The 71,791-nt window shown below is 45.3% G+C and overlaps 1 protein-coding gene across 1 annotated transcript; it reads right to left on the bottom strand.

The window, feature by feature from the left end:
• Positions 1 to 20,476: 20,476 nt before the first annotated feature.
• Positions 20,477 to 50,407, bottom strand: NR4A3 (nuclear receptor subfamily 4 group A member 3). The gene is made up of 8 exons (XM_087758299.1): positions 50,010 to 50,407; positions 47,335 to 47,499; positions 43,834 to 44,720; positions 41,485 to 41,614; positions 40,350 to 40,522; positions 34,787 to 34,986; positions 33,401 to 33,579; positions 20,477 to 23,599 (listed from the first exon to the last, which is right to left on the bottom strand). Exons 3-8 carry the CDS (start codon positions 44,716 to 44,718, stop codon positions 23,337 to 23,339), a joined length of 1,830 nt encoding a protein of 609 aa, XP_087614425.1. The 5' UTR covers positions 44,719 to 44,720; positions 47,335 to 47,499; positions 50,010 to 50,407; the 3' UTR covers positions 20,477 to 23,336.
• Between the last annotated feature and the right edge of the window lie 21,384 nt (positions 50,408 to 71,791).

Raw genomic sequence — 71,791 nt, 5'->3', positions numbered from 1 at the left:
TGTTCTGTAGGGCCCTGTGAATGTAGATTATTTGCTTTGTGTGCAAAAGCTCTGGGTGTCAGAGAAGCTTGAGAGGGACATTAGCTTAATGCTTGGGTGGTACAGACAGTGAGTTATTTTAGCAGTTTTAAATCTGGGAGCAAATACTGTCCACATGATGGATTTTGATCATTTATGAATGGTTCTCTTCCATATCAGCTACAGACAGGTAAATCACTGGGCAAAACCTTTAATTGGTGAGTGACTGTGTTTGGCAACCTTGCACGTTGATAGCATTGTTTGACGACCATGACGGGATCTCATTTTCGGTCTGTCTGACGGCTTCAGGCTGAGGGTCATCTCTGAGCTGGACAGCAGTCTCAGAGTGAATAGGATGGGGGTAATGAGTACAAACCAGTTCTTAGAAGCCTCAGGCCTCGAAAGAAACCCAGACAACATTTCTATGGATCTAAGCACAAAGCCTGCTGTCTACTTTCTTTTACAAGGAGTGCTTAGGTCTCTTAGTTTTTCCTCTAAGTTGTGATTCTCAATGTAGCTGTGATTTCCTTAGTAAGAAGTAGGAAGCAAATGGGGAATCTGCCAGTGCTTTTGCTTCTAGTATCAGAAAATTTAGAGGTAAGGGCAGGACAAACTTGATGTGGAGGGTGACTAGATGTGGAGGCTGACAAGAAGCAGGGCAGAAGTGACGCAGTGCCTGAATGAGAGCAAAATACACCTGAACAGTGGGGGAGAAGGGACTACAGTGAAGGCAGGAGTGAGTCCAGATTCAGTTGATTTGTCTGGGAAGTCTAGCAGACATGTGGGGGGAAAATAGTTCAAAAACCAAGACAGAGTGAACATTAAAATTTTACACTGGTGTGTTTTTAGTCTAATGCTGTGTGGGTTAAACTTCTGGGTTTGGGGATGTGACACAGGGGTTTGTCAAATTAGAGTTTGGCCCTCCTGAAGACAACTCTCAGCACCTGAGTAAATCAGATGAAAGTTTGCCTGGAATTTAAAAGTGCCATTTGTTTCTCAGGACTCTTTCAGAGCTGATGACTCAAGAAATTTCCTGGGACCAGTTGAACCTCAGTCTTACTGTTCAGGCTAATGGACTCACAGCAGAGCTCAATGTTCAAATGTTATAAACAAGATTCCTCTAGACTACTTTAGGCTCCAATTACTCTGGAAGACTTACGCTATGCATACATCTGCCATTTCAGGAACATCTTCAAAATATATTTCAGGAGAACAAGTTAGTCCTTCCTGAACTCCCTCACTGCAGCCCTCTGCTCTCTATGACTTCCCTGCCAGATGATAGGAATGCAAATACTGAGCACAAAGAGCTGTCCCCCCAATGGACATTGATCATGCAATACCCATTTCCAACAGCAGAAGCTCTCTACTGATGGTGAGTCCTAGTAATAAGGCGGCATGCAGATACAAGTGGAGGAGCAATAACGTCACTCGTGCTTCCTGTGGAAGGCCGTTGTGTTTACTGGTAGTTCTGCAAAGAAGGAGCATTAAGTGGGATCATAGTTTGGCTCTGCATCCTTTAGATAAGGAAGGAGGCTTTCAGGGAGCAGTAGAATGAGCTTGCTGATGAGGATGCTGGGATCTGCCTTCTTCCAGCCCACACCCTACATGTGTTTCTTGTTATTAATAGTCTTGTTCTTTGCGTGGCCACCTTCAGAGTACTCTGCCACTAGTCTCTTGCCTCTGTCCTTTCCATCTCTTACCCAACTCTGTTCCCCTATGTATGACTCATCCCAAAAGCTCTTTATCTTTTCCACGGTCCAAATGTCCTGGGTCTGTACTGTACTCCAGCAGACCTAGAAGCCCTACAGCAGTGCTAAAAGCATTCATAATAATATGTAGCAATGGTATCAGTACTATACGGAGAGGAAGAGATGTCAAAGATATACTTTCACTGCCGCCCTTTGCTGAAGCAAAAGACCATCAGACAGCACTGGTGATCACCATACTAATGTAACATGTAAGTCATCAAAGCTCTTAACTTTGACAAAAATGTTGACATGTTTTGCATGAAATGCGGAAATGTGTTGCACATCTGAGGCTATCATTCCTTTTTTTTCCAGTTAGTGCCCTGGATTTGTCCATGAATTGCAAGGCAATGGCACTTTTTGCTCCCTCTGTATGATCAGTTCCAGGTGGGAGGTATGTTCTTCCTCTCTCTTCCACAAGGCTGCTCTAGACCTTCTGGACTCATTCAAAAACACGTCTATCCAGGACACCTTAGGTTCTCAGCGTCATGCCTGTTACTTCATCAGACTCTTTTTAGAAGATAAGACTGCCTGTAGGTATTTTTTTGCTTCACAGGGTACAATCTTCAGCAGTTTTATTCTACCTACCCAGTTGCTATTGAAGCAACTTCCAGGGAATGAGTAATAGACTCTGTGCTACAACAAATAGGAACATTTCAGAAGAAAATTGTATGTAAAGTTAAAATTTTATTGTCAAATCTTAGATTTTCCTTAGATTTACGCCATTACAGAAAAATATTTATATTTTAATTCTTTTATGGTTTTGAATGTTACAAAAAGAAGTTGGAAGCAATAGAATGCCAAGCTGTATAATGTTGTTTGTATTTTTACCAATTTACTATGTCATTTCATTAGCAAAAGGAATGAAGAGTGCAGATGTTACGGTTTAAAATTCATACTTTATTAATGTAAATTTCTCCAATAATGTTCACATTTTATCAAAGTAAGTCGGGATTTGTCATTGATTTCAGTATCACCAGAATTTGACTCATTTAAGATAAAAAAAAAAAGTCCTATTTCAATGTTGACATACTGGCGGTTAAGCGAAATATCTTAGCATAGTTACAAGGCATAGAGTTGTACTTGAGAGTTTAAGTTCCTTTTTTTGCTATACACTGGAGATTGGTACTGCAGTTTTTGTAGTGTTTCTTCCCTAGAGTGAGGTTCAGTCTCGCTGCAGCCCTTCAAGAGTCATTTTCTACTAAGGCAGAGTGTTATTTGTCACTAAGTGCATGTGGATACAAACTGAATCATCAAATCAGGACTCTAAAAAAATAGAGAGGAAAAAAGAAAGGTGATCACTCTGCACAAGGCAATTAACACTGGGACCTTTACGAAATGGGGAAATGGTAATTCTTGGGAGATGGGTTGGATATACATGGACACAAGCAGATTTGCTGCAATGTATTACAGGTAGTGCCAATCGAATGCACCTGAAAGGTTTTGCAGTTTTTCACTGCCTGCTGCTTCAGTGAATCATTTGCGGTGATGAGAAGTGACGATAAAGGCACATACAGCAAAACTGATGTGATAATGTGCATATACGTGTTGCACAGCAATTATGAATATACCAGAGGTTATCCATCATCTACTGTTACACCTCTGTCTTATGAGAGAAAATGGAAGCAGAGTCTGAGTAAAGAGAACAGTGGGATTTAATTGATTTCCTGACAATGTGCAAACATCTGTATTGACACTATTTAGCAAAATTACAATATGTTGTCCAAGATCCATGTTTGGCAGAGATGGCTGATGAACCCTCAGATAATGTGCTGATTTTTTTATATATTTTTTTTTTTTTTTTTTTTTTCTGACATAGGCATTATTGCTGTGATCTGTGACCCAGCTCCATTTCAGCTACACTGAAGGATATCAGAGACTGGGCCGTTGTTGGAAACATTGACTGAAGGGTGACTTGTGCGCATAGAAAGAAGGGGAATTTTATCACCTAATAGTGAAATTGCCCTGACATGCCTTGTGTGTAGAATTTTTACCACAAACTTCCGGGCTGCAAGCATAAAGAGCGCAGCCTAAATAGCACAGCCCGAATGTTCAGCTTAGAGGGGGCGAACTGAGTGTGCAAGGCAAGGGAGAACTATAGAGCCAAAACACGATCAGCCAGACAAAAGCAAGAGGCTGGGGGCGATGGGAGCAGCAAGGAGAAGAAGAAAAGAGCAAAAGCAGATTTCACCTATGTAAAAATGCATGCAAAACACTTTTCAAAAAAAGTAGATGCTCAGAAAGGAGAGGCCAGGTGGGGGCTGCGGCAGGGGGTGCGGGTGGCCCTGGTGCAGCAGGATGGGTGAAGGCAGGTTTGTAGCGGGGTCACAGGGCTGAGCTGCCTGAGTTCTGGCAGCAGAGCAGGGTTCACCTTCAGCCTTTACTTCAGGGGAGACGTTGACAGGGCCTTCGCCTTGCCCTGGTTTTCCTGAAATTTGGATAAGATTTTCTTCTTTAAAACCTCTACTCTTCCGTTGAAACCACCCAGTGGGTTCAAAAGTTCTCAGTGGGGTCTGAGGGACAGGAGCATAGCATAACATAAGCTTCATTTGCCTAGAAAACTAGGACAGAGGGGACATTTAATAATGTTATAGGTGTTCATGGCACAGGTGGCTCAGGTAGAACAATTTGAAGAGAAAAAGATGTTCTTTGGATTAAACAAGATGTATTCCTGAGGTAAAAAAGCACATTTTCATGTAATTAAGGCCTATATCGTAATACTTACGCAGGAAGGAGGGGTGAAAAAAGTTTCTTCAGGCACAGAAGATTCGTCTTGGCTCTTTTATTCCCTAACTTCTAAATGCTTGACTAGAGCTACATAACTTTTTAAACATTTTTGTGTGTGTGAAATACATGTATCGAGTACAGCAACTGTTCAAGTGTGAATTTATTTTTAAATAGAATTGACTCCTTGTATTAGTATAGGCGCTTTGGAAGTAGAAACATTTCTATATTATCACCATCTATCTTTTGAGAAAGAGACGGATATTTTTACCTTGGCAATTCTGGTAGCAAGGTGGAGGCAGTTTTACAATAATCTGAATATATTTAAGGTGTGCAGTTCATTTTTGTACCTAATGAATAACTGTGTGCCCGAGTGGGTGGATGGAAAATAAGAAGCTCTCGGATTAGATAGAGAAGGTGAAACACATTACATTTATGCATGTAACATACCTGCTAATATTCCAATACATTTGATAAAGTCACTGTTAAAAGCCATTTTTAATGCATGTGATGGCAATCAGTTTTCTTTGAAAACTGTGATTCCAGGGGGGAAAAAAATGCCTGTACGTTTTAGAAACCAATACAAGTGTTTCATTGAATTAAACCAGAAATCACATTATTTTCCAGTCACATTTCTCCTGTGGTCCCCGTGGTGCTGTAGGCAGAGAGGAAAGAGAAGCTGGCACAGGCTGAAAGGACTTCGGGCAGACAGGGTGACACATGATTTCTTCTGCACGGAGTGGAGTCCAACACCTTTGGTCTGTAGCTGCCCCACGTGGCTACTAACGACAAGCCACCAAATGCTTTGCTTGCACACAAAACTGGTAACAAGTAATTAATAGTAAAATGAGGGCTAGGAACATGGAGGCAAGTTAAGAAGCATGTTATCAAGAGAGTACTGTGGAAATGGTTCAACAGCCCAGCTCAGAGAGTCTGGGCCATAAAACAAGGAGTACCTTCAGTCTCTCATTTGGTGTGGAGAGACCTGCAGAGACACCTGAAGTTACAGAAAAGTGGGTGAAGCGAGAGTCTTCTGCCCCGTTTCCGTTCAAAAGGATGGCCGGTCCACGAGCATCCAGCAGTCCTGCCGGCCAGCGTGCCTGGGAGGTCTCGGCCGGAGGCAGGCAAGTCCATCAGGATGGTCGCTGTCACCACAGGTGGCTGCTGCCCGTGTTGCACAGCTAACCAGCAACTATAACTAAGCTAACCAGCAGGAATTTGGGGAAGAAGATGCTCCATAGATACTAAAAAGTCATCTTTTGGGAGGACTGCAAAGCTTTGCTTCTTTCCAGCGGTCACATTTGTGACCTGGCATGATGAAATTCTTTAGTCCTTCCTTGGGTAAAGACGGCAAAAATGGCTCCTTTAGCTGTAAGGAACATTATCTATTGAGATATGTGTGGAAGAAATACTAAGTATCCCTTGGAAATGCCCTATGATGGCTAGTGTGTCATTATTTTCTTTAGCCCTTCCTCCCTATGGACAACAAAAAGGGATCCTTCATTTGTAAGGAACATTTCGTGTGGATAAAAGTTATCTGGGAGAAAAAGAAACATCCCTTGGAAATCACACACAACAATCGGTTTGGCATTGATTTGGTTGCTTACATTTCTTTTTTGCTGGATAATTTTGATATAAAATATTGAGCAAGATACCTGTAAATCACTTCTGAAGGAGCCCTGTGGCCTGAGAGCTGATAGTCTTTCCTGACCATGTGCTACGCCTTTCAGAGCAATTTCATACAGCCTATGTATCGGCTTCCACTGCGTGTCTTATAAATGGTAAAATCATCTAATTCAGCATTAATCGATTGCTGCATATTGATACAGAAAAGGGTGCATTGCAGCATTCTCATCCTTTGTGCAAGAAAAAAGCAACATTTTTAATGAGAAAGGAAAAAGAAAGTATGACAATAAATTCAAGAGGCTGCTCATTCAAATAGCTTCTAAATTAAACATTTGCATTTTGTGAATAAATCTACATTCTGATGTCTGATATCTGGAGCAAATCTTGACACACCTTGGGTATCTTCATGCTTGGGAGATAGATCCAGTTATAAGGGTAAATCTGCCACCTTGCACATGTTTGGCTCTCAGTACTCTCTTCTCAACACATGATTGCATCTTAAATTCTGTGCTCAATATTTTGTGTTTCTGAAATGAGTGAATCCTGTGAAGGGGACAGAGCAGAGGGAAAACAGATATGATATTTCTTGGCTTTCAGGTCGCATGTGAGCAATTAATTACAAAACAGCCTTAATAAGGAATGCCAATATCCACCTATAGTCCCCCTTACCAAAATAAACTTTCTCCAGGATATACATACACTTTTAAAATTCAGAAACAATTTCAACATATTGAAATATTAATTTTAAATGTGTTGCCAGAGGATAGTAGAACAAAGGGTGAGGCATGGGAAAGGGAAGAGAAGAATTATAGTATAACACAAGGCTGATGATACCTGGGAAAAAGGTGTATGACAGAGACCAACAGCTCTACTGAAGACTTTCCCGTTGTCCCGTTGGTTTGGAGGATGCTCTCTCCCATGGCATAGTTGCCTTGGCCACAGCAAGTGGGGGGCTGCTGCGCAATCTCAGCACTCTCATAATCCATGCAAAAGAGCTAAATCCCCGTCTCAGAGGGGACTAGCAATTGTTAAGCAGAGCTGGATTTAGCATTTTCAAGTCTTCAGATCATTTCCCTTTTATCTCAGACAGTGCTGTGGTCACGCCATTGCGTGGAAGGTATGACTTAAGGTTTAGGGAGGGACTGGTAAACTGATGTTTGTAGATTAGTCTCAACTGTTTTATTTTAAATTTTGAGAGGTGCATGTGAGAAGGAGAAAGAAGATATTTAGATCATCCTTGCTTCCTCTGACTGATACTCAGCTGCTACCATTTTTGAATCCTGGTGGTTAGTTTATTTATGTTTTCAAGGTTGCCTATGAAAAAAAATTAAAAATAGAGACAGAAACTTGATTTTAAAATGACACACCTCCAAAACTGATGGTGTTTAGGATGCCTGTCACTGAAAAGGTAGCACTTGAAATAAATTGCAAGTGTGATGCATATCAGGATAAACCTATGAATTTTCCCAGATATCCTGAAAAGTCTGGAAAAAGAGATGGGTGCCTGGGGCCCTGCTTAGGCATCTGTTTGCCATATGTTTTCACTAAGGAAATGAAATAAAATGTTAGAAAATCTGCAAGAGGTAAAATGTAGGAGGTACCAAACTAAAAATAGCAAGGCTTATATGGAGGTTGGGCAGCTGGGTCTTCATGGGCTTAAAGTGGAGTATAGTTAATGCAATTTTTACAAAGTGCTTCTGAAGCACGATGGTACTGGTCCTCACAGAAACCATATCTGGTCCATAGATCTCCACCAGTCCCAGAGTACGGAGGAAGACTAGATTGCCCACAGGCAGATAGAGGATAGACTAGAAACATCAACAAGTTAAAAGTTAAACGTGTATGAGGTGCAGGTGTCAGCTGTGAAAGGAAACACTGGGCACAGGCTATCATGAGATAACCCTAGGAAACAAAAATGTCAATGTGTATTAGTTGATGCAGACCACTGGCGGTGAAATAAAGATAAAAGCTGCATGCTCGGGTAGATGGGGAACTGCTGGAAAGAACATAGCACAAGGCAAAAGTTGCTGAAGAGAGGCTTGCATGGAGATTATGGGAACAAGGGAAAAGAAACTTGGAGCAACAAGTGGGAAACATTGCAGAAATCAGAAAGTAAATGTGTAGAGTAAGCTGCGTAACTGTGTATAAAAGCTGTACACAAAGCCTATTAAACCTATTAAAAGCTAATATACATATGTCCTTCAGAGAACGAACAATCCATAATATTTTATTATTATGGTGTCTATTGATATTATTGCTCAGCTCTGGATTTTGAGCTGGTGAAACTGAAGTAGCTCTCTCAAAACTAATGGAGACAGCAGTTTGCACCAGAAGGAGGATCAGGGCCTGTCTGTTTGCATGGCACCTTTACCAAGATTGTGTGAAGGGATACCTCTGCTGGTGCCCGAAAATAGAGTAACTGGGTGGGTCAGCGATTAGCATGGATGTTACTAGGACTGGATGAATCATTCACTGTAAATGGATTATAGGATAATTTTAGCTTTTTTGTTGTTGTTCACAAGTCATTCATGATGGACTGATTTTCAAAGTCCTCACCTGAGGGAAAATATTGTCTGTGCCTGTGAGTTGTTAACTTTGACTATTTGCTGCTTGTGACATATAATTGGTCACTTCAATTGCATTGCAGCTTTTCTGCTCCATGGTTGATTATTGGAGTTTTGATATGGAACTAGAGCATGATTACTAATGATTAGTGAACAGAACATACTCTTAATTATGCATGAATAGTCGTGTTTGTATCTGAGAATTCAGCTGAAGACAGACATTCCCAACACATTTATGCCAATAAAAATCAGAGATAAGGAATAAAAAGGAGCGTGAAGTTGGCAAGGAAAGATACGTTCAGAATTTGAATACAATTTCATAAACTTTATTTTTGCACCATCTATCGTGTTCTAAATTTTAAATGGTTATCAACGCATTTAGAGCTCAGGAGTGCCCTTCCTAGATCAGAATTATATTTGCGGGTTGATCTACAAAGTTGTCATAAAAATATAGATCCCTTTCATTCAGAGCCAGAAGAAAAAACCTGTCAGGCAACTCAGGGTGCCCTTGCGCATAAAGATCGTGAAAGCTTATCCCTAAACTAAGCCCCACAACCTCGGACATGCTGGAGCATTTCTGACTGCCAGGACAAAGTCGTTAAGTTGCACCAAGTCTTCTATCCCCTGCCATCGTTGGGAAGTAATTAGCTACACTAGTTTCAGCTTAATTTATGATGATCCATATGTGCTTCTCTGAGTCCCTGCTCTGAAGTGAGCTTTCAGTATCATAAGACTATAGTCCTTACTCCTCAGTTATGTCCTCGCATCTCTGTCTGTACAATTTTTTAATACGCTCTTTTAATCAGGCCATTCAGATCACTCTCTACAAATTATCTGTTCTCCTTGTTTACCATCCCACTTGTTTCTGTGTCCTGTGCAAATTTAATCAGTGGAAACTGTGTAGCATTGACAAAATCATTCACTAATAGACTGATAGGAACCAATTCCCAAGTTATATCCTTTTAGTTCCATATAATGTGGTGTTCGAAATCCATGGTCAAATGATTTGAAGACACAGGCCTATGAATATACTGTATGAACACGGTTATCTTTGTGACCAGAGCAAAAGCTGTGAACAAAAAGAAAGTTGAAGAAGATAAAAGAAAGAAGGTTTGTTTTACGAGACCTGCGTTCTATGGAATCATATTGATTATTATTAATTGCACCTTAATCATTCAATTCTATGTTGGTGGGCTCCTAAATGAAATTTCTCCTGTGTCCAAGTTCAGCATCTGACTAACAGATCTATGTTTTCCTGGATCATCTCTCTACTCTTTTTTAGTATTTGGAATACATTGGTAATTCAAAGATCTTTGAGATTTTTCCTGTTTTCCATGCTGCTTGTTTCCCTTTAGGCTGCTTGATTTGTACATGTGTAATTGCAGCTGACTGCATCATATTTTTCTTCATTTTGGATGCCAGATTTTCTGTTCTATCTACAACATTTTATTGGGCAGATTTATCCTCCTGCTTCCTTCTGAAATCAGAAGAGAAATAGTGATGAACACATCTGTCTTTCCTGAGCCTTTGTTCAAAATTATAATACCTGGTTCTAGCAATGGACCAATATTTGGTGCAGAAATTTTTTACTCTAATGTGTTTCTCCTATGTTCCTTCTAACTATGTTGCTCATTGATCTTTTCTTATATAGCTGTTTTCAGCAGAGTATATTGTTTAAAATTTGCAATTTACTGTTATTATCCTTTTTTGCATTCTTTATATTTTGATTGCTAATGTTTCACTAGCATTTCTGCATCTTCTATATTTCACAAATTCTTTCTTCCCCAGCATGAATTCTTTTCTACTTGCAAATTTGTGGCAGGGTTGGTTTTTTTAGATACCCACTAGAATGTTCTTGAACAATTTCCAGTTCCTATTAATATTTCCCACATTAAATTGATGTTCCTAGCTTGTTAAAGCAACAAGTTTTTTTAAGCTTGGACAAATTGTCCCTTTCCGTTTCTAACTGGTATTGCATTCAATGCACATGAAGTAAATACGAGAGGGTCGTGATTACGGGTAGCCAAATACCATCTGAATGAGATCCGGTAACTAATGTGTCTACACTGGCTGCAAGATGCCCTGTGTTTAACAGATATTGTTTATTGTTTCTAGAAATGCTACTAAAATGATGTGACATCCTCTATAACAGTGGTCTCCAAAGTGGGGTGCATGCACCCCAGGGGGTCTGCAAGATGATATAGAGCTTCATTAGTACAGGTATGTAGTTTATAAATAAATAAATATACATATACTGGCGGTGCATGCTCAAAAATTTTTTACTGATAGGGGTGCACGATCAAAAACGTTTGGAGACTACTGCTCGATGAGATGCCTGGTAGGTACATTCTTAGGCTCCAGTGATCCTAAAGGCAAGATCAGTCCACACAGCCTGTTTCTAGTTTGTCCTGGCCACTGTCAGGATGCTGGGCTAAATGGACCCTCGCTTGGAACTAGCGCAGGAGTCCTTACATAGTCTTAATCCATAAAATTAAAAACTTCTATGATTGTGAACTGTCTGCAGATTTCTAACAATGTATCGGTTTTGATTGAAATTTTTTTTCCTCCCTCTTCTATCCTTACTGAATTATGGTGTTTTAAATGGTCCAGTCATATGAATTGCTCTTCTAATAATGAGTATTGAAAACAAAATCTCTTATACCATGTTTTCTTTTTTTTACCACCTACTCTGATGGTAATCACTGTACAGACAGTTACAGTAACATCCTTTGCTTTGTATGTTGTGCCATGCAGGTTTGCGAGACTAGTTTGGATTCCACTGCCTGGATGGTGACAGCTCTTCACAGCGGGGGGGGGAGCTGCAATTTGAGATTCAAAGCAGTAGTCTGCTTCCAAAAGAGTTCCTATGGTCTAGAAATTTCTGGGTTTAAAACCAATATTGGACTAATAATTAGGCTGTTATCATAGGGCAGTCTGTTAGAAATGCTGCCCTTTGCAGCCTCATGTGTCTCTCTTTAAGTGCAGAACACAGAGTAATTTTTGGAGGATTTGCTTTTTAAACCACCTTAACATGCATTCTAGCCCTATGAACCTGATGGGTTTTGCAGTCCTGGCTGAGTCTGATCGAAGCTGACATCTGTGAGCTTCTGTGAGGGCTGTGGGAAGAACGTACTAAATATGTCAGGTTAGAGTCTCCCCAAGCAATTTGACAATTGTTAGTCTGAAAGCACCGTTTTGGAAAAGTATGCTGACTCATGGCATAAGAGAAGAAGGATTTCTTTTTTAAAGCAATAGGATAGTATGGTGGGATCTGGATTAACTTCTTAACTTTTCCAACATTCCCATGTGACAAAGCAAGTCTCTAAATGCCTCTGTCCATAAAAGTTCTATCCATACAGCAACTACAACACTTTTTTCCTCTGTCTTGCTTCGTTAATTGTAAATGTCCTTGGAGCAGGAGGTGCCTGGGAGTGTCTCCAATTATGTATGTAAAGAAGACTTGGCACAATGGGCCCCTTATTTCAACTGGAATTCTGCAGGCTTCTCCTGTGCAAACAGTATATGGCACTAAGATTCCGAAGAGTACCCATTGCTCTTCTTTCTTCTATTTGGCATTATGGGTATGCAGCAGATCTAAAAACTAGGCCAAGGTAGCCTGACAGCAAATGGGAAAATAAATGCTATTAATAGCATTGCAGACCAGTAAGGAAAGGGCAGGAATCACAGAACGACAGAATGGTTTGTGTTGAAAGAGACCTTCAAAGACCATCTACTCCAACCACCCTGCTGTGGGCAGGGACATCTTTCACTGGATCAGGTTGCTCAAAGCCCCATTCAAGCTGACCTTGAACACTTCCAGGCGTGGGGCACCCACAACTTCTCTGGGCCACCTGTTCCACTGTCTCACCACCCTCATCGTTAAGAGTTTCTTATGTCCAATCAAAACTTAGCCTCTTTCAGTTTAAAACCGTTGCCCCTTGTCCTGGAGCTACAGGTCTTAGTAAGTCTCTTTCTTCTAAGCCCCCTTTAAGTACTGAAAGGCTGCAATCAGATCTCCCAGGAGCCTTCTCTTCTCCAGGCTAAACAACCCCAACTCTTTCAGCCTTTCCTCATAGGAGAGGTGTTCCAGCCCTCTGCTCCAACAGGTCCATGTCTTTCTTATACGGGGGACCCCAGAGCTGGATGCAGGACTCCAGGTGGGGTTTCACAGGAGCAGAGACGAGACCCCACCTGGGAAAGCCAGGTTAGTTTTAACCCAGATGAGTTTCTTGCCCTGTTTCTCCCCCCATCCACACGATCCCTACCACCGGTCCAAGGAAGGGAAGGCACCGCAGAGGGAAGAAGCAGGTGGGCATGGCGTGACTGCTGCTGACAAAAGTCCTGCCTTATGCCAGCTAGTCACGTCTGCAAAGCTGCAGCCTAAATGACGTGGCAGCCCAGACTGAACCAGGCTTTGTGTTTTACTTGAGCTGTAAGAATAACGCATTATGGAAAACTGGAAAAAGCTAACACCAAATAGCATTTCCCACCATATTTATTAGATTTCCGTGATTGTTTCTGCCCCTGAGAGGCCAGAAGCACCATTCTGCAGCCTTTTCATGTTGCGTTGACAACTCCATCTCGTGGGAAGAGATGCTGCTTTGAAGGCATGGAGTAAAACAAGCTTTTTTTACAAAAATCTCATGTTTTGTAAGAGAATTTGAAGATTTCAGTTAAGTTCATGACATCTATTTTTTAATTTCTCTGGTTCCGCCATCCCTGATAACTTACCTTGAAAAGTCTTTCACTGAAAGCTATCACTTAGGTCTAAAGTGGATGTAATTCTGTGTCTGAACGTGTAGTGGATCCTGATTCTTTTTCCAAAAGACTGAACTGTGTCAGCTTGCCCAGTCCATAGAAATACTTTCCATTGTGCTTCCCTCAAGAGATCAGTTTAAAACAGAACATCGGTGCTTCTGTAAGATTTGAACCCAGAGCCCTCCAGCTTCGGCATTTTATTTTCACAACTTAAGTTTGTTCCCTGATTCCTTAATTTCAAAGGAGCAGCAATCCACCAGGCTTTCCATTAGAAATCAGATGAAAAGCAGATGTCTGTGCTGAATATTGTGCAGCTCTGTACAGCAGGCGGGAAACTTCATGTAATAAAATTACTCAGTGTGGAAATTCTTGACTGTGGCCCAGTTCACAAAGCTTCCGAAGAACCCTGCCATGAGTCTGATTACGCCTTTTGAAATTAAGGGTAGGGGGAACAAAGCAAATTCATGAAAGTAAAGTCCCAAAGGCTGGAGGGCTCTGGGTTCAAATTTCTCAAAAGCATTAGGACTGATCCTTGGAGTGACCAGCAGCGGGAAATGTCGTCAAAAATTGGGCAAGCTGGCACAGTTCAGTCTTTCCTCAAAAAAAGGGAGGCAAGATGTACACTTAGGAGGCAACAGTTTTTTTCAATAAAGGCTTTCGTTAGATGTTCATGTTAGCTTGTCTCAGCATTTGTTGGAATACAGGGCATCTTCCAACAGTTCACTTTTGACTTGAATGTCTAATCTAAATCCTTTGTTTGCTTTTTTTACACATCATATGCTTATTTCAATAAGCTCTCCTTATCAAGTATAGTAATTCTGCTCTGGTTTCGATTAAAATCTCCTAAAAAGATTCAGTAATTTACTGTCAAGACGAACTCTCAATTCCTTCCTACCTTAGGAGTCATTTTTCGATCATTTAAGAGGCCTCTTCCTTCCCCATCATGTAGGGAAAGAAGATGGTGGTCAGCCTCAGAATTTATTATTCAAACACTATTTTTCTGTTAATAATGTACAAAATCCTTTCTAAATTAGAAACAAACAATATGATTTCACCTGTAACCAAAAAAGGAGACTCCAGGTGGTTCCATTGTTTTTTTCTTCTAGTCATTTACGGTGGCTTAGAGTACAAATATACTCTAACAGGTCTGATTTATCATCTTTCTTTCCAAATTAGGGCAATACTGGCATACCTTCTCTACTTGGTTTTATTTGGATATCTTTGTTATTGGGGGGGTGGTTTGACAACCAGCTGGGACTCATTCTCAAGTGAGCTGCAGAATGGGAATCTTTTACTTTGCTCAGTAGACACATCTCTTTCTTACTGTGGGCATGCCCGATGAAGTAAAACATCCCCTCTTGCTGGTGAAGCCATCATAAATTTGCCTTCTTTCTTTATTAACAAATTAATACATTTTGCTTTTAGAGAGGCTCAGAAGTTCACTACCAACACGGGGTTTGGTAAGGCTTCTGAGTAAATTAGGGCACTAACTCAACTGGACAACTGTAATACATGATTAGTATAGAGTCATAGAATGCTTTGGGCTGGAAGAGACCTTTAAAGGTCATCTAGTCCAACCCACCTGCTATGGGCAGGGATACCTTCCACTAGATCAGGTTGCTCAAAGCCCCATCCAACCTGGGCTTGAACACTTCCAGTGATGGGTCATCCACGGCTTCTCTGGGCAACCTGTCACAATGTCTCACCACCCTCACAGTAAAGAATTTCTTCCTAATGTCTAATCTAAATTTACCCTCTTTCAGTTTAAAACTCTTAACCATTGTCCTATCACTACAGTACCTGATAAAGAGTCCCTCCCCATCTTTCCTGTACACTCCCTTAAAGTACTGGAAGGCGACAATAAGGTCTCCCCAGAGCCTTCTCTTCTCTAGGCTAAACAATCCCAGCTCTCTCAGCCTGTCCTCATAGGGGAGGTGCTCCAGCCCCCTGATCATCTTCATCGCCCTCCTCTGGACCTGCTCCAACAGGTCTGTGTCTTTCTTATGCTGGGTGCCCCAGAGCTAAACGCAGTACTCCAAGTGGGGTCTCATGAGAGTGGAGTAGAGGGGCAGAATCACCTCCCTCGACCTGCTGCCCACGCTTCTTTTGATGCAGCCCAGGATACGGTTGGCTTTCTGGGCTGCGAACACACATCGCCGGGTCATATCCAGTTTTTCATCCACCAGTACCCCCAAGTCCTTCTCCACAGGACTGCTCTCAGTCAACTCATCATCCAGCCTGTATCCATGTTTGGGATTTTCCTGACCCAGGTGCAAGACCTCACATTTGGCCTTGTTGAACTTCATGAGGTTCTCACAGGCCCACCTCTCCATATTATTACATAGTAAATTAAATGTCTATAAATGTTCTTGATACGCTTGAATTAAAGTATTTCACATGATCTTTGGACGTTCACACAGAACTTAAGCTTCCACAAACAGAAGGCTTGTACTCCGCCTTGAGCAAGATTTATCATCTACCTTTAAAAGTAGCTTGCCTGGGAAGATGCAGCTAAGCCTCTGTACCTTTCCTTACTACTTTTGCGCATGCTGGCATAGAAACCAGCTGGTTGTACTGAAACTTGGATTAATTTGAAGTGTAAGAAATGGAGCTTAACACAAATGCAGGTAGGAACTTCAGTTACTTCTTAACTGGGTGTGTGTGGAGGTGCAAGAAAGGTGGCTGTAAATCAGAGAAGGTATTAACTGAATCCTGAGGACGTGGGGGGAAAAACTTGTATACATACTGAAGAAGTCAATTGTTAAAGGAAGGTATAATGAGAAATGGATAAAAGAGGGAAAATTATATGGGACCGTACTGAAAACATTCCAAGTTGCCAACCCTAATTAGTGTTTGTGAAATCCCTGACTGTTGCCATGGCAATAAATGTGATACTACAAATGCAGCATTCTGACTTCTTCACAGGATCAAACGAAGTTGGAAAGGAGCAAATCCCTGTGTAAACATCAATATTGTCAATTAATTAGGAAACACAGCAAGATAAATAATAAGACCCCATGAAAGGTAAATTAATTTCTGTTTTCTCTCTGCTATGTTTGAAAGTTTCCCCAGTATCAAACCATCTCTGTAATTCACTTTCGCTTCTACAGTAGTGCTTAATCACAGACCACAGTGGAAGTTATTGTGGAGGGAGTTTTTTAATACATTACTTAGCAGGTTAAAGGTTCTGGGTTATTTGAGATATTTCAGCTACTTAAACACATTTCTTTCTTTAAATGTCACTTAGCTTGTTTATTTATTTATTTGAGATAAAATTCCACCTAAACAAGCCCAGAGTTCTCTGTTCTTTTAAGAAAAAGTGATAAACAACCTAAATCGGAGCAGATCATCTTGAGTGCCATCACATGGCAGGTGATCAGGCCCAGCCAGCATGGGTTTGTGAAAGGGAGGTCCTGCTTCACTCACCTGATCTCCTTCTACGACAAGGTGACTCGCTTAGTGAATGAGGGAAAAGCTGTGGATGTTGTCTGCCTGGACTTCAGTAAGGCCTTTGACACCGTTTCCTACAGCATTCTCCTGGAGAAGCTGGCTGCTCATGGCTTGGATGGGCATACTCTTCGCTGGGTAAAAAAATGGCTGGATGGCCGGGCCCAGAGAGTGGTGGTGAATGGAGTTAAATCCAGTTGGTGGCCAGTCACGAGTGGTGTTCCCCAGGGCTCAGTGTTGGGATCAGTTTTGTTTAATATCTTTCTCAACGATCTGGGCGAGGGGATCAAGTGCACCCTCAGTAAGTTTGCAGATGAAACCAAGTTGGGCGGGAGTGTCAGTCTGCTGGAGGGTAGGAAGGCCCTACAAGAAGGATCTGGACAGGCTGGATCGTTGGGCTGGGGCCAACTGTATGAGATTCAACAAGGCTGAGTGCCAGGTCCTGCACTTGGGTCACAACAACCCCATGCAATGCTACAGGATTGGGGAAGAGTGGCTGTAAAGCTGCCTGGTGGAAAAGGACCTGGGGGTGTTGGTCAACAGCTGGCTGAATACGAGCCAGCAGTGTGCTCAGGTGGCCAAGAAGGCCAACAGCATCCCGACTTGTATCAAGAATAGTGTGGCCAGCAGGACCAGGGAGGTGATAGTGCCCCTGTACTCGGCACTGGTGAGGCCGCACCTCGAGTACTGTGTTCAGTTTTGGGACCCTCACCACAAGAAGGACATTGAGGTGCTGGAGTGTGTCCAAAGAAGGGCAACGAAGCTGGTGAAGGGTCTAGAGCACATGTCTTATGAGGAGCGGCTGAGGGAACTGGGGTTGTTTAGTTTGGAGAAGAGGAGGCTGAGGGGAGACCTTATTGCTCTCTACAACTGCCTGAAAGGAGGTTGTAGCGAGGTGGGGGTCGGTCTCTTCTCCCAAGTAACAAGGGATAGGACGAGAGGAAATGGCCTCAAGCTGCGCCAGGGGAGGTTTAGGTTGGATATTAGGAAAAATTTCTTCACTGAAAGGGTAGTCTGGCATTGGAACAGGCTGCCCAGGGAAGCGGTTGAGTTGCCATCCCTGCAGGTGTTTAAAAGATGGGTAGATGTGGTGCTTAGGGACACGGTTTAGTGGTGGACTTGGCAGTGGTAGGTTTACTGTTGGACTTGATGATCTTAAAGGTCTTTTCCAACCTAAATTGTTCTATGATTCTATGAAAATATTAAACAATGAGAAAAAAATAGCGTTTTTTTCCCCGTGGTCTTGTCTCTTGCATGGCTTCAGAATCTTGTACTTGACAATAAAGTAGTTCCATTATACACAGATAAGTATCTTGCAATATACATAATATATAATTACAGCTGGACTTCCAGCCTTATCTTTAAAGAAAATCCTTGCTTTTGTGAGTTTAGGTCAGATTCTTGATCTCATCCAACTTTCACAGCCATGTCACAACTTCATGTATTCAAACTTCTTCTGTAACCAATGCAGCCAGAGCATTCTGTATTATGAATATAAATGTAAAGGTGTCTAATGTTAAGAAAGAAAACAGAAGAAAAATTGCTAAAAGTGTTTCCATATGGCAAACAAGTTTCTTTTTGTTTTATTTGACAAATCACTGTATTGGTAATTGCCACAAATGTAGGTCTGGAATACAGTTCTCAAATATGCCGTCCACTGCTAAGAATTTGATTAATTGACTCCTCATTTATTCAGTTACTGCATCAATAGTTTGGCATTTTTAAAAGTTAATCTTTTTTATCCATTAATAATTATTGTTTAATCCATATCTTGAAATATTCCTAATGGTCGGTTTCATTAATTTAATAAAGAACAGCAAAATATCTCTTTTCTAAATACTATCTAGTTTGTATCACAGCTTAGTTCCAAACATGTGATTGACCAGGACTTTGAATAGTCTCATGGATGACTTATATACGCAGGATAAACAAGATCAGTTTGAATACATGGGTTATTTTGAATTTGTCAATGCTTTTATCGTGTTTGCATGAAATTTGATACGGTGGCAGCATAAATTGCCAAGGGAAAGAAAAGGAAAACAAAATAAGAGCATTCACTGGACACTAGCTGAATAAATAAAAGTTTTTATTCCTAACTCTGTGACCGCACTGCTATATGCCCTTGGGCATGGCACTCTACTCCTTTTTTCCTGTGTTGCTCCTCTTTCTTTTTCTTTTGTCTGTTTGAACTGGAGCTTCTCCCAGGTGGGTACTGGAGGTGCTAATTAGGATAGCTAGCAAAGTGGGGTCCTGATCTCTGTTATGGCCTCTAGGTGTTGCTATAATACAAATAATTAATGAAAAGACATGTTTCATAGCATCCATAGAGGGAGTTGCCAATTTTTCTCAGAGCCATGCTTAATTTTATACAATTAAACCTCTCTCTATCTCCCTCCTCTCTTCAACATAGCTGAAATTTTAGCTTTGTATATTGGACAAATGAACCTGAATGTGAAAAGTAAAGGTAGGAAAGCTGTACAAAGAGATTTGACTCACCTCTTGTTAAAGTTGCTCATTTTGGGGTGCCTTGGTGCAAGCCTCCTGTCCAAGGACGGTCTCTACTAGAGGAACCCGTTATCCTATTCCTGACCCAGCCCAACCTTTCAATGCCAGTCAAGCATTGGGCATCGCATCCGTTGCAAGGACGCTGCCACTGATGTGGTTTAGGAGTGCACGTAAGGCGCACGTAAGGACACAAGTGCAGGTGATCTAGATCAGGACACAGTACTCTTCCCATGTCTAAGGACACAACTTATGGCCCCTGAAGTAATTACAAATTGAGAGACTTGTGAGTTTAGTGAGGATAAACTTTTTCTTGTAGGGTGAAAATTCGGACCGTGGTGCGGGTTGGTCGTAAGATCTGCATGTTTTGCCTAACAGGGGACTATTACGCAAAACTCATTGGCATTCTCATTAAGGATTTTAAGATTTTTAGTTTAATTTTAGAAATAAGGCATAGGGGGAAAGGAACAAATAATTTGGAAGAGTTTGAGCAACCTTTTGTTTGTCACATTTCCAAAGAAGGAGCTGCCAGTCCCGCAGCCCGCCACAGCACACCATTTGATGTAACCTCCAGCCGAGCAGTTCCTGCAGGAGAACAGCTCTCACGGAGGTGTGCCGGAGCCATCGGTACTTATGGCAATACTCGGAATAGCGGCAGATGCCTCTCAAAACTGCATTTGTAGAAAATGCATTTGTAGCCAAACAGTTTTCTCTGGCAGGGGGTAGGTGATCGCTCCTACAAAGCAAAGGCACGGTGAGGAAAGGAACTGGACGCTCATTTAAAGAAAGTGCTGCAGGTGCCTGCTGGAGCGATGTCTTACCAGGATTTACTGACACAAAAGGGACGGAAGATGGGATCAGAGCTCTTTCCAGCCAGATATAGCCACTATATGGGACCACGAGCCCTATAGCCATCCCCTTCCCAGCATGGAGGAGAAGTACAGTCTGGGGCAGGCAGCCTCTCTGCTCTGGTCCATATGTAGTTCAACCTCGGGGACAACCATGGTCCAGCTCTCTTGAGATTGCATAACCAGATACTGCAGGTCTTGTATTTATATAAAAGCTATTTTAATCAAAAGACTAGCCATTAAATTGCCAGTGTTCTTAAGCATGCTTCACCAATTTTTCCACTTTTAAGACTCAAATAGACAATTTTTTAAATGTTTTATAAACGATAAAAAATTCACATCATATTTTAACAGAATTAAGCATACTTATTCAACACACATGGGGCCTCTGAAAAAAATGTTATTCAATTTAATAATTTTAATTTACATTGTATATGTACAAGAGCATTTCTTTCAACCCACAGGTTAACACCACAAAAAAAAAAAAAAAGAAAGAAAAAAGAAAAAACCTACTGCGGTTAGCGGAGTGAAGAAACTCTTGAAACACTGTTGTCTGAAATAAAAGCAAGGCACTCTCCCTTAACACCTGATATATTCCTGAATTCTGCCTAGACAAAGGCATGTTCACGCTGAGAGAGCTCTAAGAAAAGTAGTAGATTTATTCTGCGTTAACTGTTTCTTTTACCACTGTGACCTGTCACTGGTTGTACTCTAGGATGAATCCGTGTATTGAAGTTGACATGAAGGACAATTCCACAGATGATGGGACCTGGGAGAGTATCACAGTTAAGACTATCTATGGAAGACTGGAGGACACCGGCTACGTGAAATCTCACACGGGGCTCTGGACCTGCTACCTCCCACTCACATTCCACTTAATAAATAAACCTTGCTCAACAAAAAAGCAATTTTACTGTACTATGCTGATTCGCCTGAAAATTGTTTGTAAGGGCCCACTCGCAAGAAGCGCCTGCAAGCCCTCATCTGGCTGGTGCTCAGCACCTGGCAGGATTTGTCCCTAGATAAAAGTAATTTCTCAAGGGACCTTGTGTCTTACACAAGGAGACAAAAGTAAACATACTTCTGGATTTTGTGTCTGTATGTTTTTGTATGCGCACATGTGTGTGAGTGTATATATATATACGTATATATATATATTTAGTATATACAAAAGCAAATTCAGTCAAAATATATTTGTCTTGCTGGTCAGGCTTGTTACAGCAACCTACAAGAAACATTAGCTTCTCTGATATTTAATTATGCTATTATGTTTGCACATAAGCTTAAAAGTCAATACAAAAAGCAATACTTTTCCAAATATTATCTGCAGGTAAACCGGAAATATTAACTATAGTGATTAGAAGTCTGTTTCCTTATTGACACTACTATAAATCTTGATATAAGAATAATTTTTTCATAAAAGCACATCCAAACATAGTAAGTGATAAAATACCAGATTACTATTTGAAAACCATACAGTGACTCGATATCAGGGTTATCCTTTGCAGCAATTAGGCAATTCATTTGGCATCTGTTTGATTGTATAATTTAATTTCCATATAAACAGCATAGTTTAAAAAAAGACAAAAGCTAGAATGTTTAAAGCTAACAAAAGATACAGTGACATCAGGTTGACATTCAAAAATTTCCTTAGCAAAATGACCAACAAAATTTTGACTTAATACAGTGCATATAAAGTTTTTTAGAACTAAACTTTTTAAATATTATTTGAATTTAGCAAAACATGAGCAAGATTTCAATATCAAAGTGCTAAACAGTACTGCCTTAGAAGTCACTGCAAATAAACTGTAAAATAACTCTGCTTGTGATTTGACAGATATTTTATATACAAATGGTTAATAAAAAGACACGCGCACACACACACACGCACACAAATATAGGTATATACATATATATATATACACATTATATATATGTATATAGTTTTCCAACTGGTGTATCTGAGTCAGTGTGAACACCCCATTTAGTTATCATGTGTAACAGGGCTCCCATGAGCTGGCAGTCATTGCAATAAATACAGGCAAAGCCATTACAATATACCATGCATACAAACATTTATACAAATAAAGACACTATGCAACAAATTATTTCATATTAATATGGCATCAACAGTATAAACATACAAAAAGGAGTACGAACACGGAATGTTTAAACGCAGCCCGCTATATCCTTCCTAGCACTTACATTCATACTATTTTACAAGACTTGCTTGTTCTTGAAAACCATCTTCTGTCCGTTTACTAACTCGTCGCTTATGTTAGAAGTCTAAAACTGAACTATCCCTGATGCTGACCCTGTATGCTCCAATCACTACTTACTCGGATTTCCTTAGCTAAGGAACAACTGAGCCACAATTGCTCCCGTGTCTTCCACATACATTTGTCAATAAGTTGCGCTACATGGAATCAAGTTTGGAAAACTCTGTCAGGTAAGTTAGTGCATGTAATTTTCTCACTTGATTTCTTCCGTTTGTTTTCATAGTAAAATAAATTAGTTAATAAACGAGACTTAGTAAGACAGCACTTTAAAAAATTGCACTTGAACATGGGAGCTAACAGCCATTGTCATTTTGCTATATTTGATTCGTATGAAACGTTCAATTGAATGTACTTTGCTAAAAAAGTGAATTTTTGTTTCGATTGTGCTGATGTATGTGCCCTTGATGCAGGAAGTATGCTAAAGGTATCCTCACGAAACACATACTACCCTGGCAAACAACCGTTTGCTGTTCTTGTTTTCAAACACAGCTTCTACAATTTTATTCCTCATATGCCATGAGGTGTTAAACAACAGATTTAAAACAGTCATGTTAACCTTTTACTGCTGCTGGGATAGCATTGTCCAAAAGTGCCATATTAGCCATTTAAAAAACCCAAATCACACAAAAGAAAACAAAGAACACAACCCCAAACCAGTAAGCCAGTACGTTTCAGGCCTCAGGTTGTAAGGACAAAGCGCCAGAAAAGACCTCATTTTAGACTCGGAGCTGCTTTTCTGTTAAGTGAGGGCAGAAATGTTAGCTGTAAGTCACGATCCGTTTGCCTGCTCTGGTGGGCGTTTGCCTTTCAGGAGGGTGGTTTGACTCAGAAGGGTAAGGTGTCCAGAAACAGCCTGTCGATAATGGAAGGGGCTGGCACCAAATCTTCCAGTTTCAGGTAAAAGATGCGCTGCAGTCCCAGTGTGCAGAGAGAACGCAAGTCAGCCAGAACACCCAGTACCTTCGGCTCCGCAGACTCAAGCGGTTGTCCTTTGTTTTGGCAACTGAAAGTTAAGTGATCTTTCAAACTGCTTGTGATCTTGTTGCATAGCTCTTCCACTTTCTTTGGTTCTTTTAATCCATGTCGTTCTGCAAAGCGAGAGGAAAAAACACATCAGCCTCCCTACCCCAAATTGAGAGAGCTCGTTTTCTTCGGTGTGACCCAAATCCACACTCTGGCACTCAAAGCGAAAAATGCTTTGCAAGTATAAGATTTCTCAGAACAGTTGGGGTTCTATGATGTCAGTTAACCTTTCTGCCACACAAAATAAGAGATGGCAAGTGCCCTTTTCTCTTTAGCTGCTAAAAGAGGCAGCAGAGATGCTCAATTATGATTGAAATTCTACTACAAGGACTCCAAACATCCTTCGTATCTCGCATAATTTTCATGATATGAGACAGAATTAATTGGGTGATTTTCCAGCAAAACTATCACAGGAGGTGTTTTGGAGATTTCCGTGCTTCCCCACCAGTTGTGAATGCTCAATAACTATGGCAACCATTATTTATTCAGTGAACTCAAGTGGCGATCGATATCCTTAGCCAGCTCCATCAGCGCTGGGCCTAGAATTCCACCAGGAATTCGCAGACACTCTTATAAGAAACTAAAGGCACCTTACCACCCTTTGTTATTTTGATCAGCTGCTGCTTTTTAGTTTATTAATCTTTAAAAGGTCTAAGACAAAAGAAGCCTGGAAGTTAACTATTTTGCTTTGAGCGAGCAATGCCTAAAGTGAGAAGGCAGCTGTTATCCGTCACCAAAACCTCGGCATTCCTAAAAGGAAGGGGAGCTGGGGTATGGCCCCCTTTGAATAGCCTTTTAAAAGGCTACAACCATGTTAAATGCATCCACAGTTCTTTAAGCGTAAGCAGAATGAATCGGATTTGTGATTCGTTAAAAGCAGGCTCTTTACTGGTACATGGGGAAAGACAATTTTGTGCTTTTTGCTATCAAGATTGAGTGGGGATAAATTCATATAACATTTCAGAACAAATGATTTTGTGATGTTTTGATTTGCCTTTGACTGAAATTCACAGGTAAGAACTTGCTCAATGGCAAAGTCATAATCATTTACACATGAAATAGAATAATACCGGATAGGACAGTCTAAGAAAATGCAGGTTAAATGAATTTTAACCAACTAGACATATAAAATCAGTGACAGCAGGGGACAAGGAGTAATTCTGGCAGTTCTCGTCTTTGATGCATTTGAAGTTGTCTGCCTTCCCTGGCCCTCTCCCCCACCCCTGGCAGCCACGCGCCATATTGTGCCCACTGCCCCCAGCTCTTGTTCCTCTGCTCCAGGAGGAGTGGGTGATAGATACTTTCTCTGTCCGTCCCCTAACGAACAGGGAAAAGAGTAGAGTTTTCTTTACTTCCAGAAGCAGGCGTGGTGTCTGCGCAAGGCGCAGTGGTGCCTTGCCCAGGCATGTGTATATAAACTCCTCGCTGCCTCCCCTTACCGCCTGTTTTGGCTAGATGTTCTTGACAAACCAATAAAACAGATGGGGTTCAATGAAGGCAGTCAGAAGTGTAAAGGTCTGATTTTTCCACTGATATTCACCCATTTTACACTTTTTTCAACTTTATTTACTGAGGCAGAGCCAGCTCCTGAAGAACACTAGTTTGGGATCAGAATCAGAGATGTGCAGACGTGTACATCTCTGGCCAGAAGTTACTGTGTTCTATCGTTTAAGTACCATCAATCTGCCCTGTTCCTTCAGAGCAACACTCATCCAAGCAGTAACATCTGCTTCAGACATCTTTTCCACCTTGCAGGAATTAAAAACCCTAGGTATTCCAAGTGCCTTGTTTACATTAAAACACGAGGAGTAGATGAATATTTAAAGCCTTTCCAGTAAATGGTGTATAGTGTAATTATGTAAGCCTTAACTATACAGGTCACTGAGAGTAAATACTTAGGCAGATTCTGCCCTTAAAAATCTTGGCGGATAAATATTTTATACAGATTTGAAAAGCTGTAGGGTTTTGGTTGTGTTTTTTTTTTACCACTAGCCTACTGAGAGAATCTGCAGGACATTAAATTAATCTTGCAGTCTTTGAAGAGTTCCCATCTTTTAATCTGTTTTGAGGTTGTTTCCTGGCTGTGTAAGTGAAGATATCTTTATGGACCTAGGGAGCTGAAATACTAGAAAGGATCCAAAACCTGACTACAAATTAGCAGAGCACATTTTTAAACCAATGCGTCAGTAGGTGTATACCTTGCTGCAGAGCATGGAAAATTATCTCTGGCTCTGGAGCACGCAGCAACGTTGTTAACATTTCCATCCAGAACTAAACAGTCGTTGTCTCACACTGACAAGTTCAGAAGGTTTCATGAACAAATCATGTCTTTGGTGGCTAGCCGTGAAACATACTGATGCAAAACACAGTATGTGCAAAGATTTTAATATTAGTAGCCTTGCTTTAAATAGCAAAATAATGAAAATTCAGTATTAAGACATACTCTGTCCTTAAGCCACTCTCTGGTGCTACAATATTAAAGCAGTCTCTGATAAACCGCGCTGTCCTCTCCTGCATCAATTGCCATGCAATGGCCTTTGCTACTTGCAAACCTCTACAAAGGTAATTCCTCACAACTGGAACCGCCTCGCTGGAAGAAGGAGTTCTCAGTCTCCAGTCCCTAAGGCATCCCTTGTGGACCCATAGAAAGTCAAAGCCACCTGTGTGGAAGCTCTTCCACTAATAAAGGGCAGCATATGCACTGGCACTGCCATTGCAGTCGCTGGTGTTAGCATCCAACTAGTTTCTGGGGAACGTACTAGTATAAGAAACAACTCATCTCTTAGGTAGACCTGAGGAGTCTTGGGTCTAATTTACTCAAAGATTTAAATTTAATAGTTAGGGTTCAAATAGCAGGAAACATTTTCTTGCCTTTTCCACACGACCAGGCTCATTTGGGCCAAGAAAGACCCACAGTCTTTCTCACTCAACCTAAAGACAGCAGCACAAGGCACCTGTGGTAAGTATGTGCACCGGTGCTGAAGCTGATGGCCTCTAATCATTCGCCGTCTTCCACAGGACGTTCTTATCCACATGGGAATGATAAGGCCAAGATTTATCCCAAGAAGGACAGCTAGTCAAAACCCATAGATTTTCTCTAACTGATTGAGGAGGTGTGTAAATATTATTGTATTCAGACTTTCTTATAATGACAATTAAAAAGGCACCGGGTAAAGTGAATATAGGATTTCTCAGCCTTGTGTTTTAGGATACCATTGATTTTTGCAAGAAAAATGGTGATTTATGGCAAAGATGCTCTCCATAAGCCTGTCAAAATGATTCATCGGAAGTCTTGCCTCTAAAGCTCTGCAAACTTAGCAGCTCATCCTGGCAAACTGAAGGCAGCAAGTTTTTTACACCTTTCTCCTTTTCCCAGGAATCTCAACACGATTCTGTGCTATAATTACGCTGATCAGCAAAAACTTGATAGGAAGAAAGTAAAAGAGCAGGAAAACCTGTTACCAGCTGTGCTAGTCCTTCTTTCCCTAATCTCTGACACGGGGTAGGTTATGCCAGGGCTAGGCAGACGGAGTGCTACCTTTATGAGAAACATCTCTCCAAGAGCACAAGTATTTCAAAGACCTTGAGTATCTCAGAGACCCTTGAGCTCTGTGCTCTGTGTCAGGGTGGCTCAGTTTTAGCCTTAATTCATTCTGAGGTGCCAGTCCAATCAGAAATGCAACAGATGTCCGCTGCAGACTTAAAATAGGCCTTTTGATTGTCTCGGTTTCAATATAGTTATCTGATTTTCTCTTCCCCCTTCACAATCCTCTTCCCCTTCTATAACTCAAATAAACACAAGGCTCAGTTGCCTGCAGCTTTCTGCTCGTCTCGTGCACGCTGTTACACAGCAAGATTGCAACTCGGCATATCCAAGAGTCTCCTCTTGCAATCTGGCCCATATTTATCCTGCCTAACTCTCGGGCACTTTACAGGGGTGCCCAAGCGAGGAGCGCAGACTTCTCGAGCTCCTTCTAACGTCAGTGGAAGGATGGGCATTTTTAGAAGATAATCAAGATTTTAGGTGGGTGAATCATCTTCTGGAGGTGCCCTGTATTCTCCATCAGCTGTGCAAGGTACCTAAAGTCAGATGAGCTGAATGACCACACAGGACATCATAGTTTGCTCCCTCCTTTAAGAAAACCACAACGTAACACACAGACTGCTGGTTGGTGTAGGAGGAAAGAGTTCTTGCCTCAGCAAAAGGGTGGGAGGGGAGAAGGAGGAATGAGTACTTCACTTTGATGCTGACAGTGTTTCCCTCGGCAAAGTGGCGGGGGGAAGGCAGACAATGCAATCTGGAGAGGTTTTTTTTTTTTTTTTTTATAACTGGCTCTCCTACACTCCTCCAGTCTGCCACCTGCTCGTATGTAGACCCAGCACACGAAGCACCCACTCTGGAGGATCCTGGCAACAGGACTGAAGGATATCTGCTGCTGAAGAGTAGGTGAGCCTCCCTTCCGTAGGGAAGTTGGGCAAATTCATGTTCAGAAGGGAACTGCGGCAGCCAGACACTTTTTAGCCAGACCGGACTCCTTACTATTTCTTGGTATGACTGATGGTACTAAAAATTGTGTTTGTAAACTGGAACAGAAAGCCCAACAGCAGGAAGGCAAACAGAAACTTGTAATTAATTGAAACCTCACAATATTCTTCCATGTTCTGGTGCCAGTCTAACAAAGCATTAAGAGTGTGAATAAGCCCAATATATACAGTGGCTCTGGGCTGGTCTGTAACACACTTAAAACAAAACATATGCCAAAAGAGCTTGGCTGAATGAGGGCTAGAATGCTCTGTACTCGGCAGCATCCCGCTGGGAGTGTCAAGTGGGCAAAACAATAATATTTTGATGTGGATAGAGAAAGAAAGAGGGAGAGAGGAAAAGAGAATCAACGAGAGAGAGAGAGAGAGAGAGAGAGAGAACACTAGCTGTTTTAGAGCGGGCAGAAATTTGATGCTAAGTTAGAGTGTGCCCTTGAGATGAATCTCAACCTTTATATTTTGACAGTTAGAAAAACTGTAAAGCAGAGCATTATAAATGGTCATTTGGGAAGTTAAGGAAGCATTTTCAAGAATAGGCTGAGCTAATATCTGGTCTACTCTGCAAGGCGTCATCATCAACACTATGCAGTCCAGCATGGAGTGGTTGTGCAGGAACACTGGTGATCTACGCCACACACTAAACTGATAGAAATCGTCCATGTGGAACGAAGGACAGAACTGGTCCCAAGATGACCAGCATTTTCTTTCCATGTTGGCACTCTTCTTCAGCTCATTAGATCCTATATCCCAACAGAATAAATGATCCAAAGAAAAAGAACAGGACAGAACTCATTTCTTGCTTTCATGGGGATGTGGGGTGAGTGTCGTGTGTTGTTTCCTAACTACTTTCTTCTGGCTGATGCTCAGAGCGCCGCTGATCTGCTCTGGAGGAAGTTGTGTCCAGCCCTTCTTAACCAACCGAAGGAAGTAAAAAAAGAGAAGAGAGACAGAGAGAGGAAGATCCTAAAGGAGTACCTTAAAGAAAAAAGATGTGCTTTGGCATTGCAGAGTTTAAGTTAACTGTTTGCAAGCCACCCATAATAAACCAGATGTCACTTCTTTCATTCTGGGTGCTCTTTCAAGCTGATGTCCTATCTGAAAGGACTTGAAAATTCAGCAGCAATCCAACATGATGCTTTTCCTTCTAGGCAACATACTGCAAATTCCCAGGAAACATAAAATAAACAGCAAAAGCACAAATATATGGACTTTCTAATGGATTATACAATGCAAAATATTACAAAATCTTTTCCTGTTTATTTTATGTTGCACATACCTTTAGTTTTACCCAAAGCAAGCAGTGAATTAGCGAGTATTGTGGTACTCACTAGGTCTCCTGTCATTCTCTTCAAAATTACTAAACAGAACTAAGGGTCATATGTGCCTACAACCACACAACCTATGCTGTGACCTGCAGCTGTGGTTGAGATAGGAGATTTGCAGCTCCAAACAAGTCAGCAGGGTTAGTTAAAGGGCACCGGAACTACTGGGGCTCTTACTGGGGAGCCGATTTGACATCCCAAAATGAGAGAACAGCCTTCAGTATCTTGGGACACTGGGAACAGGGGAATGTCTTTTAGCCTCCAACACTAATTTTTACATTTATTCCCTCTTCCTTCACTGGTAGAGAGATGTTAGTTCTCCCCATCACTCTTGGAGACCAGAGAGAGAACATGCGAAACAGAGTAGCGACTTCTCTTAATTTTTGCCTTCAGCAATAGAATCATAGAATCATTAAGGTTGGAAAAGACCCTTAAGATCATCGAGTCCAACCATTAACCTATCACTGCCAAGTCCACCACTAAACTGCCAATGACTAGGTATATGAGAGGGTTTGTTTTCTAAGAGCATGTCTGTCTTTGGGCTATGGAGAGCATTCATGAAATCAAGAACAAACAGGTCATTATTCCCACGAGCGTTTTTCTTTACCCACAGAGACAATTCTTGAATTTGGTGCTACCTAAGATGCTGTACAGTATTAAAACAAGCTATGACTATTATACAACACTGAGTTGTTGTCTTTTTCTTTTCTTGGTTGAACCATCAAGTCATGAAAAGTTGATTAATGCAAAATAAGAACTGGAGCAATTTGTGTAACAATGAAGAAAATTTTGCTCAAGCCAGCATTTCGGTTTTGCAGCGTTGCTAATAAAAGCAAACAACTAGATTCACAAAACAAAGCTTTCCTGCTCCTTCCTGTCTTGCAGCCCAATGACATGGATATCCATCTGGGACATGGGAGATGCATGGTCAGATTCCCTTCCTGTTGGAATCAGACCTGAGACTGGGCCTTGGGTGTCCCTCTGAGCACCAGCTTGTCCCCCAGTCATCAACACAACAGCCATCCTCCAGCCTGTGAAATATGTCAAATGGCCTCAGCACAAAAGACAGCGATACTCAATAGTCGGATATCCTATGTTCCTGGAAAAGGTCACTCTCCATTGCTCTGACCCACAAAAAGGGCTTGAACCAGGGTTTGCTGACTACCCATTGCCTCCGACAGTCCATTACAGGAGAGAAGAGTACCCTCTCCAGAGATACAGAATGGCACCTAAAAGACCCACCTAAATCTAAGCCAAGCCTCGAAACAATGCTTAAAAATGTTCAACAGAGTTCAGATTTCCAAAATTTAGCTTTATTATTTTTTCTCTTTTGGTGGGACTAGCTGCAAACTAGCACATGGCTTGTCATACTCAAACTGCAGGGAGAAGACAAGAAGACACTTCTCAGGGCATGCAATACCAGAGGCAAATCTGAAGGCTTTCCTGAATATAAAATTTCAATATACTGTCACTGAGAAAGTCTCAAAAGAACCCTGCCCACCAGCATTTTGTGCTGTAGTGCTCATAGAGCCCATAGTGCTCATATGTAGCCATAATTACCTAATTTCCTCTTTCAAGTTTTTTTGAATATCGTTCATCGTTATACAATACTATCCATTTTCAGGTGGCCAAATTTCTGGCTGAGTCCCTAAGTTAGCTAGCTGCCCTTGGAGATCTGAAACCTGTGAATATAAATCACTAGACAGAGGATCTTCAGTCTGATTTAGATCACACGAAAGTATATTCTGTCCTTAAGAGCAAATTGGCAGAGATATATTGGCCTCATAAAATAAAAGAATAAGCAGAAAACAACATTAATTTTAAGCACCATCTCATAGAGATGAGAAAATCAAGAAAAGCTTGACAAATACAGAAAACCTTGAAGCTTTTATGGACAGAAATGCTCTCCTTTTAAAGGCAACAGTTACTTCCATTTGTTTAGAAACTTTGGGAAGACCAGCACAACATAGCCAACTCCTGAGAGGGCTGTTATCAAGGAAAGGAAGAAATGTGGGGCATTATCAATTAAAACCTATTTCTATTAAACCTCTTAGGATGACCTGAGCCAGCCACTGGAGAACTTTGACTCTTCATGTAAGGGCAAGCAAACAGTGTCTAACTGAACAAAGAATTATCATGTTAAAACAGGGCATGGGTTTGCGAGGAGAAAAACTTTTCTTCCTGTACAATAGCTTTTACTACATTCACTTAGACAGCTTGCTGGGGATCCTGTTCATCGACCTGCATCCTCTCAGTCTCCAGGAAGCTCATCAAGAATATCTCAAAAAGACATATCTAATATCTAGTAAATAATCTAAATCAATGATATGTGCTATATATATGTGAACATATATGCCTGTATGTAAATATATATGGAGAGAGACAGCACCTGTCCTTGATTTATAGATATCTAAATGCATAAACATACATGTATACATTGTGTATGTATATAGGTATGTATATACATACACACATATATATGTATGTATAATACATATATGTAAGCATGCATGAACACATGTCAGTGGATGTTTATATATAGGAGTAAAAAAATAAATTGGGAATGTTCTTTCTCACTTGAACATATCACTCATTTTGAAATTTTTTCGTACAGAACAAAGCAACTCCAATGAGTTATTCTGGACTTAAGTGTTTTATCAAAGAAACCAGAATCTGGACCTTAATGCACCCTTTCCAACTACAGAAAAAATGAACAGAAATTCATTAAAAAACAGAAAATCATTTTCTTAAGAAGCAGAGAGTTAATGCTAGAACATGTATATGCTAACCCTTCACCCACACGCAGGAAGGAAACGTACCATGCAAACTCTGAAGCCAAAGTCTTGGCCCCACAAATGTCAGCAGGAATTGGCCAATTTACAGTTTTTACATTTGCCGTTGAGCGTTTTATCTCAGTGTTTCCCTAGCATCACCTCATCCTAGGTAAAATGAAGACTGCAGCTGATATTGTTGAGGCCACCGCCTGCAAACTGGTGGATGCCTGAAATGCAGGAGGAAATCAATATCCATCCCAGTGGAGCTTATAGCATCCCTGGGAAGATCCAGCTCAAGGCACGCTGAAGCCCTGTCTCACACTGATGACACAGTTGCACTTTCGTACTACCAGCTTTTCTGAAATGAGTGTGAGGCTCTCAGCAGAGATGACTGCTGCTCTGACTTCTGCTATATGGTTGTCAGACACCCTTCCTCCCAACCCTTCCTGCTTCCATCTGCCATGCCTCTTCAACTGCAAGAAGCCCAAGGCATGCAGTGTGTACTTCAAGGGGCTTTGTTGTTTCAGGAATGAGAAAAATCACACTCGATAAGGTTATGCTCCCCCGTTTTGTACTTACTGTCCACATTTGGCAGATTCTGACATTAGTTTCCTGCTATTCGCCCCAGCAGGCAGAAGGGGTGATATGGTCACATGCACACCCAAAACCTTTCGTGCAACTGCAGACGAGGATTTTTTTCTTATTATTCTCCAGTTTTCTCTCTCAAAAAAGCAGTACATGGAATACCTACAGTAGCTTGGCTACCAAAAGCAGCCTGACTGCCCTCGTGAAGCACTCTTTCTGGTCTAGCTGTCTTGCTGAGAGGTGAGTTATACTAGCTGCATGGCTTCTAGCCCTTGAGCTACCCTGATATTAGTATTCCTACAGAGAAGACCTAGCTCTGGTCATTTCATTAGGCTTTTCTGTGAATTCAGCAAGTATTTTGAATGTTTTTGTAGGAGCTACACAATTTGCTCGGAAGCAGTTTGCTTTTTAGAGACTATTCCAAGAAAACAATGAAACCATGAAGAAATAGAGCGTTAGATTACATTTTAACAAGGGTATCTGATGGCCTAATGTTAGTCCACAATTTCCGTACAGTCATTACAACGCTTAAAAATCATATTCACTTTACCCTGAATATAGCTAAGTTAACTGAAATTGCTCAAATCTACATTAAAGCAAAGCACTAGAGTCTGAAGCTTTCTATTAACAAAGGAGCACTTACCTGTAATCATAGTTAGAGCTGATAAACTTGCTAAGGCTGGGATATCAAGGTTAAGGCTCTTTAAGTTTAAGGAAAAGTCTTTAATAGAGTCGAGCCACTCCCCAAATCCACGAAGGCACTGAAGTCTATGAAGCACAAGTCCATTGCAGAATACAAACTTATCCTCAGCAGTATCAGACCTCAAATAAAAATCATTGAAAAAATTAGAAATGCATTTTCTACTTTACAGCAAAATGCATAACCAGTATTGAAGTGTCTGTCATTTAAAATCCAAGGCATATTATCCTGAGACATATGTGGACATTCACGTTTGACAATATGTTTCTCCCTTGGGGCCAAAGTACAACAAACAAGCTTCTATGATTGCTTACTTGGTAGAGTTATAAGCCTGAGGTTAGCTGTAGCATGTGGTGTAGACTGTCTAATTAGTTAAGATTTTGGTCCTGCCCAAAGGCATAAACAGAGAAGACATTTTACATTAAATACTGTATGTCTGAACCAAAGGAATACTAAGTGAGTGCATTTTGAAATACAAAACAAATAAAAACCGGAGAAAGAAGAGATTCTGCAACTCTCAGCATTTACTTAGTCTCATCTGCGTTTTTCATACTGTAAAAATTGGTAAGGAAAAACAATGGAAAGAAATGCATGCAATAATGCACCACAATACACATAACATCATAAACTCTTTTATGTGAAAACCTGTCTGTAAGAGAGCTATTACAGCCAAGCTCTCCGCTCCTTCCCCTCCCTATTGCCAATATCCCTGTTAAAAACCACATGCAAGGGTCATTTTCAAGCTAAAGAAAGAAGGGCATAATTCAAATCACCAGTTTGGAATTTCCCCAGTCCCTGAAAGTGGTTTTGGTAAAGTGTCTTAACTAGTGCCAGACTGACAAATAGCATCTCACTCTATTAAATGACTTGGTATTAAGAAGAAAAACAATCTGAACAAGATTTTAAAGCTTCTTTATCCCTTTCAAAAACAGATGACAAAGATGTGCATGCGCAGAAGAAGAGGGAAAAGGGAAAATCTTTCATACTGAAGGTGCTTTTCTGTAGTTTATGCTGATGAGTATGAAGCAATCTTGCTCAAATAGTACCCGAGGATCAATTTTGATTGCTATGGAAGAGGAGGATGGGGTATATCAAATAAAAAGAAGCACATCAGTGAGATCTATGCTCTCTTTTTAAATCACTTTCTTGTTTTTCTGCGGCGTAAAACAAATTAAACACCATATCCTGTGGATTCAGACATTGCTGATGTTTTGTGGGGTTTTTGGTACAATTGACAATGTTCGAAGATAGCACCATATTTATTCCTTAAAAATATTTAGATGGATAATTCTTCACATCAGCTTAAGAGGAAATGAAATAAATAGTTACCTGATGGAGAGTCTTAATACAAACAGCTCCAAAAAAGCTGATTCTATGAGTAATGTCTGATCTTCTTTTGGGAGGTCAGTAAATCCTGGGATTTTTTCTGCCCAGCCTCTAGTTATGTCAATGGAGGCAGTCAGAAGATTATAGAACTGTTGTACATGTTCTGCATCTGTGCCTGCAGCAGCCTGATCAGTGGAACAGTACTAAAATGAAAGCCACAGAAAGCAACGTTATATGCATTTAAGGGCATTCTGCGAAACACACAGCATTACCTGCCCGACAATATTTCCTTCTGTGGCAAAGCTGGTATTATTATCAAAGGCATAATAAGTAAGTCTACATCTATCTACCTATTTGGCTACCTACAGGCATTTTACTGTTCAGAGGTATATTGCAAAAATATTTCCACATGTACAGAAATTGTTTAAAATTTATAAATAAACTATAATACGTATCACAGTTTACAAGTACCTGTATGTTATTAGTAAACAGAAACAGAAACCTGGTGGGTAGGATAATTTCTATCACACTAGAAAAGGAATATTACTTAACTTGCTACAATTAAACACTTCCCATTGATGAATTTGTCTCAGTATGTCCAAAATGCAGATTTCTTCCTAAACCTCTCAAACTGCATTTTATCTGACAGTGATGGAGACATGTAAGATAAATCATCTTTTATCTGACACATGCAGCATTGCTTCGTTTGAATACAGAATTGGTTCAGAGTAAAACAGCTGCCCCATATCACCTCTTACCCTTCAAATAGAAGCATTTAAGGTTCAGGAGAACCTATTATCCTGCTGATGTGGCCATAACTCTTCCAGACACCCACTCGACAGGCTCAGCTTGCTCAGCTTCCCCGTGACCCTCTGACAGCTCCCTCCCTGATATCTCCTACTTCCCCAGCAGTGGATCCCTGTCACTCCCATGACGCTGCTCTCTTTCTCTTGGCAGAAAATACAACAAGAGCTTTCGTGGCTTAGTCCGATTCTGTGCTTGGAAAGCGCTGCTGGTTTTCTGAGCAGGAACTGAATGATTTGGGATTTATTGTAATAACATCCTCCCCATCAGGCATCTTGTGGGTTATTTCTGGGAGAGACTTCATACTCACGCTCTCTGGGACTCAGCCAAGGAAGGGTTGGGGTGGTCTCCATGGGTGAAAAAAGTGTGCATGCCCTTTGGAAACGCCTTTCCACATGCATTAGGGCTTGAGTCTGTCAGCCTAAAGGTCTCCCTAGCAACTCCCCAAGCCAGAGTGGAAGCAGAAAGAGCCACATCTCTTTCCCGATTGGTAACAGCGGGCTGGGAGGACCTTATTACGGGCGTGCCACTTGGGCTGCAGATATCACCCAAGTTGCTTACTGCAACCCAAAAGACACCTCTGTGCAGAAAAGAGCGGCGGCAGCAAGCAGAACTTCTCAGGTAGGTGTCCTGATCTCTGCCTGTCCTAGTCGGAGCTGGTTGCTGCTGGTAGGTAAGGGATGAAGGGGACAGTGTCAGAGTTGCTGATTGATTGGAGAACCATAGCAATCCTAGAGACCTCTGGCCATATCTGGGGTACCAGTGCTAGCCCTGCATGACTCTGTTCTGCTTACCCAACACTAACTGCATGAGTTTCTCATGGTAAGCTCCAGCTCACATCCCTATTCAGCTAGTGAAACACATGTGATCTCTCTGATAAAATCCATGTGCAGACAAATTCTGCCCCAGCTAGTCCGAAGGATCCTGTGACGGTGAAGCAAGTAGAGGCCAAAATACAGAGAGGATGGGGAGCAGCGGTAGAAAAATCTGTATGCTGCACCATTTATGTGTTCAGTCCCCCAACTGAAGGGAGCAGTTGAGGATGCTCAAGCAGCATGAAACAACTACTACCGGCACTGGACTGCAGCAAGATGCACTGGGGTCATTAGTGGGTAGAAAAGGATTGTATGCTTTTCCAGAGACCTTGCATGTTCTGGACCCTCTTAAAATGAAGCTGGGGAGAAAGCCAAGACAGCGTGAATGTGAGTAGACGGGCTTTTCCCATTCATGGCCTTCAGCTTCTGAAGGCTCTGGGAGATGTGCTTTGCTGCACAGGGGCTGAGCTACGACTCCTCCTTTCTACATGGGGAAATGGAAAAGGCTGATGGAAACTCTTGCCTCACCACAGGTACTGTTAAGGTAAGACACATTCTTGATCCTTTGATCAGTGAAGAGGAAGGAAAAGAAAAGGAAAAGAAAAAAGATACTACCCTAAGTTCATTCTAAATATAACTCATCACAAGTCAGCATAATTATGTCAGGTATTAATTTGCTCCCAATATTTATACAACATTCCTTTGACAAAGTAAGGCAAAGTTTTAACATTTTCTAATGAAGCTGAATGCTGCATTGTGTCACATAACTATGAGTGCTACAGTACGGTATACCCCACGCGGGACACTTAATTGAATTAAATGCATCTAAAAAATTGTAACCTGTATTTGTTGCTACAGTTTAGCCCATGAGACCGATTTTAGAAGAAAGATAAAAAATTATATGGAATTGTGTAATTTTTAGCTGCTAGCTACAAAGAGTTAGCACTTACAAAGAATAGCTGAAGTAAAATATTATTTACTTGTAACAGACTTATGAGTATATAAGTAACCCCAAACAATACGTATGGCTCTGTTTTATGCACCAAAATCTGTGGGTTTTTTCCATGATTATTTCATTGAGAAGAGGTGATATTTGACCTAAATTCTGACCAAGACAGCTGGTAAGCCTGCCCTTGGTCAGGAGGCCACGGTACAGAAGGGCTTGGATATGCATTTCTTAACCTGCCCTGTGCAAACTGGAGGCACGCCGGGAGAAAGCCAGAAGACAAAGCTCTGCCTTACTCCCTTCCTCAGAGCTCCTTTGGGAATTAAATGAAACCCGACTGTTACTCAAGGAGGGGGTTGCACATGTAGCAAGCAACATTAACTTGTATGGTATATCTAAAGCGATTCGGAAAGCCTGATAGCATGACCTGGCTCTACCCTTTGCCTGCTTTCATCAGACCTTCATCAACTGCTACAGCTGCAAAAGCCTAACAATAACTTCTCTGCACAGAGGAGAAGTGATGATTGTTTTTCCAAAAGCCCCGATATTTGCTTAATTTTGTGGCTGGGGAAGGGGGGGATTATTACCTAAAAGCTGCTCTCTCCCTCCAAAAAGGCAACATTTCTATTTAAGTTGGTGGCTATTCTGCATGAATAAGGACGGCAAGATATAGGGTCTGTTTCTCATCTCACTTACTTAGAAGTGTAAACTCATGGAATTGTACCAGTAAAACAGGTGTGAGACCGGACTGCGGCCCTTGGCCTTTAAAGAGTTCATAAACCAAATTCTCTTCCTAGCAATTGCTTTTTGAAACCAAGTACCTAAATATACCATTGCTGCGGACTGGTAAGTTAAAACCAGTGCTGAAATGAAAAGTAGCCATGTTTTGAACAGAACCAGTTCCAATCTGTTTTGGTTTAAAATTCATAGCTTATGTAATTTATTTTCGGTTTTGTTTTGGGTTTTTTTGTGCATGTGTGTAGGTTTTTTTGGAGGGAAGGGGTACACGTTCCTCTCTGAAACTCTTACCAGTATTTTTAAGACGGTCAAGATGTTATGGCTTGTAAACATGAAGACCATGCTAAACATTAAGGTCGTGTCTGCGGAAATTTTAGGACTGACTCCAAAGCCAGGTTTCCAGATCTACCCATTTGTGGTGCACGGCAGGGTCACGGCCTAACTGAATGTGCCATAAATTAGTCTGTACAGGTACGGAATAATCCTTCAAAGGGATTTTTTAGCATGGCAGTGTGTTTACTGCATATTTCGTTTAGTTAATCTGTTTTTACACAGCATTTATTTCTGATCTCCCTTAACTTTTCAAAATAAGTGTAAGGTTTATGAAGAACATAAGAATCTATTAATTTCTTTCAGCATATTTTTGTCTTTTCAGTACTGCTGAGCATAACAGACTATTATATATTTTATTGTAAAGAAAAACTCGGATATTAATATGTCCTAACAGACAATCATACTTAATCTTTTAGCTACCAAGACTAAATTAATTTACTGCCAATCATATGCTTCCTGTAATGTCCAACAGAATTGTTCAACAATTAGATCTATGGGCTGTTTTCATTAAAAGAGAAATCATTACTGCAGGACAAAGAAAAAAGTCACATCAAAATACACAGTTTTCATTCAGTTTTTTGTAAATGCAGAAGAACTTTGTATCTATAAATAAATAAATACATATGGTTAGATACTGCTTTCATGGCCTGGGCTATTATACGCCTGTAATTCTGAGGAACCCAGCAGATTTCTGGCAAAGAGCACAGCTCGTCACACACCTCAGTATTTGCAGAATGACCCCCTGAGACATTCTGGATAAGTTAAAATACGGGTAAATATGGCTAATGCGTTCTCCCCCCAAAGGCTGTCAGATGCTGAACAGCTAGATTCTTAATAACAATTTGGAAAATTACATGACTGTATACTTACAGATTAGCTTGAAGAAAAGATGTTACAGCATGCTTAAAATTGCTAAATGATATATGTAAGTATATTCTAAAACAGAATAATGCCATTTTTATATAATCACAATCAAATATGTTTTAGTATTAAATATTACTTAGCAACAAGTGATAAATGGCCAATGTAGATGTTGTCTGAGTACAGCTGTATTTTTTACAGCCTCAGATTTAATCATATTTCATTAAGGGGAAGGAATTTGATCTTGTTTTTCCTTAGCTGTGTTTTTTTTCTTTTCCTATATCAACCTGCCTAAAAATGTATTTAACAAGCCATTTCAATGCTGTATTTTAATAACTATGAAACAGTTTTTTAACCTTTCAAAATAGGCCATGAATATTTAAATGTTGAATATGATACGTTAAAGAACAAGGTTACAAAAATATATAATCTCTGGTAAAGCTTTGCTGTGATAATTTTTTAGAATTTTGATTTTAAAAGGTTTGTTTTACAAATGTGAATTTTACTGAAGAAATATTCAGGCTGGGGTATCCAAAGCCAGACCCTGGTCCCCTTTGAATAACGGCAAAATTCCTGTTGATTTCAATAGAAATGGCCCTATCCATCCAGTATTACTTTCCACAACCCTTATATCTGATTACTAGGGAAGTGCTATTAGACATTAGCCTTCAGAACCTGGAAATTAAGATACTGGACATATAAGTACTGCTCCTGAGTATGGTAGATTAATCAGTTGTATTGCAACTGCTAGTGTTTTGGGACAGCCTTTTGCAAGAAGAACGCTCTATTTATCCATGCGTTTTTGCTTTCACTCAACCATGGAATATACTGCAGGTAACTTTGTGATCGAGATCCTCACGACGAATAGTTACTAACACTAATTTCTACTGCACCTCCTTTCCCCTCATTGTCCACCTACCATGAAAAGACATGGCTGGCTGGACAAATTTCTACCCTCATCCAAATTTCACATTTAACTTCATTTGAGCAAACCATCTGGTAAGTAGAAATGCAGTTCACAAATCATTTCTACGTGGAAAACAAACAGGCAAAGAAAAGTGAGGCTTACTCTTGAATAGTCAAGCTCCCTGGGCGTGGAGTCAGTTAAAGCTCGTACGAGGGCGTTCATCATGCTGATGGGAGGAGAAGGCGGGGAGGGCTGAGAGGGTTCTTGCTGTAAGGGGCTCTTTGGTTTGGAAGGCAGCCGACCTCTTCTCCCTTTCAGGCTGTCGGTACGGACAACTAGGTTAAAAAAAACCAAGGGAATTAGTTGTGAAGATACCAGCAAACGACGGATCAGAATGAACACCTGCTTTTCTTATGGTGGCCAGCCCAGCAAAAATAAGAGCATTCTCCATTTTTAGCATATGCTGAAAATGCCTTTGGTTGGAAAGGAACACAAATGATACCAAAATTGTCAGACCTATGATCATAAGCAGCAATGTAGCTGCTTACTTAAAGCCCAGCTGTGTTCCTAGTGTTTGTACTTGGTTTGCAGCACATCTGTGCGCCCGTGTATGTGTGCCCATGCACACACACACACACACACAGACACTCTACTGCTGAAAGAACACTGGATGTGAAACACAAATTCTAATGTTCCTACTACTGGTGCACCTTTTAAATGGCAAATTCAAAGTAATTTTAGCTTTCTTGAAGGATTTGAAAAAAGATGGTCACACTATATAGGTTCTGTTATCCATGTCAGTATTTGCAATGGGACTGCTCACACAGCATTACTCACATACTTCAATATTTGCAGAACTGAGACTAATGAGTTGATCCTGTTTCCATTTAAATTAATTGCAAATTTACAATCAGCTTATGGGAATGAGACAAGATCCTATGTCGAAATGCACACAATCCAGTGCAGCCCCCGGTGAGATAACAGGAGGAAGCCAACAGCATTATCGAGCAACGCTCAAAGTTAATAAAGGAGACATTTTGGCCAGAGTCAAATTATCCTCTCGTGACCTTGCTGTTCTTGAACTCTGGGGTCTAAAGTCTGGATATGATAATATGGGTGAAAAGAAGAAAATCAATGCATTCTTACACAAATGCACATATTTTGGGGTAGAGTTATGAATCCCATCACTGTAAAATTCATTGTAAAGACATCCATGTCCACACGCACACACACACACACGCAGGTTCATTAAACGTAATATTTCACTGTCTGGGATAATAATAGCAATAGTCCTCACCTTCTTTAACCATGCCGACGCTGAGACACTTCTGAAACCGGCAGTACTGGCATCTGTTACGACGTCTCTTGTCCACTGGGCAGTTTTTATTTGCCAGACAAACATATTTTGCATTTTTCTGAACTGTTCTCTGCGAAAATGCAACACAAAAATAGTAAACTGATCGTTTCTTGAACAACTTAGAACCTGACAAAATGTGTTTTAATTACAACATGAAAAGCGACAGTGCAATTCATATAATTAGATAAAATTAATTTCCTAACACACTAGCCTCCAGGAAAAACAATTTTATTAGTGTTAGCTGCTGACAATGAAAATCATCTAGGATTGTTCTGAAGCAAGTCTCTGGAGACAGGCAACTTTGAATGATAAAATCATATCTGAAATTACCAGGTCATCGCATCTACCTTTGGGGATTAGATTATCTCCGCTTTTAATATCCCTTTGGGAACAATTTTCTACTTGGTTCATTCCCTTGATTATTGCTGACCTTATTAAAATAAAATCAAAATGATCTGCGATGTACTTCTCTTGCTATCGCTATTGTTAGTCAAATACCACAATAACTGGTTTGGTTAGCCATTAAAATCATCAGGGAGAAAAATAAAAATACCAGAAACCCCTACAAAATATGTTTAGTTAAATATTCTGGAAAAGCCAACCTGCCCTGGGAAAAAAATAGGCAGAATTATACTGTAGTTACATACATTTAATTAACTCTCAAATGATCTTCAAACTATACAATAAATTTAAAATTTGTAAAAACCTGGTAAGCCTTGGCAGAATGTAACAAATATTGATGAAAAAATGTATTATGTATTTCCATGCTTAAAATCAAAGATACATCAATAAATAACACAGCACCAAAAAAAAAAAAAAGACATTAATAGGAAAGACATCAGAACAAGAACAAATTCATCAGCTCAACATTCAACATTAAATCTTTCACTGCAATTAAATTAATGGAAAAATGTTATTTCATAATTTGTGTTCCTTTTGAAATAACAGCCTCAATGTACTAAATATAAGAAACACAGCAAATATTGTTCATTGTGCTTTAGAGCTGAAATCTGTTTAATTTTGCAGAATAAGCTCTAGATACCGCTCCCAGTCAAGGATATGCTATTGATTTCCACAGGGGCAGGATCAGGCCCGTAAGAGCTGCTATTTCCAGGTTATTTGTGTTTCCTTTTCTAATGATATTTAAATAACAAATGAGTTTTACAGGAGAGGTGTATTTCACCATGTTGTCAAAGGATTATTATTAAGTAAAATCAGCAGCTCTGTGTACAATAAAAAAAGTGTTGTGAGCCCTCCCCCCTAACTATTTTTGGACTATTTTTGTTCCCATCGTATCTTTTACCAGAACAGGGGCACGACTGCTGTCTTTGCAGGAAGGAATATACCATATCAACCCCAAAGGCATCAAATCTTAAACCTGCTGCCCAGACCCATCCCCCTAAAAGTCTGCCCCAAGTTCTTCACTCAAACAAGCTAAATCTGAAAATAATACCGGAATCTGAACTCAGTCTGTGGAGAGGAAATTACGAAGCGCCCAAATCTAAGAGCGAAAAGAAGGTATTCAAATCTTAAAAACATAAGCACAAAGTTTCCACCGAGAAACTGACGTGTGTAAGTTATTTGTGTAGCTCTTCAGCTGCAAAGCCTTCTCCATTACAGAGAGGGCACCGGGACCCCGTGCAGTGCTTAGTCACTGCTCTGCAAGCAGCTTTCCACTGGTGGGGACTCACTGGGCTCCTGAACTGAAGAGTAACGACGCAGCAGCAAGCAAATAAAACTAGAAGGGCTTGGGTTTGTCCCATCCATGAAACCGGTTTCCTCCGGGCACCGACCCTCCGGCCCTCCTCACCCCAGCTGCCCCAGGACAACAAATGGCACCGCTGCAATCAACTAAAATAGCGGACTTTACGATTTCTGGATTTCTTTCCTCACTTAAAAATGAGGTTTAATTGGAACGCGTGACTGAGCAAAACCCAGGTTGGATGTATTCCAGGTGAGTTTCGCTATGGAACAAATGCAGTTTATAGCTCAGAGAGGCGTGACCCATGCTCCGTTGAGGGATGCTGGCAGACTGGGGACGCGGTTTGCCCAGCTCACTGCCACGGCCCTTTCTCAGCCGAGACCGGCTGATCCTTTTATCCTACGGAGGGCTTGCTTTGGCCTTCTTCGAAAGCTTTGGTGGGTGTCCATCATGCCCTGCTGGGGGGCTCTGAGCTCTAACACAATGCCCCCGAGCCCCCGGGCGACGACCAGGAGCGTACTGGGGCAGGCAGGGAGGGAGGGGAGGCTGGGGGAAGCGGGGAGGGGAGCAAACCGCAGAGCTCTCACCTTGAAAAAGCCCTTGCAGCCCTCGCACGTCCGTACCCCGTAGTGCTGGCAGGCGGCATTATCCCCACAGACGGCGCAGGTGCCTTCCCCGGACGAGGAGCTCCTGCTGGGTGGAGACGGGAGGCCGCTGCTGCCACTGCCGCTGCTCTCACCTATCAGGCTGGAGGTGGCTGCGTTGAGGCCGAGCGGTGAGAAGGCTAAGGTGGCTGGTCTTTTGGCCAGGTGAAGCCCGTAGGAATGGCTCTCCATGGGTGTCTGGCTGGCGGCGGGTCTGTCGGAGCCCAGGGGCAGGCTCAGGGAGGCAGGGTCGTAGCACATGTGGGCAGCTGCGGCCGGCGTGTGGGGGGGCGAGTGCTTGAAGTGGAAGAGGGGGAAGCGGGGAGGCACGGTCTTCATGGGGGCAGCGTCCATCAGGTGGCCGGGTGGCAGGCAGGTCTGCGTGGGCTGCAGCGGGGGCTCGTCCCACAGGCTCTGGTGAGAGGGGAAGCCGGGTGTGGTGGGCGTGGAGGGCGGAGATTGCTTGAAGTACATGGAAGTGCTGGGCATCCCCTCGTCTGTGGAGGGTGGCAGCGAGGGCTGGTACGAGGAGAGCCGGGTGTCTTCCATCTTTATGAGGGGCCTCTGGCCGGAGGAGGCAGATTGCATTTGGTAGAGGCAGGAAGGCTTGAGCTCGTAGCTGCCAGAGTAACCCTCCATAAAGGTGCTGAAGCTGGGCAGGGAGGTGGTGGCAGTGGCAGTGATTTCAGTACTGCTCAGGTCCATGGTCAGCTTGGCATAGTCAGGGTTCATGATCTCCGAGCTGTACTCCGAGCCATACGCGTAGGTCTGAGCTGCATAATTTGAACCAGGCGGTGAAGGACTATACTGCGCTTGCACACAGGGCATATCTGCAAGGGCAAAGGGGAAGATTAACAACAAGCCCAGTGCGTTGAGGCTGCGGCCCAGGCCCTCGTGAACTTCTTTCCTAAAAGCTTTCCCACATTTCACGGAGCTCCGTTAGACACCTGACTCCCATTCTCGCCTGGACAGGGGACATAAAAATTAGCCTCGAGTCTTTGCCTTTCAACAAGAAATATGCATTGGGGATCGACTAAGCATTAGGTATTAGGGAGCCTGCTCTCATCTAGTCGCGGGAGCGACTCAAATTTATACTAGTGTCAGTGAGAGAAGAAGCCATCTCAAGCTGCCCTACATCTGCAGCTTAATATACATAGGTGTCAATGAGAATTAGATAAGCAGAATGAAAACAGTTTATGGCTCTAAATCTATCTCTGCATGCGTGCAACTGTGCCATAAAATTTTCATGAAGGGTAAACGAGATTATCAAATGAATAATATTAAAAATGATATTTATTTTAAAAGAAACAGCATCTGCATTGCGTGTCAGAGGAACGACTCAAATCACAGCGTTTGCTACTTAGGACTTGCAAACATCAATTTTGCTTATTCAGCTCTGGGCCTTTGAAGCGTATTTCTGGTCAGCTAATAATTTAAGCTTGCTGTCTAACTGGTAGTTTTAAGGCTTACCTGTGGTAACATGCTGCTAAAAAAAGTGGGTGGTACAACATATCCCTAAATTTGCAAACATGTAAGAGGAAAAGTACCAGGTATTTCTGTTTCTGTTTTTATAGGAAAGCAAGGTTGAGGCTGCTAATATAATTGTTTGCATCCATTAGTCATAAAAGTTAAAGTGGTTCACTGATAGCTGCGATGGTTGAAGCAACACAGTGCCTGGCTATAAAGATTTTTTTTTTTCTTTTACATTTCCTACCAGTCTGCTGTTTCCTTTCTCGCTCTCAGGAAATAATGGACCCAATTCTGCAACCCATTTGAGGTTTGCCTGACTAAACACTGTGAGATTCTAGCCCCAAATTTGCAACCCAAGCTAAAAGCGCGTGTTGTATTTCGGTTCCACAGCAGAAGAATAAAATGCATCAAGGAGCATATATTCTCTTGTAAAGAGAAAAGAAAAGTAAATATGGAGAAAATGTATGTCAAAATTAAGTGCAGTTCATCTCTTCTTAATTGTGGTAATTTATATTCCAAAAGCACTTGAGAAACAATTCATAGTAAAAAAAGCTGCCTTGAAAATAATGGGGCTTTCCTCAGAATTTTAAGAACTCCCTTCACTTATAATTTTAAAATATTCACTTGAGCCTGGCATGCAGGAATCCAAATAATTTTGTGTTAAATCAACTTTTAATTCTTCCCTGCCTGCTTTGCAGATAAACATATTTAAACTGAGCACCAGATTTCCATTATCGTACTGTCACAAACCATTCAGCTCATTCTCCTCGAGAAAACACTAAAAACCGAGAAAAAAATAGTGCTGTTTTCTGAAATTAAGACGTTCCTGCTTGTAAATCTTACTTGCTTAAAGAAAAAAGCAGGACAACCCTTTCACAAGCCTTGCCTCCCAATGTTATTTATGTATTTTTTCTACCGTTCTCTTTTTTCCCTATCAATTTCTGTCCATGCCATTCCACGCACACACATTTCATGGCAAGTCCTACTACTATCATTTGTTAGTTTAAGGACCGTCTGTTAAAACACGGTGATCAGTGCTTAATCAAATAAAAAGGGAAAGAAATTCCTTCCCTGCACCTCTGCTGAGAGCTGCCTGAGGAACACAACTGAGTGAGCGGACAGATAATGTCACGAGTGGATGTGTTGATAGACAACCCTACGAAGGAAAAAGGCTTTTTTTGCTAGCTCAGAAAATGAGCAGGAGTTCAGGGAAACGGCTCGTTATGCTTTTTTTCTGCTTTTTTTCTGAGCATAACAGGGTTATGTCACTGAATTCCGTGCAAAGTGGAATAAGAAAACAGAAGTCTAAAATAAGTCCGACCTGAGGACAGAAAAAAAAATCCCTAAGCTAAAGGTCTGGTCTCTCCTGGCTCTGCGGGACTCCTCCTACCTCGCCCTTTGCCAGCGCACTTGACTGACTAATTCTAACCCCTACTTTTCCACTTAGGGCACCAATATTAATTACCCAGCAAAGTAAATAACCTGGGATTTTTTTCTTCTTTACCCAACAGTATTAAAAAAAAAGCCCCACAGGAGGCGCGTTGAAGAGCAACCTGTCATCAGAGCCCAAATGAATGGGTAAAAAAATCAGGGTAGGGACATTCAAGAGCTCCGACCTTATTATTCTGCGGTCTTTGTCAGAGCTTGCCGTGAGGGATGCCCCGTTTAACGCCAAGCGAGCCGCGCTCCTCGCCAGGGCGCTGACATCCCACCCGTTTTCCCCTGGAGCCCGGCACGTCTCTGGCCGGGGGCTCGCACCCCCACCTGCCCGGGCAGCGCATCCCTAAAAGCCCCGACAAACGCGGGCGCTGCCTTGTGGGATTTAAACGCCCCGCTACGGGACGTCGGGGACCGGTGATGCCACAGGGATTTGGGCAGGGTAGGGGCCGCGGCGGGAGCTCTCGCACTCCCTCCTCCTCCTCCTCTTCCTCCTCCTCCTCCTGGCCCGGGAGGAGGCGGGGAGCGGCAGCTTACCTGGCGGGTATCTTGCGCGCTGAATGGTGGGGCTGGAGGTGCGGACGGAGGCGGCGGCGGGAGGCGGCGGCGGCGGCGGCGGCGGGGTGGGTGCCGGCTGGGACCTCTCTGCGGAGGCGGGTCCGGGGCCTGGCCTCGGCGGGGGGCGCTCTTCCGACCCGGGCTCTGTCCGCCGGCGGCGGGAGAAGAAGGCAGAGTCAGGGGCGGCGGTGCCCGGAGGGGCGGTGGTGCCCGGAGGGGCGGCCCCCAGCCCTCCCCCCCCCCCCCGCTACACCCGGCGGAGCGCCTGGGGGGGGACCGGGGGCGGGGGGACCTTCCCCCGCGCTCGCACGGCGAGCCCCCGCCTCGCCCCGCGGGTGGGAAGGGGGAGCCGGCGTGGGGAGCGCCTTTCTGCCGGCTCCCGCTGCCTCATCTCACAAAAGGCAGAAAGCACCGGGCTGGGACACCGGAGCCGCCGGTTTGTGCTCCGAGCAAGGAGCCCGGGGAAGGCAAGCGGAGAGCCCCCCGGCGGGGTGGCTACAAGAAGCGGGGCGGCATCCCCGTGCGTCCACTTCCCCGCGGGAACTTTCTTGCTTTTTGGGGAGGGGAGGCGGTCAGCGGCGGGCTGGAAGTTTCTATGCAAGGTAGCAGCGGGACTTGAGGGGTACCCGGCCCGCCCGGTCAGCCTGCCGCGGCCCCGCCGCCAGCACGGCCGGGGGCTCGGCGGCAGCGCGGGGGATGCGCGGCGGCGCCGGCCCCTGCCCACGGGAGCCGCTCCCCGGCGGCTCCTCCGCCCGCTCCTCGGTTCTTCTTTTGCCTTCCCAGCGCCCCTCGCCTTTGATTCCCCCCCCCCCCCCCCCCCCTTCCCCAGCTCCTGGGATGTAAAGTGACTGTCAGCTCATCCCTTTCTCTCCCGAGGGTTTTGTTCCCTCCCGAGCTCCGGCGAGGCGGCTTCCCGCTCGGCGCGGAGCGCCCCGGGGCTCCTCTCCCCCCCCCGGGCCGCCGGTTACCTAGAGACACTCGCCGGGCTTTTAACCATGCACCACCCCCCCGGCCCGCAGCCGCCCGAGCCAGGAGCGCAGAGCCGTAAGGGCTGTAAATTAGGAGGAAATAACTACCCTTGTCAAAGCTCTTTTCTTCCTCCGTGCACTTTACATTCAGCCCCGAGTGACACCCCTCCCCACCCTGTAATACGAGGAGGAAACCGTGAAATACTCCATTGTGATTGTGACTTCTTCAGGCGAGTTTCGAAACCTTCATTTACCCGGGAGGGACCGCGGAGGGGGAAGCTCCATTGAATTAAAAAGTTTCGAGCTCGATTTCCACCGCCGGTTAGGTCGCGATTTTTTTTTCTGGGGGGGAAGGGGGAAGGGATCGCCCCGAGCCGCACGGTCACTCCAGCAAATATCCACGAGCTCGCGTGAGATTCACCTCCGAAGAAACCGCCTGGTCTGCTTTAGTCCATTGTTTTTTACCGGGGCTTGACTCCAGCATACAACGGTCTCCACGGAGGAGAGAAAAATAGGGCGAAGAATGTAATCGACTGAAGCGGCTTGGATAAAAGTTAGCGATTCATTCCCAAACTTTTTTTTTTCCCCCCCCCTAGAGAAAAAAATCCGATCCCCACCACACCACCCCCCCTACAGAAAACCGCGTTTTCCGCCCTTTCCCTGGGAAATGTCCTCGCACGGGATCCACCGTCTCCAAAAATCGCGAGTTAAATAGCAGCGTTATTAACCAGCCTCGCTAAGGTGAGCCGCATCTCCGCCCGGGACGGAGTATCGCGATAATGGCGTCCCGATAACCGGCCCCCCACATACTATCACAACCCGGCGCCCGCGCTTTCTCTCCTCTTTCCAAGACCGAAACTTGTTCCGCAGCTCCCAAGGCAAGAAGGCAAAAAAGCGAGGGTCGCGGCGGGGGCAGGGAGCGGGGCAGCGGCGGCGCAGCCCAGCCTCCCCGCACCGCCCCGCCCGTGCCCGGGCCCCGCAGCCCCTCGTTACCGGTTCTGACCTCCGAAGGGAAAAGCGCACATTTCCGAGGAGCAGATGCCGGGCAGACGTGCCGAGCAGAGATCCCGGCTCATTTCAATACAACATGCCACGTTCCAGCAATTACCTCTCGGGGCGAGCTCTTTCGGGCTGCCGAGGGGGCTGCTCTCTCCCAAAGTGAGATGAGACCGACCTGCCCCGCCGTCCCCGTTAGACGACTCGAACGTGGGCAAACCAACCCACCTATTTCCCAAGCGCGGTTAAAGGAAGGAGACAAATTACTGCCATTCATCACCGGCGCTGTGAACTCCCCGCCGCCGCCGCCGCCGCCGCCGCCGGCAGCATCATTTCCATGACAACAACTAGCAGAAATACCTTAGTACCACCGGCTCCGGCTCCCGCTCCTCTCCGCCACAGCCCTCCCGTTCGGGCAGGGGCTGCGGTGCCCCGGGCACGGCGGGGGTTGCTGAGCCGGCAGGGAGGCTCGGAAGCCGAGCGGCAAAACGAGCATCCAGGGGTGGCGGGGCGGGGGGGAAGGAGAGGGAAAAGTTTCAGCCGGAGCCCGGCGGGGCAGCGCGTCGCTGAGCCGCGCCGGCCGCCGCCGGCATCTCCCGAGCATCTACCCCGGCGGCGCAACTTTCGGGGAGCGGGGACGCGTCGCCTCGTCCCTCTCTCTCGGCCGCTCCCGCTCGCTCGTATACGTACTCGGTTGCTGTGGAGGTTCCGTCTTTACATCTAGTTTGTAGGTGCCCGCTTCCTTAAAGGCGCATGTAGGCGCTGTCCAGCGGCAGGACCCGAGACACAAAACCCCGGCGACTCCCGGCGGCTGCAGGTCCGGAGGGTGCGTTATCCCGAGGCATGGAAAAGGATTGCAAAAGCCCGAGGAGCCAGGAGCCCGTCCCCGGGCGGAGGGCGGGAGGGAGGGAGCGGCCGGGCGGGCGAGGGATGCCGAGCCGCCGCCGCCGCCGCGCTGTGCCTTTGTGCGTGTGTGCGGCGGGAGCCGGGCCGGGACCTGCGCCCGCGTCCCCGGTGCGAGTGCGAGTGCCCCGGGGTGCGCCTGTGCCTGCGCGGAGAGAGGGGACGGAGGCGCCTCTCTGCGCTGCTCTCCCGCTCCCTCTCTCTGAACGTCATTTATGTGAGAGGAGCCCTAGCGGCCTCTCCATAGAGCGGCTGGAATGCGAAACGTCAATAGTGACGCCATGGGAGCCTGACGCTACTGACCCCCCCCCTCCGCCCCAGTGTGTGCGCCGCGCTCCCGCCGCACCGCGCCGCGCCGTGCAGACCCGTGCAGCACCGAGCCGCGCCGTGCAGCACCGAGCCGAGCCGAGCCGAGCCGAGCCGTGCGGCGCGGGTGAAGCGGCCGCTCCGCGCCGCCGGCAGCGGGACAGGGTGGCCGGGCGGCCGCCTCGGGGCTGGCTGCCCGCCGCAGCCTGGCGAGTCGCTCCCAAGACAGATTAAAATTATTATTATTATTATTATTATTATTATTATTATTATTATTATTATTATTATTATTATTATTAAGATCAACAGCGATCGTGTTGTGGTGTTGGGCAAACGTAGCAACTCTTTACTGGAGTGGTTCAAGGGAAAAAGCTTTGCTTGGTTAATTAGTGGCACTTTCAGGAGGATTTATTAACTGTTTCTTTTTTCTTTTACTTTTTTCCCTCTTTTCCCCTTTTACTTTTTTCCCTCTTTTTCCGTTTTTCTTTTCTTTTTCTCTTTCCAACTTTTCTTTGTTTTTTTGTCTTTTCTCCTTGTTTCTTTTTCTTCTTGTTCCCCCCCCCCCCCCCCCCCCCCCTTTTCATTTCTTTCGAAACTTTCCAGCGCGCCGGAGCCAAGAGCAGGTTGTGGAAGGTGCCGCTCTGAGCCGGCGCTCGAGCTGAGCGGCCCGGGCGTGTGTCTGTCTGTCTGTCTGTCTGCCTGCCTGCCTGCCTGGGGCACGGAGCCTGCGGCGGCTGGCTCCCCCGCCGCCTCCGCCGGCAGCGGCCGCCCGCCGCCGTCCCCGGTGCTGTGCTGACTTCCGCTGCCGGCAGCCGGGCCGTTGGCCGTTGCCATTGCGGCCGTTACGGCCGTTGCTGTGCTTGTGCTTCGTACGGAGGGGCTCCGCCGCACCAGTTCCACCGACGGGGGCCGGGACGCTGCGGCGCCGGGAACGGGCGGGCGGAGGCGGCGCTTTCGCTTCGCCCGCTCGGTGCCCGCCGCCTCTCGCCCCACCAGCCTGGCGCCGGCACCGCCGCAGAGCCCGCTGCCGCCCCGGGCGGCGGGGAGGGGAGGCCGGGGGCCGGCGCGGGCCTCGGCGGACGCCGCGGACCGGGGGCGCGGCGCGGGGGCCGCCCCCGGGCCCGGGACCCCCTTCCCGGGGCGGCGGGGCCGGCGAGGCGCGCCGCCCCCCCCCCCCCCCCCCCCCCCCCGCGGGCGCCGGGGCCTCCCTCCCGGGCCGGCGCGGCTGCCAGGCCCCTGCTCCCCCCGCGGGGGAACCCGCCGGCCGCCGGGCTCCCCGCGTGGCGACACTTCCCCTCCGGAGGCAGCCAGCCCCCGGCGGGGCCAATCAGCGCCTCCACGTCACCGCGGAACGCCGTGCTCGTGCCGCCGCGGCCAATCCACGCACAGGACGCGGCGGGCCCCGTTCCGAGGGGCGGGGCGTAGCGGGCTGACGCACGGCAGCCGCGTCATTGACGCAAGCGGCGTTGCTAAATTTAGCGGCCGGGGCCCGTGCAGGGCGATCGGGATCGCGCGGGGGAGGGGGCGGAGCCGGAGCCCATTGAGCGGCGGCGGCGGCGGCGGCGGCGGGGCGGGCGCGTGCGCGCGCGCGCTCGCTCGCTCGCTCGCTCGCGCGCGCTTGGGGCTATTTTTGGGCCCCCCGGTTGTGATCCGGCCAAACCAAATATAGACGCGGGCGGGTATTTATAGCGCCGGCGAGTCCCATTGTCGTGGGGCCGCGCCCCCGCCCGCGCACGGCTTCCTCTGCGCAGGGGGTGGAGTGCGGGGACCGCCCGCCCGCGGGGACCCCGGCGCGCCCACGCAGCCCCCCCGCCCCGTGGGTATCCCCCCCCCTCCCCCGGCTCCCCCCCGCGACTCTCCGCAGGGGGGGAGCCGCAGCCGGCCGCTGGCGGGGGGCGCCGGCCCCGGCTCTCTTCCCCCCCCCCCCGCCCCAAAAGCTGCGCCCCGCTGCGCTGGGTGGCCGGGCACCCCGTCTGCCCGCCCCGCCTGTCCGGGGCGATTCCCTCGCTGCAGCCTGCGCTGCTTTCCCTCCCCGTCCCGTCCCGTCCCTGCCCGCCCCCGGCGAACCACTGACATCGCCGAGCGGCGGCCGAACGGGAGGGCGGCGGAGGGGCCGGGGCCGGGATCCCCCCCCGCCCCGCTACTGAGGGACACGCGTGGAAGCGCGGGGTGTTTCCGCGGCGGGGATGCCCCGCTCGGCGGCGGCGGGGATACCCCCTGCCTGACGCAACGGAGCGGAGCAGGGGCGGCGGCGGGCGCGCATAGCGCGGCGGTGACCTCATGGCAGAAGCGGCGGCTGGTTGGGAGTCCTCCCCCCGCCCCCCCCCCCCCCAACCACCCCTCCCCTCCCCCCCCAGCCTGTTGAGTAAGCGCCGGGAGAAGTGAAAATGCCATGACGGGCCGGTGCGCTCATCCCCGGTGCTGACACGCCGCGAGAGGGGAGATTCCCTTTGATGCCGCTGCCGGCGTGGGCGGCGGAGGGCAGGGGAGGAGAGAGGGTGGCACTTTCCGCCCGCCGCTCGCCCCGGGCACCGGCCCTGATAAAAATACTCCGCTTTCCATGCTGTCATTTCGCCTTTGCATCTCGGCCTCTCTGCTGGGAAAGGGACTCCGCGGAGCGCGGCCGCCGCCCCGGGCCGGCCCCCTCGCCCCCTCCGGCGGGCAGATACCCCCCGGGGTACACCCCCGTCATCCCGAAACTCCCAGCTCCCCACGGAGAGCCTGTGCGAGCAGAAAACGTCCGTACCGGGTGGACGGTCCTAGAAATCGTATTGCCACCCCCGTTCCCCTCCCCTCCGTGTACTCCGTGCAACTTCGCAGCTTCCTCGAGCTGTTCCTGTCTCCCACGACGTGAAAATATCGTCATGCAAGAAGGATAAAAAATACATATATATCAACCCCAAACCCAAAACCGGCGGCAAGAGTGTTTTGAAAGTCTTTAAAATAATCTCCGAGGTGCTATTTAGAGAACCGCTCCACAGGAAACGGGGTATTTGGAGAAAATGGTTAGAAAGTGGCGTTGAGAGCGCTGCGCGCTTCGGGGCGACGCGGGCGCTGCGCAGGGAGCCAGGCGCTTCCTCGCCGCCCGCCCGAAGGCAGCAGTTTTCCTCTGGGGAGAGCACGGCTCGCTATTTCGCAGTTATTTATGAACCGAGAGGTCACTCGCTATACGCTGCGTGCTTCCCAAGCGGCGAAAAGGAAGTCCTTCGTGCAAGGAGCTCCCAGTCTAAGGACAAACACCGGGGTGGAGGGAGAGATAAGGAGACAGGAACAACACGAGGCGAATTGTCCAACTGGTGCGTGCACGCCGGCTTGATTTGCTGGAGGAAGCGGTGCAGGAGCGAGGGCCAGAAGAATGGCGCTCCCAGCGCTTACTGGATAACTCAGGATAATTAAACCAGGCACTAGAGGCTGTGCAAGGAGGGAAGAAAGCCTGTGGGAATGTGAGGGAGGCCTTGGGAGAAATAAAGCTCCAGGAGGTGGGGAAGGTTGTCCAGGGACACTTGCTGGGTGATGCCAGAGTCGGGGAGACTGAAGGTTACACAGGGGCACTGGGAGCAAACAATGTGGAGAGGCTGGGGGGCCTCCAGCGCCCACCCCTTGCGTTTGCATTTATGGCCAAATAACTTGATGACAACTCCGTATCAGAATTTGCAGTTGACTTCTCCAAGACCAGAACTTGCGCAGTCCAGGCCAGTCTTTAGGCTGCAAACTTCTGGGACCAAAGCAATTAAAATGTCACTATTTTTAGGCTTTTACTGCAGAATTTAAACACCCAAGTCAAAAAACACAACCCAGAAAGGCTGACCAGCTGCTGCCTATCTGGAGGTACCTAAATTCAGTAACGCTATAGAGGCGCTTTTTGGCAGGTCGCCTACTCCAACCTCCTACTCAAAGAGTATCCCTCTGAATTACCTACAAATTTCCCTATCTTCCTCCAGGATGTAGAAACCAAGTGTTCCTCTGCCTAAATGCCGCCTTGTAGGAAAACCCCAAAAGAGGAGTCAGTTGGTGCACCCTAATTGCACGATAGCTCGGTAGTTTCAGCACTCGCACAGAAAATAGGACATCCGCGTTCACACAGTTTGTCTGGGGCAGGGGGGCAAGGGTGGGGATGGGGAGAGCCAACCTGCATTCCCCACCTCCCAGGAGATTGCTGCAATCCCTGCATCATTCTGGGTGGCATCTCACCCACCCGTTTGAAGTGGTGAAACCGCTTTCAGGCTTGTGTGCAGGCACCGTAGTCTAGTGCTTCAGGCTGTCTGCTGGAATGGAGGAGACCTGCCTATCCATTCCCGCTCCAAGGACGGCTTCTGTATTTTATGTTAAACACCTATAGTATAAAAATACTGCCATGGCCTTACACGAACTTTCTTCCTTGCCTGATTAATCCCTTCCTATCAGGCGTGATTTCTATAGTAAAAGCTCCCTTTCCCCTCCCTACCTTCCTAGATAGCCAACACCCTGGTGATGAGGCCATTCTCTCAGGTAACGGTCTGTGTGGATTTGAATCTTTTTGAGCAGAGAAAGGAGCTGCATCCCAGACCTTCTGTTTTCTAGGGAGTGCTGTAACTGCCAAAGCTACAGAGTCAACAGAGGGTAGCACCCATCTTCTTCCAGCTGTGCCTTTGAAAAAGCTCATAGCTGAGCATCTTCAAGACAGGGTTCTGAAACTTCCTGCAGTCCTAAGCTACGTAGCCTTGCTCCAGAGGGGTGGCATTTGGGGTGTGGCCCTATCATTTTGACGCAGGTAGTCTGTTTTGTACCCTTTTCTCTCCCTGCAAGCATGCAAAGACTTAGCTGATTCATTTGGATTCCTGGATTTCTTTCTGGGGATGGGGCACTAAAGAAAACACTGCAGTTTTTAATTTGGTCACCCAAAACCTTGTCGGATTTAGGTCTGAGGCAGAGTCCTACCCTTCAGACGTATCCTGCCATTCAGAAAATAAATGTAACGGGTTCTGGTGCTGATCAAGGTGACCAAAGTCTTGAAAACAGGATGTGATCCTGGTCAAAATGATACCCAGCTGACTCTGGAGAGCCTGGGACAGCAGCTCTGCCTCGGCTGCCTTACACGGCTAGGCCAGCAAGTCTCTATATGTGAGGTAGCATGCTACAATAGGTGCTCAGGGCACCCAGTTTATCACCACTGTGATTCCAAATTCAAAGAGGAACTCATCCCGCCTACTTGGCTTCTCCCAGTGGGAAAGAAAGGTGTCCGTGTCATACAGAGGTTGTGATGGAGAAGAGGGGAAGCCCTAGCTTAGCCTTTGGCGGTGTGTTTGGCAGGTGTGTCGACCCCGACAAAACTGAGTCCTAGTCTTCGCTAAATTAAGTCCCAGTCCAATCTAGTCTGCTGTCATACTTTCACAGTCAAAAGTTTATATTTTCTTTTCCCAACTAGTTAAAGAAATGGTCGGGTGGTTTATGCTCAGATTTTCCAAATGACTATCGCTGGATCGAGGCCATGCATTGGAAATCTGTGCCCCAAAGGAAGAAATTTTGAGAAAGATTCAAATGATTCAAACCCAGTCTTTCATGAATGTTAGAAATATGCACAGTATGCTTTGTTCACAATAGCTCTGTTTTCCCAGACAGAAGCTCCACCAACTGGTGGAATTGCCCTGGAATTCTGCAATACCACAGATGGGGAGGCTTGAATATTCCTGGACTGACTCAGCCTGTTCACTTTGCCTGGCTTGTAAGACAATAGGCGATTCTTTCTTGCTCGTGGAGATCCAAAATTAAAAGTAAAGGAGGTCGCATATTAATGAAAGGAACGACTGCCTTTCAGACAAACCCACAGACCGAACGGTGATCATATTAAGCAGAGGGGCTGTTGAGAGCGTAATTCCTACTGCCCACGTAAGAGCTGATTAGGAATGGGAGAAGTCAGGACCCGACAAGGTTCAGACATGCAAGCATAGCAGATTATTAAATAAGGAGATGAAGAAGCATTCAGAGGGATCTTAAGTACATTAATTATGTAATAATGAAGCAGCTTTAAACTGGATTTATCATGGATACACAAGACCTACATTTCGCATTGGCCTTGATTCTTTCAGAAGGACAATCCTATTTGATTGTGTTCACTTAAAGAAAAAAATTGGGGGGGGGGGGGGGGGAAGCTCAAGCTCATTGTATCCTAGGCAAAGGTCTTGAAGAGCGTAATGTTGTTTATGACAGAGAGATGGATTTTAATGAAGGATCAAGGCCATGGGGATGGTTTATAAACCCCAAAAGTTAATATTTCTTTCCCCTCTACCTTATAATTAATAAAATAATAGAAATTATCATTATTATTTTGTAAGTTCTTTTCCCATGGCTTCCTTCTGAGCCCTTAATTTCTAAATTTCATTCTTGACTGGATTGTCAATCTTTACTCCTAAGAGGGAGTCTCTTTACTTACCTCATGGAGTACTACACAAACGCGACTGTATCATTGTAAAGAAAACAGCCATGTATACTAGGTAATCATTTAGGCTTGTTCAGCAGGCATTTTCGTGCTGGCAGACTAATACCTTCTGTTCCTGTTGACATAGGATAGCTCCTCAAAAGCATCAACTTGTTATGTATTTACTTTTCCTAACATCTTTGTATGAGCAGAACCTTTTAAATTCCATCTGTTCTTATTACCTTGTCTTTCCGGTTACCCTGTTTGTTTTACTCCTACTGATCCGTAAACCATTTACCTATGTTACTGGGCATTGTGTTTTATTTACCGTCTCTCTCACCTCTTCTTGGACTGCATTTTCTTTCCTTCCTACTATTTCCCTGTCCGTTTCTCTCCCTTCTCGCTACTGTGCTACCCAAACCACCCATTTCCAAGAGCCACCAGGCAGCAGTTCCTCAGCTGGGGCAGGACGAGGGGTTCGAGGAGAGGACAGTGGGAGAGTCCAGCTGCCAAGGCAACCGACTGTCCAGGTTTTGCTTTTTGCTTCGTCTCTGTCCTGGCTTGTGCCTTTGCACAACTCCCATTTACCTCTGCACGCTTCGTTTCCCCATCTGTAAAATTACAACAGGGGACTTAAGAAATAAAGGCACAGAAATGAAAACTAATTACTATTATTGCTTATGTCTTGTTAATGCACAAGGCCTCAGACCCCTCAATGGCAATAATTCCTTTTTTCCTTATAGAAAGAAATGAATAATTTACCCGAGAAGACCTGGGCTATTTCTTTCAAGCTTATCACATCTTAAAGATCAGAAGCGGGCTCTAGTATCATGTCACAGGTTTCAGCATCAGCTTTCTTCAATTATGACTAAAACTTCTGGCATCTCTGAATCAGCTGAGACACACTGTTAGAGCGAGCTGATGAAATCAGTTCCGTTTCCCCTCCCCGCACTGTGTATGAAGGACCAGACCGTGGTGTATGCACTCTAGGCCTGAACTTAGCGGCCCCAGCTCCGGGAGTAGGGTGATGAGCTCAGAGCCTAGTCTTCGGGGTGGTGAAAATCATCTTGAAATCCAAACTTGAGTGAAGCTGGCAAGCGATGGCTGTCCGAGCCCATAGCGGGCTGGAAATGTCATACCTGGAGCTGCGTTACGCGTGCTCCCCTGTGCACCCCTCTGGAGACGGCGGGAGCGAGCAGTGCCAAAACAAACGTACAAACAAAAGGAGCAAAGTGCGCTGCGCGCAGGTGTGCTGCTGTCGGACCAGCTTAGGGAAGCCGGGCCGTTCCTCTTCTACCGAAGAGGAGGAGCCTGCTGCCATTTCTGCAGGAGAAGCTGTGAGAAAGGCAAGAGAGGATGCTGTTGCCTCACACTCTTCAGGAAAGCATTTAAGCTTTGAAATGTGTCTCGGAAAGTCCATCTTGAAAGTTAAATCAAAAGAGAAGCTGAATTCCTCACTTTGTTCCCTCCCGTGTCAAAGAGGGAACGCAGTCTCACCTGATTATAATTGTACGCTATGCAAATACTTACAGGTGGAGCGCTATATGAGACGGTGATGTGGTTCAAATAGCAAAAACTCAAAACACCAAGAAGTGGAAGTCAAAACCACCTAAATACAGCTTTAGAAAACAACCATCGCTGCTTCTGGGGCACCTAGCGCAGAGATCCCAAATTATAGAAAAGCTACGTGTCTCAGTGATGGAGACGAGGGGGAGAATGACGGAGAAGAGAGATTCCGCGCCTCGTCTTCTGCTTGCTTAAGTGATCTTCCCTTGAGCGTGGGAGCTTCGCAAAGGCGAACGGGAAGCACCGCAGTGGAACTGAAAATCAGCGGAGCTGCTCGCCGCTGTAGCACTAGGTGCAGGTCTTTTTCTAGTAAAAGGACCTCCCCATTTTCAAAGTAGCGAAGTCGTAATAGATTCTCTGTACATTCCTGTGACTCTGAAAGAAAAGACCAGCAAACGTCTTCGCAAAGACTATTTAGTCGGCATCGTTCTGCATAGTTTTGGTGGATCGCCATACTCTGCCTTACAGGAAGCGAATGGAACATCGTGCAGCAAGAGAAGGAATGCTTGAACATTTTTTACTAGGTTATGTTTTGTATTTTTATAAGAAATTTGTTGAGGATGATGAGGCAAAAGCTTTGTCATGTTGCAGTTAAATTTGGCAATAGAAACCAAAGCATAATTAGAAGTTCCGGCCAATTTACTGAACAAATTTCATTCCCGTTTTCCCTTCACCAAAGCTTTTATGTGCCGAGTGCCAGAATAACTCTGGTGTTTTCACCCTACCAAAACTCCCCACTGATCGTTCTGCGCACTTGTGGTTCCATGCAAGGGGGGAAAAAAGCTTCCTGCCATCTGTTCTGAATTAGATAGCTTTTCCTATTCTATTTCCCTGCTTTATTGTTTTTGTTGTTACGAAATAGTAACTTAAATTTGCAGTATTTGCACCCTGAAGAGTTCAGGCAATTCCCTTTATTTTCCATGCTGCTCTCCTTAAATTAAGAGAAAGGAACAGCAGCCTGTTTTCAGGAGATGGATCGCACCTCCGAGCGTCACCTTTTTACCGTTCATTATACCTCTTCCTAGCGTGGTACTTTCTTTCTGATGACACGAACACGAAACAGTACCGTAAACAGGCTTTTATTAAGGATTATGTCATTTCCCGGTCGCTTCCTTTCTACCTGCCCCGTTGACTTTTTAATCGCTTCGCTCTATTGCGGACATTTCTGGAGGGCCCCACGTTACCGGCAGGCGGTGTGTCGCGACAGGATAGTCTTATTAAACGGCACTCAGTTTTCACTTGTGCCGGTAAGCGTGCGGGGAACCCGCCGCTTGCGGGTTTTTGAACCTCCCCGGCGGGGCTGCGGCAGCTGCCCCAGCTGCCAAGCGGGCTCCCCGCGCTCCTCTCTGCCAGCGGCGAGATCCAGCCGGGATTAAGGAACCGGTTACTCCCGGGCCGGCAGCGGCGGACCGCCAGGGGCGACCACTCCCGCCAAACCCTTCCCCCCCCGCGGCCCCGTTTGGCGCGGGCCCGATCGAGAAACTTCGCGGCGCCGTTTCCCGCCCGGGGGTGAAGGCGTCAGGCGGGAGGGGGTCCCACCGCCGGCAGGCAGCGCGCGCCGCGGGCAGGTGACGGAGCGGGGGGGGGGGGGCGGGGGATGCGGCGCGGCACGCGCGCCCGGTCCCGTGACGGCGGCGGCGGGCTCGGAGCCCGTCCCGCCGCGCGCCCGCCCCAGCTGAGCGCCGCGTGACGGCGGCGGCCGCGCCAACAGGTGTCCCCGCGCGCCGCTCCCGGGGCCGCCGGGGCACCCCCGCACCCCCCCCCCCCCCCACCCCGGGCCGGTGACCCCGGGCGGCCCCTGGCTCGGCTCCGAGGCGGGGAAGGCTGCGCTGCAAGGAAGAGGTTCCCCGGCCGCTCCGCCTCCCCGCTCTTAACGGGCATCGCCGCGCGGCGGCCGCCCGCTGCAGCAGCAGCAGCAGCAGCGCCGGCCCGGGCACCGGGCTCACCCGCGTCTTCCTCGTCCTCAGCGGGGGGGGACTCGGAGAAGCCGCTTTGCCACTCCCGGGAGAAGGGAAGGAGGCTCGGCTCGGCGCTGTGTCCAGCAGCGGCCACCGAGACAGCCCCGGCCGGGGGGCACCCGGGCGGCCGCCCTTCGTTACGGCACCTCCTCGGCACCGTTTCCACGGGGGGCCCGCTGGCCGCGCGCCACCCTCCGCGGCGGGGACCCGCTCCTCCCACGCGTGGGGCCGCCGGGGGGAAGGGAGAAGCGTTTCGGAGCTGCCGCGGGGCCCCGCTGCTCGGCCCACGCACCCCGCGGGAGCAGCGGGCCCAGCCGCGGCTCTGGGGGCAGAACGGCACCGCCGGGCCCCGGGCGGCGACTCCGCTTCCCGGAAGCCCGGGGCCGGGTCTTATGCTTTTATTTTCCGTGGGGTTTTTCCCCGGGATGGGGGGGAGGGGGGCGGTAGGAGGGGGAATCCCCCGCTCGGCGCCCCGGCCTCGCGCCGCCGGGGAAGGGCGCCAGCGGCCGCCCCGCGCCCTGCACGCGCTGCCGCCGCCAGCCAGGCCGCGCGCCGCCCGGCTTCCCCCGCTCTCCGCGGGGGCGGGGCCGGCCCCTCACCTGACGGCGCCTACGCCGCGCGCGCGCGGAGCCCCGCCCCCCCCCCCAGCGCGTGCAGACGGCAAACAAACGGCCAGAGCGCCGCGCGCCTCCTTATTTTTTTTTTTTTTTTCCCCCCCCTCTCCGCCTTCTCCGGCTATAAATAGCTCGCGCCGTGCGTGTGTCACGTTCCCATTACGTACGCCTTACGCTGACGCACGGGGGCGGTGCGCTCCGTGACGTCAGCACGTATCCGGCCAATCTATAAATAAACTTCCGGCGGCGGGTGCCAGGGGCGGGCGCGGGCCGCGGCGGCGCTGCTGCCGCCGCTGCTGCTGCCGCCGCTCCCCGGGGAGCGGCCGGCCCCGTTGCCGTGGCGACCGCAGCCTCGTTTCCTCGAGCGGCCGCTGGGCGGTGCCGCGGCGGGGGGGCCGGGCCGGGCCGGGCCGGGCCGGGCCGGGCCGGGCCGGGCCCGGAGCTGCCTTCGCCTCGTCAGGCCTCGCTCCGCCGGGAGCCCTCCGGGCCCCGCGGGCTGCATGGGGAGCAGCGCCCGGGGGTGTGCGGGCAGGCCCCGGCCTCGGGATGGGCCTGCCCCGGCTTCGGGCGGGGGCTGCGGGCCTGCCCCGGCCTCGGGCCGGGCCTGCCCTGCCGGCGCACCCGGGTCGCGCTTTGCAGCTGCCGCCCCCTCCTCTTGCTGAGGTGGTGGTGCGGGGCGGCTCGCTGTGCACGTCTTGATTACCTACTTCGGATTACCTCCCTGCTGCCAGGGCAGGAGGTTTTATGGGGCAGGCCGGGGCGGAGGCACGGCGCTGGGTCCGCGGTGGCGTGCAGGACCTGCCCGCCCGCGCCCCTCTCTCAGCCCCGCTGAGCAGGGGAGCTGCGTGCCGAAGGGCAGCCCGCCTCTTGGGAGGGGTGACCTGCATTACCACAGCAGGTGATGCAGCCCTTCCCCCCCCTTCTCCTCTCACCCGGCTGCATAGCAAGTCCCAAGCTGCGGCAGTCTGCAGCCATGTGTTTTAAATCATTGTCTTCAAGTGTTGGCTGTGAATTAGTAGTTCAGTAGTTGCTCTGCAGTCGGCCCGAGTCCGTGTGCAGTAGAGATGGAGTGCATAGCAGAAACGGTAACTTCAGTAGTCCTGCTGTACTCCTTCTAGTCTGAGATCCAGATCCCAGGTAGCGTTTCAGGGAATGCGTATATATTTTAGCTGGTTGGTAGAAATAGCGGTGATGTGTTTCTTGCTACACAACAGGTATCTCATAGGCTTAGCTGCAACAAACTCCTAGGAAGTAGGCAATGCTTTTTTGGATCCCTTTAGGTGGAGGAGGGAAGCAAACATAGCTCTCTCACAGCCTGGGCAAGTGCTCTAACCACTTGTCTGCTGTGTAAAAGTGGCTGCGATGGCTGGTCTCGATGTCGTCAGTACATATTGGGCCCCTCAGGGCTAGGGGTGTAGCAAGATAATTCATTTTGCAAGCAGCTGTGCTGGCTGAAGATGCAACTCTCCCCCAGTGATGCGCTGCCTTTCCTCTGCCAGAGTTACCGCCCCACAGCTGTTGAGTTAATGTTGGATAAGTGAGCAGCTGGGTGAACTGTACTAATTTTGCCTGAAGCACACTAGGGAGGATTCCTACGATCTCTTGCTGGGAGAGGTTTGGCCTTGGTTATCTATGGCACATAGATGATGACAGCATCATACGGCAATAATACGTTCACCTAACACAGTGAGATTTGAAAGAAGGTACCTGCCTCTTGCTGTAGGACAGCTTGCTTGTGAGTACCTGGTGTCTCTGGGCTTAAGGTGGGTAGATGAGTGCTCGGGTCAGTCTAGATGGTGATATCTCCGGGTCTGTTCACAGCAGTGCTAGATGCCTGAGTAACCTCTTCTGGTGAAAGCGTAGGCAGCGTGTTTGGCTCTCATGTCCGGGCATCTCACTTGCATCCTGAATGTATAGGGCCAGGTTCAAAGATAGGCCTGCTCACCTGGCTAAACAACCTATTGAAAAAACAATCTGGAACAAGAAATCCAATTCTATTACTTAAACTATTGCTAAATAGCCTGGTAATTAAATTATTACCTATTTTTGATGGTAAGCTTTCTGGGCAGGGGAGCATGACAGTTATTGGCCATCTCATGCCTCTTAATGCTTGCACCAAGGTGTGTTTTTTTCTTTTTCTCAGTCTTTGAAAAGTCTTAACAAAGTAAGTGTAAACAGCAAATTTACTTAATGTAACTCTTACAGTGCTTGGGGTTTCAGGAAATCCAGCCTTCTTAATTGCTTTCTCATGCATGGTATTTTTGTGCTTCATTTTGTAGGTCAGCATGTAAAACTTGGTTGGTTTGCTTGAATTATAGGTTATAAATGACTTGACGGTACACTTTCCTTGTCTTGTGCTTTTATATCAATGGAATTTAAAAAATAACTTCTCCCATTAAGACAATTAGCCATTTCAGTGATTCAGGGTTTCCACTGAGTTCTGGGCATTTGGGGAGTTTTGTATGTATTTTCTAGCCCTGGTCGAGTAGACAGATTCATTTCTGTCTTTCCACAGATAAAGTGAAAATTTTACAACTAAGAGTGGGTTGAATAGTGGTACTTGTCATTTCTAACCTCTAGTCAGCTTTCTAGGGCATATTGGACATAGTGATTTCTTAGAGATGTTGGAGCATTTCTTAGTCTTGCAGTTTTTTGGAGGTCTACCTTTCTCTGATGTACATGGTCTGTTGGAACATCATACAGAGACTATGTCAGCCTTCTGGGAGTTCGGATTTGATGGTAATACCAGCTTCAGTTCTCAAGGAAAATGCTTTGCTTCTGCAGTAATTGCATTCTTGGAGAGAAACTCCGTGGTTCTGCAGTTTCTTTATCTGTAAGGTTGTAGTTTGCTGGAGAATTTTCCAAGGCAGCACACATGGCTGCACAGGTGAGCTGAAAGGAGGAGCCGCTCAGTTATCTGTGACATATTTCCTCTGATGTTTTCCACCGTTAAAATAGGATAGATTACCTGCAATGTTATCAGTGGGACGGCTGGTATCTTTGCCTCTACCTAGTCATCCCCAAAGTATGATTTCCAAGCCATTGGCGGCTGTCTAGAGGCAGGTGAAAAGGATGAAAGGATCTAGTTATGAACAAGCCCTCATACTAACCTGCCTCTCTGAAAGTGGTGGAGTCAAGTCACAGCACTGTCTCTCCAGGAAAAGTTGCCTTCATATTGCCACCCTGTGATATTTCGGAGAGAACTTTGCGGAGAGGTAGCGGACAGTGCCAGTGGAGGGCAAAATGAGATCTTCAGGTGTATTTGAATAAAACCAGTGTTAGCAAGCTTCCATTGAAGATCAGTTTGATCGTGAGCTTTTTGTTAATGGACCTTGTGCCGTTTAATGCCTAAAAGTCTCCTGCACGGTTCAAGTGTTTTACCAGTTGGCCATTTAAAGGTTTTTTGATAGCAAAAGAACTTGTGTGCAGTGAACTCTCTTCCTAGAGAAAGAATAGAGTTGGGACACTTGACAGTGGTCCCAGGAAAACTGACTTTAATGCTGTGTCACTTCTCAATGCTGGGTCCCAAGGCCTTCAATTAAGGAGGATGTAAAAGGTGGGAAGTTAAAGGTAATCTTGGTGGGGCTTAACCTAAACCAAAAAAATAGTAGTGACTCTTTCTGTTCACATGCATGGGCAGTAATTCTACCAGTGCAGTTACTTGTTTGAATAGAAGACAAGTTAAAACAGAACAAAGATAGAGCTTAGGGGAAAGCAGAGAAAGATAACTATGGCACAAAGCCATAATGGCTTTGTCGGGTACTGTAATGAAGCAAAAAACCTAGTCTCCTTTATAGTTGTCTCCCCAGGCTCAGACATCTCTTAATTCCCAGTGCTGGGAGTAAACGTCCTCTATAGTGATGCTGTCTGTGATCGGGCTAATTACTTGTGTTTCTGTCATTGCAAATGGTAAACAGTAAAAATATTGTTGCAACAACACTTGATCATAAGAAAATCTGATATTAATGTGACAATATTGTACATTCATTTAGTACCTTATTAAAAAAAAAATCATACTTTTGGGGGATATCTTTTTTTTTTTTTGAAAGGTTTGCTCTCTAACTTCCAGGTAGACTGAGATACTTTTGTCAGTGAAGCCACTCCAGTCTGTTTTACAGAATTCGATGTGTTGGATATATTTTTTTAATAAGAAAAAGAAAAGCATTCTATTACTTCTGTGATGTATGTCTAGGAGCAAATTTGCTAACATTTATCTTGAGCAAATTCTTGTTGCTTCTTTTCCAGAAATGTTTCATTTGTTGGAGTGAAGAAAATTAAGTTAGGAAAACATGTTTGGATGGAATATAACAATGTGCATGATTGTATTAACATCCAGTTTGGTATTTGAATTATAAAAAGTGTGGCTTGGTACAGTTCTTGAATATGATTGTAACAATCCTGTGTGCGGGGGTTCCATGTTCTAAAAAAGTTTTAATTGGCATTGTTTTCCTTGTTCCCTTGTTTTTATTTTCATGAGAAGCAAAAATGGGCTAACTTCATGATTTGAGTGGGACATTGTAAGCAGAAGAGCACAAGATAATGTGGTTTGTTAATGTCAGCCTTCAGCTTACATCTGTGGTCACACTTAAAAATGCCCTTCTTGGTTTCTCTGCCTACTGTTCTTCTTTTCACTCTAATCTCTCGTCTGCCTTATACCTCTAGAGTTTCCAGTCTGTGTTTTGGGTCTCCTTCCTTCCACAACAGGCCAGTTCTGGACTTTCCCGCTTCACATTTCCCTAATTGACTAGTTTTGTTCATTTATGCATTAAAAATGAGTGATTTCATGTTAGCTTTCTAGGGTTTTAGTAAAACTTATTTACTTTTTTTTTCAAGCTGGTCTCCTTGTGGAAGAAGTGCTAATGAAACCTGTTAATGTCTAAAGCATGCGGCTTTTTCTTGTGCTACATTCTGCCTTTTTCTAAACATTTTTTTGACATGTGGTTTTCATTAGGCACTCTTGTGCTATTGACTTTGTCATTCAGAATTGACTTCAGTCATGAATAGAAACTAGAAAGGAGTTTTGCTCTGGGATCTGGCATGTAACGGAGACAGAACTACTTACGTACGATGAGATTTGTGTATGCCTTTCCTTATGATGGTCTTTTCTACTAGTTAGTAGGTCTTCCTTCCTTCCCTTAATTGGTCTGCAACTTGCTCAGTCTTCCATGGCAAAGCCAAGACTTTTGCCCTGGGAAGGAGACGCAAGCCTGAGACATGATCCCTCTTCTCTGAGGATAAGAATCAGTCTGCCTTTAATATTATTAAGGCCTCTAGAGCCATAGAGCAGTAACTAGTCATGGAGGACTGGCGACTGCTTTCCATTTCCTATTCCCCCAAGGTGGTTGGAAGTATTTGGAGAAAGACTAATCTCCTCTATTTTGCTTGTAGAGATGTGAGGAAAGGCAATGTGGTCTTTCGTTGTGGGAGGGGCGCTGGTTACTATCATGTTAGCCCTTGTAATCCTGTGTGTCTGAGTGATTTGATACTATTTACATTCTCAGTAATTTATTTACAGAAATGTACTTGGATAAGTTTATTGCTCTCTTTCAATTAATCTGATACTTTAAAAGGGCATGATGCACTAATTAACACTGTTTGTGCTTTAGTTGTGGAAGCAGTGCTGCAAAAATAATGAAAGGTAGAAATAACCAGTGCAGCCATCTGCAGTATGTTTTAATTTCATTTGAATCTCCTCAGTCAATGACAGGAAAAAGCTAGAAAATGGGTGATTGAGGATTCAAGTGATTTTTTTGGCTGTGATCATTTGGACATTGGGCCAGTTATTGGTGGAGATGGTTGGGTAGGGAAAGCGTGGCTGAAGAAGATAAATGATTTGGGAATCATTGTTGATAGAACTTGGTAGGACTGATAAAACAGGAGGAATGGAAGGTAAGAAGTCTTGTTAATATTTAATAAGATCTCTTACAAGTTGTAAAGGCTGGAATAATTGCATGGCAGACTTGGTTTTGAGGAACCTGAAGAATATGGGAAATGTCATACTGAAATTCTGTAACCCAAGAATAAAGACTTTGATTTAGAGCTTGTTTTTGCAAAATTCTCCAGTCTAGACAAAAACTGGCTATGTTAATCTCTGCTTCTGAGTGATGCCTGAATTCTCCTTGTAAAAAAATTGTATAGATGTAAAGATGTGAGCTTGCATGTACGCTTTCACATGAACCGTAAATGTTTTCTTTTTGAAAACTGTCCTAATTGTTTCTTAAAACTGAAGAAAGGAGTTATGTTAAGTATTAAGCTAAAATAAATTCTTGGCTGAACAGTGTGTGGGATTCAGTAGAGTCATGGATGCATAATTGTACAGATTTATTTATATTTAAACAGTTTCCTGAATTCAAATTGTGCCTCTCGCTTGTATAAATACTGAACCACTCCCTCCCCCCATAATTTCACAATAACGTTAGAAGCTGCGAATCCTTGTGCTCTAGTTGGCTACTGACTTTTAGTAGCCAGTCATATGGTATGGATTTGCAAAGCTGACGCAAAATGGAGCAATTCATCTCCTCCATAATACAGGCTGCTGAAAGCGTATCACCCTGAAGCTCTGCTCATTGCACTGTAACCCCGCTGAGTACCAAGACAAGTTCAAGGTTTTGGTTTTGGTCTTAGACTTTACAATGCATGATGGCGATGGCCCAAGCTGCCTGAGGGAACACCTTCTGCAGTCACGGCTGCTCATGACAGCTGCATTCCACTGGAACAATGGCATTGTTGGCGAAATGGGGGATGAATGGGAGAGACAAACTGCTTCTGCAGCTAGCCCACAACTGAGGGATTCATTCCTGGAACACATCAGAGTGACTATAAACCTCCCTGTCCTCGGAATTAAGTGTAAAATTCACTTGCTTCAGTCTTGACTTTCCACAATGACCAGGGGAAAAAAAAAAATCCCTAGGGTGTAGACAGGGATGATCTCAGTTTCTTTTTAAAAAGCCCAAATAACAATGTATACAAAAGTATAGAAAAACCAGTGTAAATTTTGTCCACTATTTCTGTGCAGTTTTTGGTAGTCTTCCTCATGACTCCTGTCCTCAGAACTCTGACTCTGCTGGCCAGCAGTAAAAATGCTACTTAGGCTTGGTTTTTGGGTGAGGAAAAATCCCAATCGAAGAGGAGACAATAGAAAGCCAAGCGGAAGAGCAACACAGAAGAATGTTTCTAAAAATTTTAGCTTCATTTTTTCTGCTTCCCTCTTTCCTCTGCACATCTATTCTTAAGACACTTTTTATTTACAGATGTGTTATTGTTGAAATGCAACAGTAAAATTTATTAACTGTTGCAGGAGTGTTGCAACTGTTCTTGGGACGAGAACCTCGCTGATCTGTTGTAGCTTGCGTTTGAATGAGAGTAAGGAGATGAAATAGCAGCGAGAAAATACCCACTACAGTTTTTCTCCGGAAAAGCATTGGTCAATGTTGATGGCTCATCTGGCTGTTGTAGTCCTTTTGCTCGATAGTTAAATTTTGGGCCTGGGCCTGAGCCTAAAGAAACTGTAAATCTGTTCTGAAATAGCTAATAAATGGCTCAGTTTTCAAAAACAGAAGTCCACCAAATCATGGGTGTCATCAGAGGGTGACTAGAGACCGAGCATCTGAGGTGCCAAAGGAAGCTGGTGGGTGTCAGGTTCAGAACAAGAGGAGGCGGTTCTTCGCACAGTGTGTCGCGAAGCTCTGAAATTCCTCGCCCGAGGATATGACAAGCACTAGAAGTTCGCCTGGGTCCAAGGAGACAGCCGCACGGAAAAGCAAGCCATCGAGAGCTAGTAACTGTAAAGACACAGCGTGCAAACTCGGGAGTGGTTGAGAGTGGAAAGTCTTCCAGGGATGTCTTGTGACGCTGCTGCCTAAGCATCTTTTTTTAGTCAATGTTGCACAGAGTGCTTGGTTAGGGGGATCACTGATCTGACACAGCGCAGCTGTCTCTGTGTTTTTATGTTTAAAAGCAGTCTGAGGAGAATGGAGGGAATGACAAAGCTTACAGAGAAATCAAAACTAAAGCTGGCTGTAAAGCAGTGCAGAAGATCTTGCAGTTCTGCGTGACTGAGTGAGAAAATGGCAGATGAAATTCAGAATTGATAAATGCAAAATAATGCACATGGAGAAAAACAACTAATTATACATACACAGTGATGCGCTCTAAATTGCCTATTATCACTCAGGAAGGATCCTGGACTCATTGTGAATAGTTCTGTGAAAATGTCAGCTTGGTACTCAATGGAGGTCAAAAAGGCAAGCAGAGCAATGTTAGGAAGGGGTAGAAAGAGTAAAAAGGAGAAAGAAAAAAAAAATAGAAGAAAAACCCATCAGGCTGTTATATGAATCCACGGAGATCTTGAAAACTGCATGCATTTTGGGCCATCTTATCAGAAGGAAGATAGAGTAGAATTTGGAAAACTGAGCAAAGGAACAAGGATCGTTGGAATGGTTTTCATATAAGGACAGGAAAGTTTTTCACTTCAAATAATAGATTTCAGGGGAGAGGGATTGAATATGATAGCTCTCTGCAGAGGAATAAATGGTGGACGGGAGGACATGGAGCAAATCGTTCCTTTCTCAGTAATAAACCATAAAGGAAAATGAAGTCTTCAGGATACAAGCTGAAAAACAAGCAAGAGGAGGTACTTTCAAAGGAAAAAAAAAACAAAACAAAAAACAAGCAAATAATTACATTGTGGCATTTGTTGCTGCAGGTGGTTTGAATAAATAGGTTAAAGCAGCGACTGACAAATTCGTGGGACAAAGGTCCGCCAAGGATTACGAAACACAAAAGGTGGTGATGCTGCTTCTGGCTTAGAAAGACCTTGAACTGCTTGTGGCCGAAGGGGGGTGGTGGTATGCTTTTCCCAAGGCAGTCAGCGTGGGCCACTGTCAGGGGTGGGGAATTGCGGCCTGACGCGGGGAGCGTGCCTTACGTTCTCAGCCCTGCCGTCGGGAGTAGTCGCTGTGATGCTCTGCGGCGTGGCTTGTAGCCGCGGATGAAACGTTTTGTTCGCAGGACGTGGTGCGTGCATGTAACAGTTGAGAAAAGGAAGGCTTTGTTCCCGAATATAAAAAGATGGAAATAATTGAAATTCAATATAAAAAAACCATACAGAAAATCATGGCCTGGTCTGTTCCCTGTCACACGTTGATCTGATGGGTGATTATAATATCAGAATGTTTATAAGCTTTCAGTCAGCTAGAGGAAGATGATCTGCAGGTAGTCTGAGGGCACATAGTCTCAGGTGCACCTTAGTAGTATGAAAGAACGTTTTTCGGTTTCTCATTCCTCGCTGCAAAGCCTCTTTTTTTCCCTGAGTTTGTCTTAGTGACGTATTTTTCAACCAGGTACCAATTTCTTTGAGAGATTTAGAGACACGGGAGATGGCGCTGTCTAAATTTGAGGTAGCGAAGATCAGAAGTTGGGTATTGCCTGTGTTTTGGCAATACTGTAGCCAAAGCTCTCTGCCTAGTTCTCCCAGTCACTTTACAGAAGCCACTTCTGTCTGTGGAACAGCAGCTGGTCATAACAGCCATGAGACTGGGTCCTGGGCTGGAGAGTGCTTGTTTTCATTCCTGAAGCCTTTAAAAAGCAAGACAGGAATGAAGAAGTTGTTTTTACTGAACTTTCTGTATTTGTTAACTTTATGGACTCAGGGCACAACATAACTAAGACAGTCTTATGAATACATATATGTACGGTATGTCAGGTGCATTTGCTGGACTACAGTCTAATAATAGAAAATGAAACTTATAAAGTTATTGTTTATTACCTCCTCAAGACTGAATCACTCACACTGGATGTGAAAGAAAACTCTTCTTTCCAATGTTTGTTTGTGGGGTTTTTTGGTTTGTTTGTTTGTTTGTTTTTTTAAATAACACAAAGCAAGTGAGGTAATGCTGAAATACATGTTTTCTAGTGCCAGTCTGCTCAGCATCTGATAGAAAATATCAAGAAGTTGTCCCCATGGAAAGTATCTCCTGAATCAGGTTGAAGGCAATAATAGAGATTCTGTGGTTAAAACGCCTGCCTATGACAAAGTTCTGAGTCTCGGTGTTCCAACTCCCATCTTCAAAAAAAGCACAATAATTAGGTAACTAGGGGAATAGTCCATACAAGGAGCAGAGATGGTCCATGCAAAAATTCCACTTTTTACAATTAATGAACAATGCTAAGTGGCTTTTAACTCTTCAAAATACAAAAAAATCTGGTACGTGTATGCTGGTTTGAGTAATTTCTTCAGGTTACTGGACGGAATTTATTTTTGTTGTACACATAGTGTTACTCTTATCTCCTGTAGCTAGGTCTTTGCTGAGGACTTTAACTATTCATTTTACAGTTAGGCAAGTGAGTTTCAACCTTTTAGTTTGAAGGCCCAGAAAAATGTGCAGTGATGGAAGGACTACCTATTAGAGCAAATTTAAGCCTGGGAGAGTTGTCTTTGTGGTTTTGTGGTCCCTGAGCCCACCAATGCTTTGGGGGTCTCCAGAATTTGAAACAACTTATTGAGACTCTTTAAATTATGTATATTAAATAAATAAATAAAAATCCCAAACCCGTTCTCTGCATGGAAGCTAACAATTTGTCCCAAGTATGTTGCTGGCTTTGCCAATAGCTTGCTTTGCGCATTTATTCATGCATCGACTAGAGTTTTTCTGTCAAGAAACTGGCTAGCATATATTTGATCAAATTTAATTATGCTGGACCAATAGAATCCATTTAAGTCTTCCTTCCTGC

This window comes from Nipponia nippon, unplaced genomic scaffold (assembly GCF_047370975.1).
Source record: "Nipponia nippon isolate SJK-2023a ecotype South Korea unplaced genomic scaffold, ASM4737097v1 scaffold_1, whole genome shotgun sequence".
NCBI classification, from domain to species: Eukaryota; Metazoa; Chordata; class Aves; order Pelecaniformes; family Threskiornithidae; genus Nipponia; species Nipponia nippon.
This window is presented reverse-complemented; position numbering and strand designations above follow the sequence as displayed.

Bases quoted from the DNA above. Each gene is read 5' to 3' on its own strand.
- NR4A3 (XM_087758299.1), bottom strand. From the start codon at position 44,718: ATGCCCTGTGTGCAAGCGCAGTATAGTCCTTCACCGCCTGGTTCAAAT. The intron at 40,523-41,484 runs GTGAGGACTATT...TTTTTAACCTAG, and splicing joins CGTCGGCATGGTTAAAGAAG to TTGTCCGTACCGACAGCCTG. The intron at 33,580-34,786 runs GTAACTATTTAT...TTTTTATTTGAG, and splicing joins GTATTAAGACTCTCCATCAG to GTCTGATACTGCTGAGGATA.